Raw genomic sequence first — 72,089 nt, 5'->3', positions numbered from 1 at the left:
ATTCGAGTCGTGTTCCGTTTGAGTATATACTCAACCTTGGTTGGGTTGATTAAACTTGATTAGGTTGATTAAATTTGATTGGGTGGAAGATTGGGTTGATTAAACTTGATTGGGGTGGAAGATTGGGTTGATTAAACTTGATGATTTCAAGCTTGATGTTTTTTTGGAGTTTGGGGTGGAAGATTGGGTTGATTAAACTTGAGTTCGAGTTTGCCCAAGCTTGATGAAGTCGTTTCAAGTTTGAGTTTGAGTTTGGGTTGATTAAGTGGAAGTTGATTTTTAAAATGAACATTGTGACAAACCGAATTTTTTAAGTCCAAACGACCCAGCCATGTCGCCCAAGAGAGTCCCCAAATGACCCCACCATGTTGTCATGGAGACTACCCAAACGACCCCGCAATATCGTCTAGCTAAAAACCAAGAGTTTTGTCTCAAACGACACGCACAGATCACTTGAGTGTACACTCAAACTACATGGTGAGGTCATTTCAGTGTACGCTCAAACTACATGGTGAGGTCGTTTGAGTGTACATTCAAACTATATGGTGAGATCGTTTGAGTGTATACTCAAACGACATGGATAAACCGTTTGAGTATAACTCAAACGACATGGCGAGACCATTTGAGTGTACACTTAAACGAACTGAGGGTTTCGTTATGGCGAGACTGGTTGGATTGGTTGTTGGGCCTGGGCTTTGATGGCAAACTTGTAATATGGCAAACTTGTAATATTTCTTTTTTTTGGGGGTTACCCAATCCAATTTGATGAGTGCCCAATACAGGACCCAATTTTTAATGCCCATACTTACCATCGTTTGCTTCCCTGAAGAAGTGAGATATGATAATCCATGTTTGGCAATTATAGAGTAATGATTTCAACCTCCACATGGTGGCATGGAGTTGTCTATCTCCTATTGTGATACCTAGATTGGGTTTGTGTTTATTCTTACATCTAAGAGCAAGCCGCCTTTAGTTCTAGTTATATTGGATCGACTCCCAGGCCACCTCTCACACGTTGATGCTGTCCCCATGCTACCAAAGGTCGAGACCTAAAGCCTGCCCATCCATGGGTGTGGGCTTGAGTTTTTTCAAAAAACATGAACATTAGTTTACCCATGATGGGCATGCTTTAAACTTGGGCATTTGGCTAGCGTAAATGGGACAACATCGACTTGTGGGAGGTGGTATGCTAGTCGATCCAATATAACCAAAATCCTAGATAGAGTTCTCTCGGAGGAAGCTTAAACGCAAATCCAATCCAGGATATCACACCTATATTCTCTGAATAATACTTGTGAGTTTATTATATTTGTATAACTAGACATGATCAAAACACCCATTTGGGCATAAGCCTCAACACTTTTAATTGTTCCATCTAATGCTTGGTGAATTGAAGTTGAAATTTGTCACAATTTGGCCAACAGGGTTTCTAATAATGCCGCTTATATATCAAATTCTCGCTATCAGTATTCAATACCCACATCCACTAGGAGTACGTGGACTGTCATCGATCTAATAAAAGTTTAATTTGGTTTTTTGATTTGTGTTTGAACTCTGTAAGTGGTTAGGGTGGAAGAAAAAAATATGAAATTTAATTGATGGAATGGTGATCTATTAAGTTGTTCGTAACTAATTTCTCCAGTATAAGTCTATTTCTATTTTTCTAGATTGTTTAAGATTATAGTAATAATAAGGATAAGATAAGCATGATGCAAATATATATAATTGCGCATTTGCACAATGAGTAATTTTTTAATAGTACATGAATCATATTCTTTGAGATAGGATACATTAGATCCTTAGCCGATCATCACCTTATTATATATTCATCACTTTCTGCAATCTCTTTAGGAGCCCAAAAGCTTATGGTGTCAACAAGACAAAGGTGTTGAAAACGAATAGGTTGAAGTTGTACATGTTGGCTAGTTATACACGTGCACTCCTTATGTTTATTCACCGCCATAGTTATTATTGCTGAAATATTAGCTTTATATATCCACACCAAAGACTCTGTGGCGTGCTAAGTCTCACCATTTGGCAAACCCTAGCTACCTTGTAATGTTCATACATGCATGCTTTGCCTTTAGACCAACTCAGATCAACTGGTTGAAGTGCTGACTAATATTCGGCAAGTTATTCACTCGGTTATGTGGGAAAGTCAACATGATCTGTCCTCTTTCTTCACATGTATCATATCCTAGGTCTGCCAAATCACATTACCAAGTACTCCAACACAAGGTCATGCCTATATTTAAAGTATGGATAGTATGTACAATGTGGTGCAAGATGCCTAAAGGAGTCGAGACGTGTTCTTACATACATGCACACTAACTTCTTTAAAAAACATTGGTAAGCAAATTTGGAGAGTAGAAAAAAAATCATAACCTCGTATATGCATGAAGTGGAGCCAGTTCATATTCCATGTCTTTCAGCTGGGTTAGTGAGTTTACCAGTTTAAGAGTTTTTTGAAGGCATCTGCACAAAACCCACGAGGAGATATATGATCGTCAAGACTATGAGGCATTCAAAGCAATCTAACTCCATGTTGGGGACATGAAATATTGGTGAAATAGTTTGGGCATGGAGCAATTATCCAAAAAAATATTTGTTTTAGTGACAATGAGGATGAATCCTAATAGTGGATGGCTAATCCATAGTACAAAATATCCCGATATATCGCGATATTTGGAGATATCTATCCGGATTTCAGAGAAAGATATATAAATATCACGATACGTTTAGATATATATACAACTGCAAATATCGGTGATATTTTAACGATATTTGTGATATTTGGCGATATTTGGAGATATTTGGCGATATTTTATGTATATAACAATTTTATTTAATATTTACCATTATATTTCAAATAAATATAAATAATGTATCATGATATATCAAGAAATATCCACAATATCTACGATATTTATCGATATTTTGGATATATCTACAATATTTGCATGTGAAACAATATCAAATATCCCCAAAGAGGGGGATATATCCACGATACATATCCAGAAATTGAATATCGATAAATATCCAAATCCTGATATTTTGTACTATGGGCTAATCTACTCCAATAATACATATGGCCATCGCTACTTGTTCTCTGCAACCGATAAAAGTCCTGTCATCCAAATTACAATGCATGGAGATTAATTCAACTTGCATTTTGTTTTAATGCAAAGAGCTAGTGGATGGAAATGGGTCGAGGGGTTGAGTGGGGCAAAGGGTCACTTTGTTGAATCCCTTTTTCGACCATATCTGATTGTGGCATAAGTTTAGTGTAGCGGGTTGTCAAATGAGTCGGGATGATATAAGAAACAGTCCTGTGTTGAGATGAGTTTGTGAAAATTTTGCTATGATTTGATTTTGAAGCGTATTGGTGTTGATAAAGTTGACTCTTTCGAGATTCCTCCATTATCGGTCAATTTTCCGTAAAGATAAAACTAATTGAATTTTTTTTCAACAATGTCTTGAAAGAACATTGACGAAATTTTATAAGAAAATATTACTCAAAGTAGCAATCTATAGGAATAGCACAAAATTTTCAAAAATCTATCAATAATTTATAACAGTCTAATCAGAGTCATAAAGTAAATAAATTGGTACCAACATTATGAAATTCCCATATCAATAATTAACACATGTTTCAGACCTTTCCATGTGCTAGAACAAAGACACAACAATACTTATTATTGATATTTATTGGTTATGAGGTTCCATAACTTAAATTTTATCCTGAGATCGAGAGATTGCCGCTTTGATTTCCTTCAACCTCTCATCGATCATTTCATTCAGAATTTTTTTATCTTGTGTACTAAGATCATATATACGGACCCTACCTGCTAAGATTTTATCCACAAGAATTGCAAACTTAAGTCTCTGATTCTCCTCCTCGACTTTCTCCAGCTCCTCAACCATGCCTATAGCTTTGCTTATCAATGCTTCTCGAACTTCAGACACCGTCTTCCCATTCATGCTTGTCTTCCCACTCATGCTTGGATTGGACTTGTGATGTCCACAATGCTTATTAAGGGTATATTTATAATATTCTAGAGATGATGAATATGGTAATACAAAATTACTTTTGGTATCCAGATTAATTTAGATGTAATATGATTTGGTAGTTCAAAATTACCTCGAGTGTTTCTCGGGAATTGAAATGGAAGAAAATTTGATTATGAAAATTCCATGTCAATCAAAATTAATTTTGTGTTGGTGTGATTATGAAATTTGCTTATTTGCTAGGAAGGGAGAAAATAACTTATCTTTCAATAATGATTTTACCTAATATTGTGAGGTGAAGTTTTGGGCTATCTTGACTCCCCCCCATCCCCCACCCACACACACACAAGAATTAATAGTTGTAGTTAAATACCTATAACCTCTCCCAGTTTCCTAAAATACAAAACCAAAATGTACTATACAATACATTTGGTAAAGCTCTCTTAGTTGTCAGATTATAATTTTTTTCGTCAAATTGAAACTTTTAACTGGGGGAGTGGGTATAAATATATAGGGCCCTTCACACTAAATGCTCTGTCCCTTAATCCAAACATCAAGTCTTTGTGCTCAAATATTATTTATTTATTTATTTATAATGTCTTATTTTATTAAGTCCAAGCAAAATAGAAAAGACTGGTTGGCAAGTAGATACGTAAGTCCAACACTACTTAGCTGCATTATGTGTACCCAAATACAATTTCGCTTCAAGGGATGTTGTGTTATTTCTAAACTCCCAAGTTACGAAACATTGAAAACGATATGGTTACTCAATGATAATCTTTTTAAATTCTCTATCTCGTATATTTTAAAACGTCCCAAAAATAATGCTAGCTTCACCTCTTTCAAAGCATCTACACCTGTACTTTGGCTCTGAAAAATAATCCTCCATATATCCTAGTCTAGACTATTGAGTTTAGTGTCCAACCTAGTGTAAGTTGTCTTATGTATTTTATGAATAATTTCCTCTTATTCTATCTTTCGATCAAATTTGATTAATGGCTCCACGTCTCTGTAAATATTAAGACTAATGTTTTCCAGATATGGGTAAACCCCAATTCATATTTTGGTGATAAGAATTCAAAGGGGGCATGGGGTAGGTCTTCGCATGAGTAACTAACATTATGGAACCAAGACATTGCACCAAATGATGCATATGGCTACCTCTTTTTGCAAAGGAAAACCATTAATGAGTTAAGTTAGGAGTCTTTTTAAAAAGGGAATGAAACTTGTCAAACATTCCCTCCCCCCCCCACACACACACAAACAAGCTTGGAGTAAACCTCCCAATGTTTGAATCAACGTAATTTAGCCTCACCACTATATATGTTAATATATTTATATAATACCAACTCTACCCTTAATAACAATTATTTTCTTCTTCCTTAGTCGTCATCACTTCAACTAACAAAACCCATAAATTAAAAAACTCTTCCTGTACTTCTAATGGTGTTTGATTTGAATATTACTTCAATGAGCTGAGGTTTGATTTTAAACTTACTACAAACTATAAATAAAACCTGAAGAATGAGAAACATAATAAATTTGTGATTTAAGCTACAAATTTATAGAGTTAGTGGTGGTAGAAGTTGGAGAAAAGTTTGAGTGTTTTTATTATTTTATTTAACAAGAATATAATATATTTTATTTAATATCCAAGCGTATTCATATCTCAATGCATAAGTGTCAAGATGGAGCTACTTCATGAATAAATTACTCAAAAGATTTAGTGGTCAATCACGTTAAGTTACAAATAAAATTGCACCAAGGATAGCAAAACAAAACCTCTTAAACACAAATTTGTTGGAGCCAACTATAATCACATTGTTGTCCTTAGTTTCTGCAACCTCCTAAGCAACTCAATAGATTATGATGTTAAATAGTCAAACGTATCAAACGTTTCTGCACGCTCCTTCAACACATGCATGTTTTGCTTTAGACCAATTATTATAAATCAAGACATCTGCGAATCGCCTTCTTTATGGTTTGTACCTGTGATACCCCTAGCGTGGGGTATGATGTAAAGGTGCCTAGCCCGAGTATGGGTGACAGTTGTGCCATTGTGTGATCCCACTTTGCTTAGGCGGTTGTCCAAAGATCCTGCCTATGAGTAATTGATCTTCTAAATTCTAACGTCGAGGCTTTTTCCATTTGGATTCCATGGAAACTCTGCAGTTAAGCGTGTTTGGCCAAGAGTAGTTCAAGGATGGGTGACCTCCTGGGAAGTTGCTGTCCGGAGTCCGAGAACCCCACACTGTCAGAAGTCCAAAATGGCTAAGTGGGGACAGTATCGGCGTGATAGGATGAGGCGGATCATTATAAAATGGTATTAGAGCTGAGAACGACTCAATCTTAAAGTGATGAGATTTTGATACCCCTGGGCGTGGCCTGAAGATAGGTATGATGGAAAGGCGCCTAACCCGAGTATGGGTGACGGTTATGCCATAGCGTGATCCCACTTCGCTTAGGCGGCTATCAAAATATCTTGTTTATGAATAATTGATCCTCCAAATCCTAACATCGAGGCATTTTCAGGAATGTTTGGCTATGGATGTCGTGGGAACTCCACAGTTACGCGTGTTCGGGCGGGAGTAGTCCAAAGATGTGTGACCTTTTGGGAAGCTGCTTGATAAGTACCAAAAACTATATAATAAACCCCATAATAGTATTTTATTTAGGTCAATTATGTGTTTAATAAAGTGAAGTAATTATAGTTTTCATGCTTTTTCAGGTTTCAATATTTAACTGGCAAAATTTCAGCAAAATCGACATTTTAGTGTGAAACTATGCTGCTAGGAGATAAAACACATTTAACTTGATCCAAGAAGAGCCCATTAAAAGTCAAAAAGTCCAAGAAAAAAGATGAATCAAGAAGAAAAGCTCAAAAGCCCAAGATTGTTAGGGTTTTGGCCCACAAGTGGTTCCTTAATGATTTAGTAAAGTAGTTAGAGGTATTTTTGTAAACATCATACATATAAAATATATGTAGAGATTCTTTACTCACATTACATCCTTATGTTATAGATCTAGGGTTAGAATTTGGGGCTAGCCACCATGGCTAGTCACCATTATGTGTGACTTTCATTTTCTCCTTTATTTCTTGTTATGTTAAATAGTCTAATGATCAAGGGCTAAATCACTCCCTTGGTGGAGTGATAATGAAGCCTAAGTGAAGAAAATTTGTTGTTTTATCATGTTTTTCATTTCAAAATGTTGCAAGTTTAATTTTAGTTTTGATATAGAGATACAAAATACTAAAATTAAACTAGGAATTAGTATTATGAATTAAAGGATTAATTATAGTATTTCCTCTTGCTAGTTAGACTTGTCATAGAGTTATGTAAAGTTTGCTATGGATCAAATTAAAGTTTGAACCTTGGCATTGATATGTAAGACTTATCATAGAGATGTGTAAGTTTAATTAATAAAAAGATGGTGAAAACTCATCAATAAAACTTGATTTTAACACAAGCAAAAATCACTAGGTGGATATATTGCTTCACCATTCTCTTCTCCACATTTCTTCAAATTTCTTTGCTTTCTAGTTGTTTAAATCATAGTTTATAGTAGAAGTAAAAAATCACCAACCAAACTATATTGTCTTCTCTCTCCTTGTTTGAAATATTTCCAACTTGTTTTGAAGTAAAAGACACCCAACCCCACTAAAATCGGTAAGAATCAAATGGTGCCGCTACCTCTTTAAATCAAATTGGAAGTTAGAAGTTCAAACCAAGAAGGGAAATCCTCCATCTCCCCCCCACCCCCTTAATTTATTTTCTTTCCTACCCACTCACTTTGCATTGTTTTTATTGAAGTTTCTGAAAATTTGGGGTTGTATTTTGCATTAAGGGCTTGTATTTTTGTATTCTCCTCTTTGTTTGCTTTCCAAAACCCAAAAAGTTTATGAAAATTTTCATCAAGAAATGATGTGGGAAACAATGAATTAGTGTAACAAAGTTTGTACAAAAGTTTTACAGTTTCGAGTCTGTTACACAGCTTGTTTAATTTAGTAGTAAAATTCTATGAATTCCTCAGTCTTTCATCTTTCTAAAACATCTTTTGGATTCTAGATTTGAATTCCACTGAGAAATGAATTTTCTAGAATTGTTTTGGTGAGATTTGTCCATTTCAGAAAAAAGTCTGTGCAACCTGACTTTGCATAGATATTTGACCAGGTTACATTACAGTGTAAGTGAAAATATTCCCAATTTTTTTGAAAAGCCACAACTCAAATATCGTTCTAAATTGGGGTTTCTTTTGAAATTTCGTTGAGAATTGAAGGATTTATGATTTTTTGAATGTAGTGGTTCAAAACAGAAAAAATTTAAGTTTTTAACTAGTTTGTAAGCATGCAATTTATGATGTTTTGTTGTGCTTAATTGCTTATATTTAGTTACCAAACTTCATTCTAGTTTAATCAAAAGTATATAAAGATGGGAAGGTGGACAAGAAGTGGAAGCTTGAGGAAGGACCTTTGATTGTTCTTAATCTTTGTAATTGTAGTGTAGGTTTATTACCAGTTTCAATAATTGAAGTAGGACTTGAACACCTTTGTACATTATGGGCTTTAAGCCACATTTCGGTCCGCGTGTAGGCATCTAAAATGTGTGTAATAATTTTTGAATGTAGGTGAGTGACAAAAGAAATATATTAGATGTGAAAACAGTAGTTCTAACATGCTAAAATCATTCTTATTAATCAATAATAATACTCTCTAAAATAGTTGTTATATGAGAGTAGTGGTGTTCGAACCACTCTTGCTTGCACGTACTTGTAACAAATTTAGTCTAATTAAACTAATCACTAATAAGAGAGCAATTTATAATATGAAGACATTAAATATAAGATTGAAAACAATAGATTTAAAGGTGAGAAAGATAATTAGAGAAGACTTAATCCACCATGCAATTCGATTGACTATTAGTTAGTTATCGAATTGCCTTTCTTGATCCCTAACAAACAACCCACATCTCTATAGTCATTGCTTGACTAGCAAAAGAGATTAACACCCCTACAAATCTCTTTGATGGGGTTTATAATCTCTAACCCCTTGTTATGAGTTCTATCTCTAGAAACTCACAACAAAAGGCTTGAAATTCCAATGCGAAAACAATAACAACTAATAACTAATCATCCTCACATGGCTTCATAAACCCCCTCTAACGAAAGTTTAGCCTTCTTTCATTGGATTCATTAATCTAAAACAGTGAATTAAAGACATAAATAATAAAACAAGAATTGAATATGATGAACTAAAGCTTTATTTGATAAGGTTTTAAAGGAGGCTACAATGTTAACCTAATTCTAACCTTAACATAAACTACAATGCCACTAAACTAATTATTAACTAAGGAGGGGAAGGGAGGAATAAGTTTAGCCTTAACCCTCTTTATATAGGAGAGGGTTAGAGTCATATTTTCGTGCATGGGCCAAAAATGGAGACTTTGGGCCTCTAATGTGAGCCCAAAGTCCATTAGGTTAAGTTTAAAGGGGCCAATTATATTGGAAATTACTTCAGTACTTTTTTTGTCCACATTTACAGCTCTGATTGGGGCAACACTAGGTCCATTGGAAAGCTTATTCTGAGCCGGTCGTTTTGACATAAAGTAGGCTCAATTTCGAGGTACAAGTCCAAAGATACACCCATTTGAAATTCTGTTGATTCTTTTTGTTCTTTTTCTACCCAAATTGACTTTGATTGGGCTTGAAAAAGGCTTTTCTTCATGATTCTTGGGCTTTAAACGTAGAACTTACTAAACAATCATCTTGACTCGTTTTTCATAAAAAATGACATCTTTAAGCACATAAACAGCTTCATGACCTGAAATACACAAAAATACATAAACATTACTAACTTTTATTTATTATAAACATAATTAGCTTAAATGTAATACTATTAAGGGGTATAAACTACATTTTTGGGTGCTTATCACACCACCCCCAAACAACATTTTGCTTATCCTAAAGTAAAGATGAGAAATAAAAATAGATAAGTGGCAAAAAATCTGGTCCTAACTAATCTCATTTCATAGAGTGCGATTGCATTGACCGTATGCAATAAGACCTTAAACCACTAGGAATTCCCTAGTGGACGAGTTATAGCTTCGGAAGAGTTTTCTAGAATCGATACTCACAAACTTTATTTATACTACAATGACTAAATAATAATAGTAATTGTCCCCTAATTTTATCTCAGATATCCGTACATCTCACTAGCATTTAAACAAGGATCATCAATCTAACTCCTAAATTAATACATGCATAATAATCAAATCATCTTAAGATACACAACTATACAATGAACTATGCTATGAAATACAATGGCAAGTCCGTTTCTGAAACTTTTGGATAGCGTGCCTAAGTAGGTTCTCACAAAAAATGTGTCAAGACACATAACACTCTGATTTTTCTACTTAAGTTTGCTAACTCTAGTGTGTAGTGGGCATATATTTTCTCACAATCTCAATGACAATCCAAGGAAGACAAGGTCGATCAAACACATCTACCACTTACTATCACATTAAATTAATCCTAATTGAGCTAGATGTCTTTATTAGGTGATACGGGGCTAAGGTGATGGTTTAAAGAATGAAGGAAATGGATAATAAAAAAGACAAGTCAGAGATAATAGGGTCTTCAAAATATGTAACTAAAAAAAACCTTGTTCTTACTTTACTTCTACACTTTGTTTCCATTCTTAGCTCTTTTGTTTTGGCTTTTGACTCATTTGATTCTATTTTTGGAGTTCTAATTTTTTATTTTATTTCTATTTTTCTTTTCTTTGGATGAAAACTTTCTTTTCTTTTCGTTTTCTTTTTCTTTTGAAGTAACTAACTAACTTTTTGTTTATTTTTATTATTATTATTTTTTAATTTTGTTTTATTGGGTAAAGGATTTGTGGTTTGTGAAAAGGCTAATAAAAAGGCTCAGTGGAGCGACTAGCAGATAATTACTTATAGGTATGAATTTTTAGCTATATCGATCCAAATAGGGCTTAAATTCTCACTTAGGATATGGTATAGTGATTAAGCAAGTGGATGTGTGATTTCTCTACTCAAAATTTACTTCTCCCTTGTGTCATCACTAAGATATTTCATTCATATGAGGCTTTTAGGCTAGATGCTCACATGATATGGATTAAGTACTCTAACCTAGGTCTCAGAAAAATATTGCCAAGTACAATCAAAGATACTCATGAAAAGTTGCAATGACTATTACCTAGATATTAATCTAAGTTTCAAAAATTAAATCCTAATCTAAGTACTATGTGAGATTTCTAGACTAATATCATCATGGAGAAGGGAACATTACCATTATCAGTAAGTGCATAGTATAAACTATTTTTATGATTTTTGTACTTTTATACTTTTTATACGATAATTAATACGTAATATACAACCTAATATGTGCTTAACCGTACCATTTACAACGTGTTTCTATACTATCCCTAAACAGAATCATACTTTGTCCCCAAAATATGGAATGAAAATAAATGATAGATAGTACTATAGAAACATGCTTGTAAATGGGAGTACCTAAAAAAGAAGGTTAATCTATACTAATATAAAAAAAATTAAAACATACGCAACTCATTTACGAGTTCCTTGAAATCATAAATAGTGCTTGGGACATAAGTGGGCTTTAACATAAATAAAATAATAATATCATACGTTCACAAATCAAACATGCACATATCGCGACTCCTATAGGATTAGCTTCTGAAATTAAATATACCACCCCCAAACAATTTGAGAGAAGGGGTTCATGAAATAATTCAATAGCACATTTAAATTACTTAACTAACTAACCTAGACTTTACTGGAGTAAACATGATAGGCAAAATGGTGGCAAAAACTTTTGAAATGAAAGACCAAAATACGCCACCCCCAAACAAAATTTGAAAACAATTTTAAAGTTTGATTTTTTTTTGTTTGGCCTATATTCCATTAAGGTGGTATGTACAAAACTTGGGTATTTTAAAGTCATATTCCCTAGACTTACTAATACATTTTTATATATTTATGTTTTTAGATTTTAAATTTTTTATAGGTTTTATTTTTGGAAAAACAAAATTACGAAAAAGAAATAAAAATGAAACTCACTCCATAGAGAAACACTACCCAAATAACGAGAAAAAGTGCAAGAGATGAATGCGTGAGCTACATGAAACAGGTATTAACATGCAGTTTACCATATATCAACAACCTAAAAAGTTGCGGGTCTTTCCATAAATAATTAACACGGAATGCACCCCCAAATAAAATTAAGCACCAAGATTTCCTAGGACGTGGCTTAGTGGAATGAGAGTGAAGTCTGATGGATGGAGAACCTAATCGAGCGTGTACTCTCTTCTTTTTCCTCCAACGAAAGGGTGTCCTAGTGAATGATCGTGAGAAAATAGATGGTTGTGGAAGCTACGTGGGATATGGATAGGTTTTAGAAGGAAGAAATAGAAAAAATGAGAAAGTGTCAGGTGCCTTGTCCTTGGGTATTATTTCTTCACCAGATGGGTTTAGAAATTCATGAAGCACAAGAGGAATAAGATCAAGTGCAAACTCAAGGCTCCTTTGAAAAAATGGAGGGCGGGGAACATTGGTGATAGAAGGTGAATGAGTGACTGGATGATGTGAGGTGGTGAATGTTCCTCAGCTAATGTTCTTAGTTTTATATCATTAGAGGTCTTGAGATATGATAAAAGCCTAAAATTGTAGTTTTAACCCCTTAATAATATTACATTTAGACCAATTATGCTTATAATAAATAAGAGTTAGTACTATTTACGTGCTTTTGTGTATTTCAGGTATTGAAGAAATATGTCACTTTTGCAAGAGAAAGGAGCAAAGATTGGTTGCTAATAAGTTTTATGATTAAAGGCCAAGATTCAAGGAGAAAAAACCTTTTTAAATCCCAGTCAAAGCTGAAAAGTCAGAGTCAACGCGGGTAGAAATAGAGCATAAAAGTCGATAGAACTTTCTCAGGCCGTATCTTTGGACTCAGACCTCGGAATAGGGCTTATTATATGTCAAAACGACCGTCTTGGAAAATGATTTTTAATGGTCTAAGCTTTGACCCAATCAGAAGAGTAAAAGTGGACAAAAAGGCTATTGTAGTAATTTCCAGCAGAGCTTTTTAGACTTAAGTAATTAGGTTTCAGGTTTGATTTAATGGCCCAAAACATAGCTCTAAAGTCCATGCACGAAATTGTAAACCTAACACTCTCTTATATAAAGAAGACTAAGACAAAACTCTAAGTCTCTCACCCTTTAGTTAATAAATTAGATAATAAATTAGTTTTCTTCTTAGTTAAACCCTAGTTATTGTTTTATTAGCCTAATCACCATTAATTCAATTTAAGTTATCTTTAATAAATTAGTTATTCAATATGTCTTATTCTTATTATTTTAATTATGATAGTCTAATGAATCATAGCTAAACCTCCATTAGAAGGGTTTGATTGAAGTTTGATGAAGACTTGATGTGTTAGTATAGAATAAGTTGTAGTAAAATATTCCACTCTAGAAGGTAGTTAATTCACCATGATAATGAGTTTAAATTGCCTCACATGCTAATTATTATTTGGTAGAGATTGCCATGAATAATTAGAGATTAAAAGGACCCAACCTTTATGTGAAAACATAAAGATTAGGATTACAACAAATCTATGCTAGCATATTAAGAATTAATCAAAGTGGATTTCAAATCCCCCTAATACCTTCTTCTTATTCACATCTTCTCATTTAAATTGCCATACTATAGTCCAGAACATCTTAATTAGTTATTTCCACATATTAGTTTTATTAAACCATTGCTCTCATGGATATTATAGAATTGTTAATTTAGAGAAATTATTACGTCTAAATAACTAGGAGTGGAACAAATTTTAACTCCCATTTGTATATTTTCCCAGAAAAATTAAAAACTCGTTGGTATGGTCCTTCTGTAGTTACTGAAGTCACCCCTTACGGGGCAATCACCTTGGTAAATCGCAAGGACAACAATACCTTTTAAGTTAATGGCTAACGTTTAAAACATTTTCACGAGTTAATGTCCTAAGATGTGGAGGATGTCCTTTTACAGGACCCTGTCTATGAGGACTGACCTTTGATGTTTGGTGTACTTCCTTTCATTTCCATATATTGGTGAGTGCACCATTAAGGTAACCGGGCCCTCCTTTGGAGTGTGTGGCACTGTAAGTACTGAATCCTAAGTCCACGTTTAATATAATTCACGTTTTCCACTCTTACATATTTTCTCGGTTTTTGAGTCATGTTTATCTATGGAGTGATTTATGTCTTTATTGTTTTATTGTTTTCCTTTATATTAAAACCCTATAAACAGTAATCTAGCAAGTATCGGGAATCTGACTTTAAAAGACCCACATTTTTAAAATAAATTTTCTAAACTATGTTTTCAAAAATTTGTTTGGGGGTGGGGTGTTTGGTCTTACCATTCTTGATCGCTCAACTTTCTAAAAATTAAAACCCTAAAAATTTGTTGTTTATGCCATTTAGTCGTATTTTGATTCAGGTTGACACTATCTATGAATTTAGATTTATTTTGATCATATAACTTATGTCATTCATGTATTTCAAGGCGTTTTCTATCTTCTTATATGTAAACCATGGTTAGATTTGAGTTTTCTATAGATCATTGGATTGTATTTTCTCTGCTGATCGTTTTCAAAGCTTATTCACCAAAATCGGACCGTTAACGAATCGGGAATCTTAGTTTTAAATTTTACGAGGCATAGGATAGGATGGGCATTACAGGATTTGTTTTGGGCTTGGGCCCAAACGAATTTAACCCTACGCGGTCACGCCACTCGCATGTGACCCCTTTTTAAAAACCAAAATGCGATTTTTAGTTTCTCTCCGCCTCCAAAAACACAAGAACAGCCTGAACCCAGAAATCCTTGAGAGCACATGCCCTCATCTCCGGCCTAAACTTGAGACCGCCTGCGCCCTAACCTCTACACAACCCCTATCCAAATTTCGATTGAGTGTTTAATTCACTCTCCCCCACCTTGCATTCACCCCAATTTCGAAATCCAAAACCCAATGGGTCCTCAAACCCTAAAAATTCTTCCGAAACAAGTTTTTACTTTTCAACAATTTTCACCATTTTTCTGTCATGAAATACGTATTAGGAAGTGGGAAGGGTTGTGTTAACCCTCGATTATACCTCTTGTTTAGCCATCTTAGTGGACTAATAGTGCTTGTAAGTTATGTTTTATGATTCTACAGGTGAAAAATAAAGTTTTGTAGAATATTAGAGAAAAAGGGGTAAAATGGAGCAATTCGGAGTATTATGGATCACATGGGAAGCCCGTGGACAATCATGGAGAAGGCCAAGGAATTGAAGCTATGAAAGATGCGACTTAAACCTATTTTAAAGCCTATTTGGAAGCCCAAGGCGAAATAATTCGTTATTTGGACCAAAGCCCGCAAAAGAGGATAGAAGGATAGAGCAAAAGAGGAAAAATAGACTCTCGCGTCTGAGACGCACTCACGTCTGAGATGCGAGGATCGTGCGTCCAGATGCGATGCTCACATCTGAGACATAAGGATTGTGCGTCCAGACGTATGAACCGACACTGTAGCCACTTCTTTCACAGTTTTGGAAACGAAGTTGGACTCTGAAAAAAGTTGATTTGTATTAGGAAACAAACCACGGTTTAGGATGCTTCTAGAACTCATTGTAACCCCTATAAATAGAGGACCTAAGTGCCTCATAAAACTGGCCAATTCACTTACATTCTTGTCTCTAGAACTGGAGGCAGAGAGATTAATAATAAAAGATTCAGTTTTAACTAGTCGAGTCTTGATAAATTAGTCTTTCTAATCTTATGTTCTTCGACTCTTCTTCTTCTCGTTCTTCTTGTTCTTCCTTCTTTATGGAAGGCTAATCTTCTCTTTCAATGGAGAAGATAAAGCCGGTGCTTAGGGTTCGTTGATTCTTCTACTTCATGGTATTCTCCAATCAGGTTAGTTCTTTATGCTTTTAGTTATTAGTTCTATTGCCCAGACCAGGGGATGGAAGTATAGATTAAGGTTTTTTATTTATTGCAATCGAATATTATGCTAGTTTAGGGTTTTATTTATTGCAATTGAATATTTGCTAGTGACATGCTTTTATTTATTGCAATTGAATATAATACTAGAATAGAGTTTTATTTATTGTAATTGAATATTATACTATTATTCTCTACTTTTCTTCTAATTGTGTAGTGTTTTATAGTAAGGGAAATATTCCTTGTGTTTGCCTTAGATGGTGATTCATTGAATAGCTGCCCAATCTCACATAAAAGAAAAGAAGATATTAATAACATAAATGTAGGAACAACCTTAAGTAGAGTTATTCGTTAACGATGTTTCGTCCAAGAGGGCATCGACACTCGCTCGATTGCCTAATTGTAGTCTACTTGTGAGAACAACCATTAAGCAAAAGGTCACAGATCAAAGGTATCGGTGGATTCTAATATCTTGAATTCTCTCTCCTATAAATTCTCAATAATTTAATTAGTTTAGTTTAGTTTAGCATTAGAATCGAAAATCTCTATAATCATAGTTTTTAATCCCTCAAACCCCTTTCCAATCCTGTCCTTCACATAACATACACTTAAAAGTGGAACGATATCCTACTCATCATTTACTTATTGAGGGATAATTAGGTTTTGATACGCTTCTATTTTGTTCAACGACCATCATCTATCTACATCATCCATATACCATCCAATAAACACAAAAAGAGTGTGTGTCAGAAGGTGAATGGTAGTTGGAGGGAATTGATTATAGCAGTGTTGTCTGAGATTACTGGCATTGACCAAATACCCATCATAGTCACAATGTAGGAATCTCAGTTTGGTGGAATCAGTCCGTTGATGATGGAGACTGTCTTGGAAGGAGTTTACAATGTGAACTCGCATTGTGTTAGTTAGACGTCTTTGAGACGAAACCAGCTGGTTGTGGCTCAGTGGGTTGGTAGAAATGTGATTGCCAGCACGAAAGCCAGTGACATCAATTTGAGTTGTATGCACATTCTCTGGACCCTTCAGGAAAATAGGTATGGGTTTTGCATTCTTGATTTTTTGTTGAATAAGATTAGAGCAGTTGGTAAATTGACCTCAACCTTCCCTACATTGATTACAAAGGTTATCTTGTATTGCTGATGTGTTCCGAAGACTGATAAGATTAATTTGAAGTTGCATGAAAATGAACTTATCTATCGGGAATGTATTAAGAGGGATTGGCATTTGCTGGAGGTTAGGGGTGTCGAAAGGGTATCGGATGAGGACGAGACGACGTGTTTTGATACAGATGCTTTGGAAAATGCTACTACGGATGTAGCCCGCATCTCGTTACTTCATCGTGGCATGTGAACTCTCCATAACGAGTATGAGACAATTCGTACAGGCCAACGTTCTCTGAATGACCTCTGTGAGGCTATCCAGACTAGGCAAGGTACCGTTCTCAGTAGCCAAGCTAAACTGCATCAGAATATTCAGTTGCTCAGTGATAGTCACCAGGATATCTAGGATAACATGGAGACTCTCGCTCTGACTAATAAGGAGCGTTGGGAAGCCATGGATGTCTTTATGGAGCAACATCGCATGTTTCAAGTAGAAGTTCTATGACACCTACCACCTCATGAGGGCTCTTCTTCTGCTGACTCTGGCAGGCATGAGCGTCGTCAATGTAGGACGGATGGCTCTGGTCCATCCTCACCTCGTGGCTAGTTTGTTGATTGGATTATTATTGTTTTAGGAAATTTCCCTGTTTTTAGTAGAATTTTATTTCCAATTGTTGAGTTAAGTAGTTAATGTTGGATTATGTATTTGGTTGTTATTTAACTTTCATGTTAGTTTAATTTTTGTTCGAGCATGCTATCTATTTTTCATGAATCCCACATTCCCGACTTGTTTGGGGGTGCGATTATTTGTTTAGCATTGTATTTTACCCTATCCACTTGTTTTTGGAATTTAATGTTGCAAGGGTTTGAGAATATGGTTTGTGTGAGCATGTTGCTAATATGGTGTAGCTAGAATCAACTACTCTTGGGTTGTGCAACATCAAGGATTAGAATTTGGCTGATTGCTATTTTTAATTCTAGCCTAAAGGCTATAGGTTTGATTTTGGAGCTTGTTTCTATTTTGGCTTTAGAAGCCTTTTCTTATTCCATCGCTTTCCGTATCCATTAGGGAACCTTGAGGACCTTTGTTTAAGAAACTAGAGCTCTATAAATACATGGGCTGCTCTAAACTTCACACATCACCTCTCACTTCATACCAACAAATAGCACTCGGAGCGCGCACGCCCTCTCTGTTGCCTTATAACAGAGCGCGCCCACACCCAAGGACCTGGAACACAGAGTCAGAGTTGAGCGCGCCCGTGCCCTTCCATAGACCATTTTGAGCGCGCCTGCGCCCTGTCCTCAACACACCTTTAGTTCTATTTTCTGGGATTTTCCACACTCACTTCCAGGAGTTTAGTAGTGTATTTGGTTGCTATGAAATCTCTTCAAATCATACCGGAGCAATCCTTTGACGAATTGCTCGATAGTAACACGTATAGATACTGGTTCCACGACATGATTGTGCAGTCGATGGAAAAATCTACTGGTAAGTGCCAATGACTCTTATTCTCTTAAACTTACTGCTTATTTCTATGATCATTGTAAGTTTTTTTATCGACCGTATGGGGAACAAGTGTTCTCTGTCACCATTGATGATATAACAATGGATTTCAGCAAGTTTTTGGTAGCCTTTGCTGTTGGGATGCATATGCATGCTCCCCGAAACTCATGGGGCTATATGTCTGATAATATATACCTCTATAACTATGAGTATTTCCAAGCAACTTATGGGGTGGGGATTTTTCGTGTGGAGGACCAAAGGCATCTTAATGTAGCCCTTCGTAGCCTGTCCCTTAATGTAGGCACTATCATGTTTTTTATCATGCTGAATATCTTAGGGGAATGGTGGTTTTCTTCTGCGAATAACGCCGCCGGTGACGTCTTCCTTACTTTAGCTAAGGGACATATGCTATATGACATTCCCCAGACCTTAATGTCCAGTTTAGCATGAGCCTATAGTATGAAGCATAAGTACCTTCTTATGCCTGTCTTGGTTTGCCGCATCATGGTATGTTTCTTTCCTGATTTCGCATTCCGCTACACAGATTAGGTTGGGGTTGACATTATGCGACCCACAAATTGCATTGTATGTTCTTTTTGTGCTATGATTTGGCCCGGGTGGAGGCTACAACCTAATTGGGTTGCCCCTTACACCCCATCAGACCGAGTAGCACTTAACATGTTCGCACGGGTAGATGACAAATGTTGTGAGGCCTGACAAATTGTCATGGCATGGCAGGATGCAAAGGAACCTCATTTCTTTATAGAAGAGGAGGACAACACTTAAATGATGGATATGAGAGGTAAGCTTTACTTTTTGTTATTTTTGTTATTCCCATAACAGGTGGAACTCATATAGAGTTGCGTCTGTTTTTATTTATCTATATTAGTATGTTCTAAAGTTGTTTTGCAGGTGTTCTAAAATTTTCACGCGTTTCCAAGGTATTTTCTATCTTTCATATTTCTATACTTTGAGGAAAAAACATGTTTTTGTTTGGGGGTGGCATAGAAACACGCGTAATTGAAGGCACCTATTAGGATATATATATGTATAATATGCACTTGTTTTCTAGTAAAAAAATATATAAATAATAAGTATTTATACTATACACTTAGGAATATTGGTATTATTTCCTTCTCCATGATGATATTAGTCTAGAAGTTTCATGTTAGCTCTTAAATTAGAATATTTTTTAGAAATTTAGGTTAATATGTAGGTAATAGTCATTGCATCTTCCCACAAATATATTGCATGAGCATCTATGTTTGTATTAGCAGTAAGTTTCTGAAATCTAGGCTAGAGTATTTATTCTACAAATCCTGTGAGAATATAGCCTGAAAGCCTGATATGAGTGAAATATTTGAGTAATGACACAAGGGAGAAGTAAATTCCAAATAGAGAAATCACACGTCCACTTGCTTGATCACTATACCATATCCTAAGCGAGAATTTAGGCCATTTTTAGATCGATATAGCCAGAAATTCAAACCTATATGAAATTATTTTTCGCTAGTCGCCCCTCTGAGATTTTCTTTAGCCTTTTAATAAACCACAATCCTTTACCCTTTTACAAAAACAAAATAAAAATAAATCAGCCTACCCATTTTTGAATGAGTTTGAGAATAGAGATGGAGAAAAGAAAAGAGAAATACCTGTGGAAAACCAAGAATTTGTTAGTTGCTTCAAATAAGAAAAGAAAATAAAGTTTCTATTCAAAGAAAATAAAAGAAATAAATAAATAAATAAAATAAAAAGTTAGAATTCCAAAAACCAGAATCAAAGGAGTCAAAGCCAAAATAAAAAGAAAAAAATGGCTAAGGATGGAAACAAAGTGTAGAAGCAAAGTAAGAACAAGGTTTTCTCTAGTTATATATTTTGAAGACTCTATTATCTTAGACTTGTACTTTTGAATATCTATTTCCTTCATTCTTAAACTATCACCTAATCCCCGCAACACCTAATAAAGACCTTTATCTCAATTAGGAATATGTTAGTGTCATAGTAAGTGGCAGATTTGTTTGATCGACTTTGGTTTCTTTGTACGTCATTGAGATTGTAAGGTAAAATGTGCCCACTACACACTGGAGTGAGCAAAACTTGAGTGGAAAAATCAGAGTGTTTTTGTCTTGACATATATGTGAGGACCTACTTAAGGACGTTATTCCAAAGTTTTAGAAACAGACATATATATATATATATATATATATATATATATATATATATATATATATATATATATATATATATATATATGTTTTATATATATGATTTATCCGTAGTATTAGCTTAGATTTTGATTTGATTATTCTATATTCATTGCTAGTGAGATGTATAGATATCTGAGAATAAATAAGGAAACAATAATTTTATTTTTTAGTCGTTGTAGGATAAATGAAGTTTGTGAATTAATACCTTCTCTGGAAAACTCTCACGAGGCTATAACTCGTCTACTAGGAAATTCTTAGTGGTTTAAGGTTTTATTATATATGGTCAATGCAATCGCACTTGGCGAAATGAGATTAGTTAGAACTCTATTTTTGGTCACTTATTTTAATTACTCATATTTACTTGAGGACAAACAAAATGTTGTTTGGTGGTGGTTTGATAGGAGCCCAAAACTGTAGTTTTAACCCCTTAATAATATTACATTTAAACCAATTATGCTTATAATAAATAAGAGTTAATACTATTTACATGTTTTTGTGTATTTCAGGTATTGGAGTCAATTATGTGAAAAAATATATCACTTTTGCAAGAGAAAGGAGCAAAGGTTGGTTGCTAAGAAGTTCTATGATTAAATGTCAAGATTCAAGGAGAAAAAACTTTTTTAAAGCCCAGTCAAAGTTGAAAAGTCAAAGTCAACGCAGGTAGAAATAGAGCATAAAAGTCAATAGAACTTCCATAGGCCGTATCTTTGGACTCCAATATTAGAATTAGGCTGATTATATGTCAAAACGACCGGCTTGGAAAGAGATTTCTAATAGTTCAAACCTTGACCCAATCAGAAGAGTAAAAGTAGATGAAAAGGTTGTTGCAGTAATTTATAGCAGAGAAACCCTTTTTAAACTTAAATAATTAGGTTTTGGGCTTGATTTAATGGCCCCAAAACATAGCTCCAAAGCCCATGCACGAAATTGTAAACCTAGCCCTCTCCTATATAAAGAGGACTAAGACAAAACTATAAGTCTCTCACCCTTTAGTTAATAAATTAGTTTTCTTCTTAGTTAAACCCTAGTTATTGTTTTATTAGCATAATCACCATTAATTCAATTCAAGTTATCTTTAATAAATTAGTTATTCATTATGTCTTATTCTTATCATTTTAATTATGTTAGTCTAATGAATCATAGCTAAACCTCCATTAGAGGGGTTTGATTGAAACTTGATGAAGACTTAATGTGTTAGTGTAGAATAAGTTGTAATAAAATATTCCACTCTAGAAGGTAGTTAATTCACCATGAGAATGAGTTTAAATTGTCTCATATGCTAATTATTAGTTGGTAGAGATTGTCATGAATAATTAGGGATTAAAAGACTCAACTTTTATGTGAAAACATAAAGATTAGGATTATAACAATTCTATGCTAGCCTATTAAGAATTAATCAAAGTGGATTTCAAATCCTCCAAATACGATCTTCTTATTCACATCTTCTCATTTAAATTGCCATAATATAGTCTAGAACATCTTAATTAATTATTTCTACATATTAGTTTTATTAAACCATTGCTCTCACGGATATTATAGAATTCACTACAAGAAAATGGATTTTTGCCCACGGTTACCCGGTATTTTTTGCCACGGTCATGAACCCTTGGTTAATCTCCGTCAGGTAAGATTTTTTTACGTTTTGACCGTGGGAAAAATGGAACGGTTAGAGTGTTAGACCACTGTTGCTTCCCCTCCTCAGCAGTTCAAAACGTATACACGGTCAGTTCTACGACTTTCTCCCTCCCCACCAACACTTTCATTTTTTTCGTTTTGTTTTCTCTCTTTCTCCTTCTCTCATCTCAACAAGGTAAGTAAAGCATAAAAATTTTATTTCAAGCACCGATTTTTCATTTTTAGGGTTTTATTTGGAAAAATTGGGAGAACTAATTTTTGAATTTGAATTTTCATAGGATTTACTGAACTGGAAAGGGATTAAAAGCTTTGTTTCTCTTCTCCAAACGCGATCCCCCCATTACAAGTTGAAGGTGTCGTACAAGCTTTTATTATACTATTAAAGTTTTGTTTTTTTGCTTTTAATCCAAATTTAGATGTTGTTCTTGTGAGTAGTCATCAAGACCTAATTTATCTCTCGACCAAACATATCATATTATTCGACTGTCCTCAAAGTGAAACCTTCATTCAAGGTAAATAATTGACTATTTATGTTTTGTATTTGTATTAACTTATCGACTGTATTAAGAATAATAATTAGGTTATCTTACAAGAAGGCCCCATTATGTCAGATACTACGTATCCCGTGTTTCAGAGACAAGTAGATTCAACAATATGGTTTGTGTATTGTCTAGTTATGTAGGTCAGATTGTTGCCACTTCATAACTGTGGTGGAAACTGGACACTTTCTCACGCAAATTAATACTACTTTGCTCATTAACTGTAGGTCAGATTTTATGTTCTTGAATACTACTTTTACCGATGAAATGACTACTCCTTTGCTAAGTAGTAAGTATGGTACTTTGTGGAGATACTTATTTCTGATGCTTTTATTCCAGATTGGGAGGTTCGCCATGGTAGTATGATGGCTTTAAGAGAAATTATAACCCATCATGGCGGTTCTTCTGGAGTGTTTATGCCTGATTTGAGCTCCAAAAGTGTACATTCAGATAAGACTGAAGTAAAACAGGAATTGACCACATTGAAAGGAAAGATGGAACTTGATCTGAATGTTCAGGTTCCAGGGGAGGAGACAAAGCCAAACTGGAAAAAATTGAAGTTGGAAGATGGTATATGTTCGACTATATATACAATGACCTCTGTGGACGAGGGGGCAAATCCTGGTACATGCATTAAGATGGAAGATGGAGGATGTGACTTGATCCCTGAGTAGGTTAGTGATGTGCTTAAGGTTGAATCTGCCAAGGTTGAAGCGGAGGCTTATGTGTATGATGTTGGATCTCATTCTGAGGAAGGGGGTGACATGGTAGAGCAGAAGAGTTTCTTTGAAAATACAGGGCCCATCCCAGACTTGGAAACATCAAAATCTATATCTGGCAACTCTAAGTTGATGAAATTGGTGAAACTAACAAGGCATTTATGGATGAAAAATTGGGAGTTTCTTCAGGATTGTGCCATACGTTTCCTTTGTGTTATGTCTTTGGACCGGTATGAGCTTATCTGCTTCTTTCTTTACTGCTTTGTTCTGATTTGTCCCTTATCTAAAGTTGCATCTCTTTGATAGTTATAAAAGTTTAGAGTTGAAAATAGCTTCATAATTTAAAGTGTTGAGCCCATGAAGCCTCAGATTGAAGGTTTTCTCCTGCTGTAACAGCTAGTTTTTGGTTAATTAATGACTTGGGCCCCATCTGGTACTGCTGAAATACTCCAGTGCATTTTCATTTAGAAGTATAACTTGCAAGACATGCTACTGAAAATTTTAATTCTTAAGGAAAAAGAAATAATAATAATGCAAATTTTGGGTAATCCAAGGGTGGCTCCACGTGTTTCTTAAGGATTACCAAGGTTTGCTTTGAAATACGAAGGTTTGTTTCATATGGCAAAATAAAAGGTTGAAGCAAACCTTGGTATTTCTTAAGAAACACGTGTGGAGCGCTTGGATAACCCAACATTTGCATTACTATTTACATTAGTTTTTGGCTGTTGATCATTTTAATTTCCATAAAAGGCCACCCAAAAATATTATTACTCTTCTGGCAGTCCCTTTAACTTTCACATGGTGTTAGTTCTATAATGATTTTGTGTCTAGTGTTGTATCTTATGCTCAAAACTTGTTTATATACTTGGTGTTTGTGCAGTTTTGGAGACTATGTTTCTGACCAGGTTGTTGCCCCGATTCGGGAAACCTGTGCGCAGGCACTTGGCACTTGGCACAAGGCACAACGCTCAAGTACATGCATCCGTTGTTAGTTCATGAAACTCTGAAGATCTTGTTGCAAATGCAGGTCATTATTTTGGGTTTGGAAATTTGTTATTCTTCCGTCGTTCTTTGGATTCAATATGTTTTCCGAGTTCTGAGTCATATAGGATTTATGCTTCTGTGTATTCTTCAGAGTAGATCAGAATGGGAGATTCGCCATGGGAGCCTTTTGGGTATCAAGTATCTGGTCGCAATACGACGAGTATGATTTGATTCTTCATATTTTTATTGCTCACGTACTTTCAAAGGATGGAATGTTTGTTGTTACTGTTTAAGTTTATTTCTTTATCTGGACTGAGTTATATAGCTATATAGGTGACTATGATACTAATCTTTGGATCAAGTTACTGCAAAAAATTATTTGAAATAAACGAATGCATACTGATTAGTGAATAATATGGATGACATCTTGATGATCTCCTGATACCTATATTTTTAATTTTAATGCCTAAGAAGTCGACTCATGTAAGTTATTGACATGTTTGCTTCATTTTTTTTATTGGTTGTTATATCTTTATTCCCTTAAACCCTAAACCCAATGCGGCCCCATTCCCCAGTGATGGTGTGGTTTGAGATCAAGATTGCAGGCGCATCCTTTCAAGGCTTGACCAGTAGTCCACTGGAAATGTATTGGATTTATACTTTATTTGCTGTTTTGGTTTCATTTATTGTGATTATTTCTTTTCTAAGTGGTTGTTTTTTATACTGAAACATTTGCTTGTGGAGCATCCTCAATTATGAATCTTCGTTCTCTTCTCTCTTCCGATGTTAACTATTTTAGTGGTCTGCAGGATATGCTCAATGGGTTGCTTGATTCTGTTCTCCCCGCTTGTAAATCGGGGCTGGAAGATCCGGATGATGATGTTAGGGCTGTTGCTGCTGATGCTTTAATACCTGCTGCAGCTTCTATAATTTCTCACGGCCAAATGTTACATACGATCGTTATGCTACTTTGGGATATACTGCTTGACTTAGATGATCTGAGCCCATCCACTAGCAGGTTTATGCCTAAACTTATTTGGCATATTCTTTTTATTTTGATGGTAGTACTCATAAGTTAACATAATATGTCTATTGTATGTTTCCAGTAAACATAATTGTAGTTAGTTATCCATATCAAAGTATGTCAACAAATCTTTTTTCTTTTCCAGATTAGTCTTTACGAATTATTTCTTTGGAATTCATTTAATTGAATAAGTATTTATTTATTTATTTTTTTGTATGTTGTGAAGGTTTTTGTTGGTATGTATAGAACTGATGATGATGGGTAGCATGAAGTGCGTGAAGTATATAAAAAGTGTCAGACTTGCATTAATGGCATCATGAAGGCCGGATGATGAAGATGGTTGTGTTCAGGTCCCTATTTATATTTTAGAGGCAAACATAACTTATGTTTTCATTATTTGAATTGAATTTAATGGCTTGTATTTCTTATTATTAAGTTGGGCTTCTTTTGGTTTTGTTTCGACTTTGCACTTGGAATTCTATCTTTTGGTAATCATGCAATGAACAATTTGTGGTTCATTGGTGGTTGTGGAATTGTAAAGATGAGTATAAGTGGAAGGTACAAATGATGCTAATTGTTTGTTTTTCTTTAATAAAAAAATGTATTTTGCCACGGTCCAAAGCCGTGGCTAACATAATATAGCCCAGGCCTATGTATTTTGTCTGTAGGAAAATCTTACCTTTTACCATGGTTTTGGGCTGTGGGTAATGCCAATGACCGATGGGACGTCCGTGGCTATTGATGGGCTTTTCCCACGGTCATGACCGTAGGTAGAGCATTTTTGACGACACAAAAAAGCCCACGGTCCTGTGACGGACTATGGCTGTGGGTAAAAGTCTTTTGCCACAGATTAAGATTGTGGGCAAAAACCTATTTTATGTAGTGATTGTTAATTTAGAGAAATTATTACATCTAAACTACTAAGAGTGGAACGAATTCTGACTCCCGTTATTGCATGATAATTGAGTGTAGAACTTTGATCTAAACATGGAATAACATAGTTTTTATTCTTAGCATAAATTATTATTGTTAGGGTAGATATGTGTCTTTTCTCTTTTATCAAAATATGCAAGACATTCCTCAATAGGTGGGTTAGAGGAATCACTGGGATAGTGGATGAAATTTTTTTCTTCCGTCATGGCGTTAAGGGATAAATGGATGTTAATAGGAAGGGACTCGCAAGGTGGCAAAAAAGGGTTGCAAAATAGTTAAAAGAAATCTTTTTCGATTTCATCTATGTTCAGGGAGTTGAAATTATGATCTTTGTCTTCTTCCTTAAGAGGGGTATCTATTAGTGTGGGAAGGAAAATGTCGGAAGCACTAATGTGATATACAAAACTCTCAATTGATTTTACTTCTCCTTCTACAGGCAAACCTAGTTGTCTTTGCTTGAGTCTAAACATGTTAATTTCCATGGACAAATTTTCAAAGGAAAGAGTCATTGATCCATCTCGACAATTTATTTAGGCATTGGCGGTTGCCAAGAAAGGACGCCCTAAAATGATGAGAATAGAATCATGAGCAACTTCGGTGTCAAGAATAACGAAATCAACCGAGTTGTAAAAATCTTGAAATTTAACAAGAATGTTTTCAACTACGACTTTGGGATACTTAATAGAACGATCGGCTAACTGCAAAGTCATTTTGGCCGGTTTTAGTTCGTGGAGACCTAGCTGTTTGTATAAATAAAAAAGGAAGTAAGTTAATGCTCGCCCCTAGGTCAAATAGTGCAGTTGTTATGAAGTTATCGCCTAAGGTGCATTGTTTAGTTAAAAGGTTTTATGGGGTATGTTGGTTTTTCTCTTCGTGGTGCACAACTCTTTTAGAAACTTGGCGTGTCTAGGTAGACTTTTTATAGCATCTAGAAAAGGTAGGTTTATAGTCAGATTTTTAAACACTTTTCTAATCTCGTCAAAATTCTCGTCCTTTTAAGACACAACTAGTCTCTACGGAAACATGATTTTTTTCTCTATACTTAGCATATGGGTCAACATAAGTATTAACCTTGTTTTTATCTTTTGCCATTTTCCAACTAGGTTTCCATATTGGAACCTCTACAGGTGTAGGATCATCAATTTTATTATGGGGTATTGTAAGGTTTTCCCTTTTGGTTATAGTTTAACTGGTACTTCTATAGTTGTAGGGTCTTTAGTTTCTATGACAGTATTTGGTATGGTTTCATTCTTAGTTTGCGGGTGTACTTTAGGCATAGTCACTTGGTTATCAACTATTTTACCCGAACGAAAGGTAGTGACTGCCTGTAAGTCCCCTTGGTTTATATTACCATTATATTGAATACTGTTTACTTCAAAGGTAGTGTTTGTTGACTTAGAATTAGGCACAACTTGACCTGAAAACACGCCTTGTTGGTTATTATTTTGGTTAGGAGACATGTCAATAACCTTTTGGGGGCACAAAGATTGCATCATTTGCATTGTTTGTTGTAGCATGTTAGTGTTTTGATCATGCTAATCTTTCATCAAGTTGGAGTTTTGTTGTATAATTTGATTTTGTTTTTCCAGCAATGTCACTACTATGCCCTCTGTAAATGGTTTAACTGGTGGAGTGGTCATAGGAGGAGTGACTGGAACTAAGGCTTGTTAAGCGATAATGTCTGGATGTTGATAGTTCTGGGTCATGGGCACTAAAATTTGATTATGTTCACCTAATTGTTCTTGTCCTAGATATTGGTTAAATTGGTGGAAGTTTGTAGTGGGCCTAATATTTTGATTATTAAAACCTGGAGGTATAGCTTGTTGTTGTGGATTATAATTAGTGTTTAGCCTCCATTGTGTGTTAACTGTTTGTCTTAACTGTTGAAAAAGACGAAGTGGAGCGGGAGTAATCGTTACCTCCCCAGTTGTTACTTTTCTTGGATTGATTATCTAAGAAGTTATATGCATTTATGACACCTTTACTTAAGAAATTACCTCCATTCATGATATCTAAAGTTTCCTTATGGTGTTGGGATCGGATAGGCCTTTGAAGAAGGCACTGTGTGTGGCACCAAATCCACCATTCTCCATTTTAATTCTCATCACTCTCTCAGAGAGTTTATCAACAAAATCACCATTAATCTCTTGTAAACATAGGCACCAATCAACACCAAATTTTCTAATAATGTAACATGTAAGGCTTGCCTAATAGGAGATTAGTAGATTACCTAATCTGTAATGGTTGATCCCTCTAATGTTCATACTCTTAGAGTAGAATGTAAGCTTTAAACTTTGGTTATATACAGGTGGGGGTCAGCCTTAACCCCAGCTTAATTAAAAAAAAACACACACACACACACACACACACACCAAACCACCTAAATACTTGTGTCATATTTCAATTTCGTCAACAAATTCTATTTATATAGAATGTCAATTATTGTATAGAATTGACATTTACAAGGTCTTTGGCGCAATGTGCTTAGGTTGTGCCTAACTTAAAAGAGCCTTTAAGAGCAAGTCCAATGGAGAGCTGCTAAATTGGGATGCTAAAATGGGCCACATAGGCCTTTTAGCTTGTCTAGCCAATTTGGCACCCCAAAAGCAAAAAACCAATCCAATCGCGTTTTCTGTTTTGAAGTGCTACGGATGATATAGTTTCTGCCGTCCGTCCATTATTTTGTAACTTAAGTTGAATTTTTTTTGGACAGACGACACAGTTTCTGCCCTCCGTTGAAATTTAACACACGGACGGCAGAAACTATATTGTCCGTCTCCCAAACTTATTATAGCAGCTGCTAGCGAAGGTTTTAACTTTGGCTGGATTTTTGACTCCTTCCAAATTTAAAACCCTTTTAGCAGCCCCATTAGAATGACATTTTTGTGGTTAGGGTGCTATATTTGCCTTTAGTAGCCCATATAGCCTCTATTAGACTTGCTCTAATTGTGAAGTTTGCAGTCCGACTGCTCATCTTATTTGCATTTCAAGTGGCTATATCTTTCACTAATAACAAATATATCAAGTAGAAAATATAAAATATAAAATATGATTCATTACGAGCATACAAAAAATGGATCCAAATCCTAATGCAAATCACATTTACTAATCTAAGGATTTATAATATAATGAGAGGTTAAATGGTCATTCATTAAGTGCATTTTTTGTATTCCTACGATTTAGACACTTCAAATTTTTTCGGTCGATGAACTGCAATAAGCAATAATTAAGCAATAATGATTGGGCTGATTGATTAAGTAATTTCGCTGAAAGACAATGCCCTATTACTTACTCACCCAACTTCGTACTTGATTTAGTAACTCTATAGAATTGTAGCATATTTTGTTAGTTTAGAATGAAGAAAGATACATGGTGAAGGAACACAAGTACCGCAACTCAACTTCATAAATTTCTAGTTATACTTGTACTTGGTATAAGAGAAAATTGGCCCTAACACTTAATTTTTTGGACGTGTTTTATGTGTTCCCCTATTTATGGTAAATCTACCTAAACTAATGAGGGATCGGACGAAGGGGATGATTGAGATGGGATTAGTGAAAGTGGACTCCGGAGAGAAACTACCTACGTACACTTCAATATGGGATCAAGTCTAAAACAAGCTAAGAAGAGGAGTACGTATGCTCAGTCTTGCTCTCTTACTTATGTAGTTCAACTAGAATTTTTCCTTCAGTTTATATAGGGAACACAGATCTCCTATAGGAATCCTATTAGAATTAGAAAGCTTCTTGTCCGGTCTTATTCTTGCTTCAGCAGCAAGATTGAATCAAATCTCTTTAGAATATGCCAATTTAGTATTAGACAGGTTTCCCAACTCTACAAGATTGGTTCCTGGTGTATGTAATTGGCAAGTCTGGATTTGGGGTTGGGTCGTTCCAAGCTTGGACGTCCAATAAACAAGGGCTGGATCGGACCTGTTTGTTAATAGATCGAAACCATTATATTGGGCTTTATCGGAGCTTAGTTGTTTGGGCTTAGTCGTGATCAATCCATGCCCATTACATGTGTCGTTTTTCATTTTTTCATTTTTTTTTAAAAAAAAAAGGCCGAATCAGGACAAAAAAAGTCCCTAGCCCAATATGGCCAAAAGAAGCCCACCCAGTACAAGTTAATTGGATCCATTCTTACCTGGGAAAATCTCTTTAGAAACACAGCCATACCCAAATATAACCATTCTCAAAATAACCATAAGCCCAAACTACATAACCAAACACCATAATTCAAAGTCAACTAGCTACTTCTCCAATTCAAAAAATTATCCATAATTAACCAACGACCTCATATGAATTGACTCAAACCCTGCTAGACCAGGAGCAACATCTTTGAAAGCCGCCGAGACACAACTTCCCATTCATTTCCTCTCGTGGGAGTTTCCTGTGTATCCTTATCTTCTTCCATGTTTCAAATCTAGTGTTTCCCTACACATGATTCAAACCTTAAATAAGCTCATTTGCACCAAACAAGTCAACAACGCAAATATCTGAACTTAAAATAGAGATAACCCAAACAAGGATTGTGTTTAAAAGCAAATAAAGATGTGCTCAATGCTAAACTTAATTTTCCATGCCACTAGATCTGTGAAACAACTAATTATATGACCAGCTCATCCATCCACAGCTAGAAAGCTCTCCTAAACAAACTTTAATATCTTAGAACAACAAATTTTAGACATGCACATATTCAAACCCTTCAGGTAGACACATATCAATTATTATCAAGAGACAACAATCTCACAACATAAACTCAAATTTATAATATTAAATAATCTGATCAAACTATTAAAAAACCTAAATCATCGATTAATTATGCTAAACAGTTTCCATTTAAACACGCATATACAGATCTAAAATAAGATAAAAAAATCGATATTTCTACGGTTATTATTATTTCATGTAAAAGGATGTGTAAGTTTCGATCGAATTATTACCGAAAAAATATCATACCAGTAAAGCTCAAGATACTGTACGAAATAGATACGCAAAACCAAATTCAGAACCATAGTGAATTAGTTATTCCTCCTGATCAGGGTCATCATCTCCTCTAAGATTAGCAAAATCCACTTAAACTTGTTGGAAGGTAGATGGGCTCCTGTAGCATTATTGCAAACAATATTCATTACCTACTGAAAAATATTCATTACCGCACAAGCTATAGTTACTTAATCTTGTGTTCATACAAGATATCCTAATATCGGCTCTGCATGACGTGTGAAGGGGGAATCAAAAAATTGTCAACAGAAAAATAGAGGATGGAGGAGAGAGTTTAGTGAGAGATCAGTAAGAATTGAAAATGTAAGTAAAGCAAGTTTTGCATGTCTCATTTATATCTTAGTAGTTTTTTATGCTTCAAAAGAACAGTTAAAGACTATAGTAGTTTCATAAAAATGAGTTACCTGCTCCCAGCTGCAACCCCTGCATGTTGAGGTCTCTTTCTAGTGACCCTACATAGATGTGCTCCAAATAAATCAGCAGTTCTTTCTTCAGCAAATAAGATTGATTCTCTTAAATGCGAATCTGGTCCTTCTAAAAGCCACTCAGAACAGTTTTTTTCTCAGACCTGATATCGCCTTTTCTCATTTCGTCAATGAACCTCAAATCCCTTTCACGAATCTCAGGAGGAACAGATGCAGCACACATGTCAACAAAGCTGCATGGAAACAAAATGAAAACGGAAGTAAAATTATCATAGCTATATATATATCTGTAAAAATGATAGGAACATGTCAATTATCATAGCTATACATTAAACAGGAAGTATCCTTATTATGTAAAAATGATAGGAACAATGATAAAACAGGAAGTATCCTTATTATGTAAAAATGATATAAAAATGGGATATAAATGAAACGGTAATATAAATATCATAGCTATATATATAGGTAAAATTATCCACAATTATACATGTCAATTATCAAAGAAGAGATGAGTACCAACAAAAAGATTTACTGGTATCAAACTTAGTGTGGTGCATACCGTTTCAATATTGTCCTCCCTTAGCTTGGGACGCTGACAAGATGCTCTTAACATGGCAGTCACCTGCTTCTCATTCAACATTTTAAAATATCTCTGCCCCTCGACAATCTTGCAAACCTAGATTTGAAATAAAATAATACATGAACCTTGATAAAAGTGCAAGCATCCCAAACATAAAGGACTTGAGTAAAAAGAAAGGACCTCCATAGGCAACTATGCTGGCTTTGAATCACTTCCTGCTTGAAGGCCTCGCAAATGACCATACCTCAACTGGTAGAACCACAAAGATTCTATCCTATACAATATACTCTACATGTCAAGTGACATCCACAAATTATCCTAGATCACCAAGTGACATGTATCATATGATGCACCTTAAAATCAGCCACCAATTATTGATTAACCATTACTGCATGTCAAACCCAACTGCTGCAACACCTTGACCTCCACCACCCCTATTGCATATTCTCCCTTGACCAACCAGTAGCACAATCGTTTATGGTCGAGTAGTGAGAGTACTGCCAAATACTTCTTCTTATCTACCTCGTCTTATTAAAAATGGTTCAATCATGTTTCTAATATAGGTCACTTCGTTGCTTGTAACAAAGTCCCACATACATCATTTTCCTCTGCATCCAAGAGACATGCAATTTTTAAACGATATGTAATTTTAAACGATATCTAAATGTATATAATTCATGATTTCAACACCATGCCACCAACGTTTATAGCATTTACAAACAGAAGTAAATTTAGATAAAGGAACTAATATAAAGGGATAACCGTATCAAGCACAATATCAATGAGCACAGGTAAACACAATACCTGTATCTAACTCTTCTTAATTCTTCCATCAAGCACACAGATTCAATGAAACTAGCATATTCAATGAAACTTACATACAAAAAATTATTAAAGTATACCTCTATCATCTGAAGGTCTGCCATATCCTAAATAAAACAAAAAAAATCACTTAGATACCACACGATGATATAGGACTAAAGAAAAAGTGAGATAGAACACTCTGCCAACCTGTACTCCATTAGATAAGTCATAATAGTTGCAAAACGTAAGGACATGGAACAAATTGGAGTAACTCGGATCCCTTTCATAAAATCATTACCCTGTTGCCAAATTGGAACAGGAAATCTTAATTTTCCGTTGAATTGCGTAGACAACTTTTAAACAAACAAATGAACTAACATCCTAATTCAAGCTCTTATCCCTATAACTATGACATGTATAAAACCAATGAGACAAAAACAACTTGAGGTATAATACAGGCATGCCACTTAATACCTATAACACTAACATAAAATTCAAAAGTTGTTCTGCCTTACCTGTCCATAAGTGATGATTGTTCCATTAGTCCCATTAAAAACATCTGTTCCAAAAAAATTCATTCTCATATTATAATATAATACATCATCTGCTTAAAAATCCAGGATATTATACAGTACAATCTAGGGTGTATCTATGTACCTCTAATAATAGGCACTGCAAGAAAATCATACACATCAGCTTGTTCAGATCCCTGGTAGAATACTCTATCGAACCAGAATGTGAATCATCTTCCTTCTCATCCTAAAATCAATCCATCAATCTAATAGTAACAAGTATACAAAAAGCTATTCACAAAACTGTTTGAATTAAATAATTAAGAGGAATTGAGTGGAAAAACAACCTTGTAAATGAAACTTTCAGAATCTAAGCTTTTGATGCAAAGGCTATCACCATTTTCTCCTTTCTCTTTCAAATTTAACGGTCTAAATTTAGTACAAACAACCACTTTCGGCATCTCTGTTACTTGGATCAATCACCTAAACAACGAATCTTCATTATAAAAAGAACTGTACTAATTAGATCTCCATTTTTCACTTTGAAGGAAGAAAAAAATTAAACAAAAGAATAAATACCAAAAACAGAAATGAGATGATACAACAAACCTACTGTTTTACAGGTGATGAGAAAAAAACTTTCAAGAATCAAGACAACGCTCTCCTGCCGCAGTCTATATACAAAATAGTTTGTGTGTTTTCAGTATCTCCCGGAAGTAGATCTTAAACAAATGATAGAAGTGTATTAACAAGCTTAATTCGAGTCGTTAATTGTATTGGAGCATTGGAATTCAATTTCCAAATTTCGAGAAGCTCCAAAATTCCTAAACACACACTGAAAGTTCAGCTAAAATTTGTTAATTTTTTTTCTAGAACCTAAAACTTACAATACAACAAACAACTGACAAAATGCAATTGAATTATAACTAACTGATACTTTTGTAACCATTACTAGTCATTTCCACCATAACATTAATGTTTTCTAATAAGAAGACAACACATTACAAGTCATTTCAAGCTTTATTTCATATCTTCACATCACAAAAAACCAATACCAATCAATAATAAGCTAAAAACATATCCAAAATAAACATTTAACATTTATACAAAAATTTAGGGCTATGATAGCAAGGTTTGTTTACTTACTGATGATATTAAAACAATGATCAAACAGCTGAAAGTGAACAATCTATAATGATTAAGAAGTGATCGATATCAATCAAAACATCAATTGAAGTGATCGAAATTAAAATTGAAATCATTTATTTGGGATCAAAATCAAAAGATCAATTTAAGTGATCAAAATTACCTGAAGAGAGATGATATGTGATTGAGAAGAGAGTGATTTGAGATTCGAGAATGATTTGCAATTCGAGAGCGATTTGAGAGCGAGGGTTTTCTTATTTTTGTGAAGAGAACGAATAAGTGAAAAGTGATTTTTTTTTTTTTGTCCTCTCCTATTTTTTATCTATGGGTTCTAATCCGACGCTCACGGGGACTTCAACGACACACGTGGCTCATAACAAACTAAAGAAGGGCGTCGGTAGTCTTGTCTTTTTTTTTGAATATCTGGTGTAGTGAAACATCCATATTTATTGTAATACCCAATTTACTCTTCCATTAACAAGAACAACCAAACCCAAAATTGTTGCCTTCTCATTTTCTCTCAAACAACATCAAATTCATTATAAAAGAAGAATTAAAGGAATAATATCATCTTCAATTTCTTATTCTTTTTTGACTTCTCCCCTAAAAAAGAATTGAATCAGCAACCCATCTTTCTTTACAGAACCAAATCTTAATATCTTATTATTTCTTTATTCTTTCCTCATAACTCATCTCACTTGCATAATTTTTTTTTTTTTTTTTCTATTTGGGTCTCTTTCTTATTTCCCATTTTCCCACTCATTAGTAGTGATAGATGGTTGAGGTGATGAAGATTGGGGGGAAGGAGAGAGCGAAAGAAATTTGAGAGAAAGAAGAAAGAAAAATCTTTGGAGAAAAAAAAATACATAATAGAAGAGTAATATAGGTATTAGAGAAAATATGAATGATTCTAGAAAAGAATCGGTCTAAGTGGGGGTTTATTTATTTGTGATAATTCAATAGTTGGAGAGTAGGGGGGAGGGGACCAAATGCATCCAAAAGTGTGGGATTAGGTGTAACGACCTGCTCTATCCTAACACGTCAATATTGTCCTCACTTAGCCATTGCGGACATCCGACGGTGTGGGGTTTTCGGACTCCGGACAACAACTTCCCAAGAGATCACCCATCCTTTAACTATTCCCGCCCGAGCATGCTTAACTGTGAACTTCCCATGGAATCCGTAGCCAAACGATCCGGAAAAGGCCTCTATGTTAGGATTTAGAGGATCAATTACTCATGGCCAAAATCTTTGGAGAGCTGCCTAAGCGAAGTGGGATCACACTATGGCATAACCGTCACCCATACCAGGGTTAGGCGCCTTACCATCATACCCCTCCTTGGGCCACGCCCAGGGATATAACACTCCCATCACCTTAAAATTGAGTTGTCCTCAGTTCTGATACCATTTTGTAATGACCCGCCCCATCCTACCACTTCAATACTGTCTCCACTTAGCCACTGCGGACATCCGACAAAAAGAGAGTAAGGGGGGACCAAATGCATTAAAAAGTGTGGGGTTAGGTATAACGACCCGTCTCATCCTAACACGTCGATATTGTCCTTACTTTGCCATTGTGGACATCCAACAATGTGGGGTTTTCGGACTCCGGACTAGGGGTATAAAAAGGCCCTCAAGCCCTCGGCCCGGCCCATGAGCCGAAAAAACCCAAATTTAAGCCCTCCTGCAATTTGAGGGTTGGGGCCACCCCTCACGTTTTGATGAGAGGGTAAGGGCCTAGATGTGAAAGCATGAGGGGGACCCTCAACCCGACTCTCAAAGGCCCTCACAAGGCCATCACAACTTTTTTTTTATGTAATTTTATTTATATTTTGTTAAAAAGTACGTAATTGTATAAATAGCAAAATGAAAAATATGTTTTACATAAGTTAGTGTTTTGTGTAGGCTCCTCCAACGTTACATGAAAAATCTAGTTCAAAACAACAAATCGTTCCATTGTCGGGATATAAACTCGGGTCACTTCTCCATGTATAAGCAAGAATAAAATATAAATCAGGGTGATGTGATATGATCCTTAGTATATGGTAATCACGTTTTTAATCAACTTCAACTAATCAACACACAAGTTATTATACAACCTACAACACCACATCATATTTTTGGTCTCATATATATTTCTTATTGATTCTTGGAATACATCGACACATAAAATAACCTAATATAAGAACGAAAATTTTGAATTTTATTATCTTACAAATTTTAGCCAAATTATTAATTAAGTATATTAACCAAAGTCAAGATTAAGAAAACCTATTATTTAAACGTGATAATTAATTTATCGCTTATAAATTTAGCAAGATTATACTGTACATAAACAATTTAAGAGAGTAATCAAACCCAGCCTTCTAGCTCGGCCCTCTCGCTTGACCCTCAATTCTCTAAAGAGAGGGCTGAGGTGAAGGTTAGGGCTTCCCAATTTTAGCATTGGCCCTCATATGCCCGCCCCTCACTACATGAGAGGGCCAGGCCGGCCCGTTTTACACCCATACTCCGGACAACAGCTTCCCAAGAGGTCACCCATCCTTGGACTATACCCACCAAAGCACGCTTAATTGTGAACTTCCCACGGAATCCGTAGCCAAAACGATTTGGAAAAAGCCTTGGCGTTACGATTTGGAGGATCAATTACTCATATCCAAGATTTTTTGAGAGTCGCCTAAGTGAAGTGGGATTATCCCATAGTTCATGATTCCGAAATCCTCGGAATTCCGACAAATCGAAAAATCGGAATTCCGGGTGATGTATCAAAATATGCAAGGTCTTCATTTTCACCGGAAAATTATACATGGCCGGAATTAAAATATTTTTTATTCATCTTTTATCATTTTATGTTCATTTAAACATTAAATAAAAATGAAAATGAAATAAAAATACATGAGCAATTAATTTTAAACAAATAAATATTCAATGGAATTTTAATTAAATTGCAAATCAATTTGTTGGTTAAATTTTAACCAACAAATAAAAATTAAAAATACAAATTACAAATTACAAATTACCAAGTCAATTTTTTTTCATGTCTTAGACTCTTATGCTCTTAGGTCAATTTTTTTCCCCAAACGACCTCCAAATTGTTTGAAAATTAGTTTACAACATTTGAAGGCTCAAAATAACCACAAAGTTAATAAAATGCTCAAAAAATTTCGACATAGTCTCCCTTGTAAATTTCACATTATACTTTATAAACCTGTCATAAATTCATACGCGTCATAAACTAACAAACATACAATCATACATATATGCATAGCCACAAAAACTTCTAACACAGTCTACCCTATAAATTTCACGTTACACGCTATAAACCTGTCATAAATTCATATAAAATACTAAATACTAAACTATTTACTATACTAACAAACATATATATCCAAACATACGTAACCTAAAATACAAAGTTACAAAATAACAAAGAAGTCTAAGATATGAAAAATTATTACAACCCAAATGTCTTCAAAAGTCCAAGTCCAAATGTCTCCCAACATCAATTAGAAACATAATTCCAAAACCTAAGTCTAAGTTCAAAAGCCTAATTAGAAGCATAGTTTAAACTAACACAAATCTCATAATACATAGTTATGCTTTCATCGAGAATAAATGAATTGAGTGCAATATTGCTCCCAACTCATAGTATTCATGAACGCCCAGTTATAATTATACACATATTGATTATAAGAACTTTGACTAAGGTAGGTGCCCATCTGAAGTAGGTACCCAATGATGGGATACCCATCGTATTGAACAATAGCAGTCGGAGCCCAAATTTCTCCTACCTTCACAAAACCCAACTCACTAGTAGACGAAGGCTCCTAAGAAAAATCAAAATCAAGTATAGGTTTATTAGAAAAATAAATGATTTGAAATGTAAACAAACTTGGAAATAAACTTTATAAATACCTCAAACACTGCATACTGGTGGCCCATCTCCTGATGTGGTTGGAAATGATACGACTCGATCTCTTTACCAGAACGGGAATGATATGGCTCGCTCTCTTGCCCAGAAGGATAGCGATAATAGGAAGAGGCAGCACTACTCTCACCCGAGTAGTTCCCATAATAAGAAGAAGTATCACTTGCTCCACCGGGTTGTGCTCTCCTAGTTCTCTGGCGACTCCCAGAAACTCATCTAGTTCCTTCCATGCACCTCTCACCATCACCATCGAAAGGGTCAAAATCTACATCCCTGTCATATCGGCAATACAATTAATATGCATCCTCAGCAAGACCACCACCACCGCCACTACCACCATCATCACCACCATCATCACATCCATCATCATCATCATCATCATCATCGCCCTCCCCACCAACGTCTATATCACCGCCCTGCCCACCACCACCACTAGTACCACCACCACCACCACCACCATTATCATCACTTGAATCACCAATGATATTATTATCTGGTTCCCCATCGAATTAAATACTTCATCATCATTGTAATCATGATAATCTCCAATGGTGTCATTAGGTGGCTGTTCTTCTTCTTCCCAATCAAAGTGATGTCGATTTGGTAGGGGCGCATGGTTCCTTATATCCTCTCCTAACATCTATGCAATGAGGGGGTCAGGTAACCCGTCCTCACTATCTAAGTCGGGTAGTGGAGGGGGATTTCTAATCCACTCGAACAAAGGGTCCTCGGCTCCAGACTCAACAAAGTAATGATGTAGATCAATCGGGTCATCTTGCTCCTTTACTCTTTTCAAGTGTTTCATCTTCAACCTCAAGTTGTAATGCACATAAACAAAGTCATGCAGAGTTTCATCATTCATGGTGTTTCTTTTCTTCGAATGGATCATCCCAAATGTGCTCCAGTTTTGCTCACACCCAGATGACGAACACATTTGAGAGAAAACTCGAATGGCTACTTCCCTGAGATTAGGTGCATCCTTCCCATATGAAAACCACCAATCAGCTGCATATATTCATTTACATGACTTTAGTAAAGCTTTAATACAAAGCTAAACACCACAATTTTTATTTAAAACCTACACGCTTACCCGGTTGAGTTGAACTCCTGCCATGCATAGCGGCTAGTGTACCAAAGGAACCATTTGCATCCAAAAAGGCCTTTAATTGTATATCACTTGTAAATATTAAATATTTAAAAGTAAAGGCAAGTAATAAAGTAGCATGTTTCATTTCTTTTTTACCTCAATCATGCACTTTGCTTGTTTTGTAGGTTCGGCAACCAACTTTGCAATCACTACTTGCAAAGCATCTATCAAATCCCCCTGGTTTGCCAAATCATTACTATATTGCTCGCTCGGATTTAGATAATAAGCTGAGAAACACATACGCATTCAATATGAGATAGAAAACTCCAAAATATATTTTTCATTCATTATAAATAAAGAACTCAAAACCTATAATTGCTTACCAGCCTTGTGCAAAACATGTGACAATTGTTTGTCCCATCTCCGGTCAATAATACACAAGATCCAAGCATGATATTTGGTTGCCCTCTGCACTTCACATCTCATCTGCTCCATTGCAGGATTTGCAGCATGCAAATATCCCATGGTAGGCTTTTCATCACCATTCACTAATCTCAAAACCTTTACCAAAGGTTTAAAAACTCTAACAAGTGTCTTTATCTTTCTCCAAAATGACTTATCAGCTATGGTATCCTCAACCTTAAGTGCCATCACTGATGGTTTTCTTCCTTTAAGCGCCAACCAATTAGGTGATGTAAACATCTCTCTCAGCTTGTTCATTTTTTCCACCATGCACTTCAAAGCAATGTAATTGCTTGCAAATCTAGTAGGCCCTGGTCTCACAAGTTCTCCACCACACTTAGCCCGCATCAAATCAAGAACTTGAGGATGATTGTAAATGTAGGTTGTGACCTCCCTAGCTCGCTCAACATTTTTCTTCACAGTTGTTTTTCTACCAAACTCCTTCAAGATTAAGTCAATACAATGCGCAGCGCAAGGTGTCCAAAACAAATTGTAACCTGAAATTGAAAACACAAAAGAAGTGTTTATAAGCAATTGCAATAGATTAACAAAAATTTATATCAATTATAATTTAAACATATTTACCAGGATTATCCATAAGCACTTCTCCAGCTTTTTTGTAGGTTCTCCCATTGTCTGTAACAACTTGAACAACGTGCTCTTTCCCTATCATATTAATCACCTCCTTCATATGTGCAAGTATGAAAATATGGTCTTTACAATGCCCTGACACCTCCTTTGAGGCATGGAAGACGGTCTGCCCATCACAATATACCATAAAGTTCATGATATTCTTTCTAGTGGGCCCTGTCCAACCATCACACATAACTGTGACTCCATATTGCTTCCACTTCCTTTTCTTTCCATCAATGTAAGCTTTCAATTCATCAACATTTTTCTTCAAGTATTTATGCATTAACTAATGGAGAGAAGGACCCTGCACCCCATTTCCTGCCCTTGCTACCTCATCTATCATAGGCTGGTAGAAAGGATTTTTACACACAACATGTGGGGCAATCCCTGCCCATAGAGCAAACTTTGATACCAAGTCTTTAAACTGATCACCAAATCCCCTGTTAATAATATGTTTCACAGACGGTTGCCTTGCATCTTGATGTCTAAGGGCATCAAAATCAGCATCCCTAGGATAAGTTCTCTTATGAGAAGGATAGAAGTCACACAATGTGCCATCAACTGAGGATGTAGACTTTCTTCCATGTGCCATAGTGTCTTGCCCAGAACCACGATAAGAAGATTGTTCTCTTCTTGATTGAGTTCTTGTATAACGGACTTGTACATCATCCCCACTTTCTGAATCAACAGTAGTAGGATTGCACATAGTTTCCATTATATCTCTGTCATAGCCCTTCTTTTATCATATTTCTCTTGTTTCTTCCCTAACAAAAAATCTCTCATTATGACCATCGCTTCACCAAGTACTTTAACACATTTTACCACATCTTCATATCCACTCGCTAAATGTTGTTTAAGACGAGTGATGCCACCTCCTTTAATGATTTTTTTGCAGTAATTGCACTCAAGGTGATTTTTCGAACCTGCTACCCTTGTACAATGATCCCATCCTATATCCTTAGATCTTACCATTTTCGACAAATATTCTACAACGTTCCCACTGCAGACAACACATTCCACAATATTTTCATAAAATCCAAAATAAAATAATATATGCATACGCATAAAACATGAATGGTTACACAAAATTAAGCGTTTATGAACAATATGCAAACCTACTTACTAGAAACCTAGAAATTATATTTGAAAAAAAATATACATTGATAAAACCTTCCACATATCAAGAATCATCATTTAAATGTGATAGAAACCATGTTGGCACATTGGTTAAGAGAAAACATATTCTTAACCATTGAAAAATATACCGAAATCTCATTTAAATGTGATAGAAACACAGATTAAATAAAGTAATCAACCAATGTAAGAAGACTAGCTTGCACCAATTTTTGCATATAAAAAACATTTCCGTTCCTCTGTCTCCATTACATTATTCTTTTCTCACACTATCTTCTTAAATGGTATTAACTTCTCACACTATCTTCTTTTCTCATACTCAATATGTTTGACTCACAAGTCACAACTCACAAGTTTTAGATCTAGAAACATAAACTAATGAAACAAAAATGAATCGAATCGAGTCACAAGTCGTTCAATATATGAATTTCAAGGAATGCTAACTTGTAGCCGTTCAATATATGAATTTCGAAATGGTCGACACAGTGAAAGGCTAAGGATGATTAATTCAACGGTGCTAATAGAAATATTATTAATGTTCTGCTAGTAGTAAAGCTTAACCAGTCACTTTTAAGCCACAATATCCACACATGTTACGCCCAAGTACATTGAAATTTATATGTGCATTCACACACCACAGACACAATATCTGTGGGTGTTGAACATCATAAAAGGCAGTTTAAATCATTGCACAGATTCATACATATCTTTCAAAATCAAGCGTGCAATTGTTCTACATTGTGTGGTCTTGTGGTCTTCACACAACTTAGAAAACGATCTAATGCCATCCTTAAAATTACATAATTTAGTGGATTAAAAAGATTATAGACTTATAGTATCGAAGTTGTTATTAAGCAGTAGTATGCATTTCTTTGTACATTTTACGAACTTGTTGCAGATAGGCTGATGTTGAAATTTTTTAATGCAATGGTTTGATACAATGGAATTGTAAGAAGGAAGCCTGTCCTCTAAGTTGAGCAAGTAAACTTTCTAGATAGGATGGAGGAACTCTTGGGTTAAATGTAGGACTGCAGTCGTCTGTAGGAGTAGAAACCATATTCACATCACAGTTATTGCTTGGGACTGAACCAAAGGAGTGTAGTATGTAATGACAACGGCAAATTGATCTTCATACTATGATGATAGTGTGTGTGTGATCCACATACACGACTAGACTATTACGAACTGAAATTTGGTAAGGAGGTTACTATCGCTAGTTATTTAACCAATTAACAAGATCTCTTAATGTCATGAGATCAATTTTCCTTCAGTTATCTCCTCAAGCCGTCGATTACTTCGATGAACGCATCGTTGGTGCCTTAAGAATTAAGATCGATATGATGTTCAGGAACTTGTATATTTTTCAAAGTATTTAAATTTTTTAAAATTTAAATGGAAAAAAATAGATTCTTACCTTTTAGATTTAGAATTTGGAAACTAGAAAAACTCCACATCATCCATGCTCCGATTACTCCGGTGAATAGTTTTTTGGGAGAGAGAAACTTTTTTGAGTGAACTGTTCGGTATTGTCGAATTTGAGAAGTATTCGGATAGTTTTCGTTATTTGCCGTCGAATAATAACTTATTTACCAAAAATGCCACCAGCGAAACATTCTGGAGTGATTCGTTTCGATGCCATTTCGCTTTTTTAAAAAACTGAAATATCCACCGAAATTCCGACGTTTCGTTCGGAATCGTGAACATTGATTATACCATGGCGCAACCGTCACCCATACCCAGGCTGGGTGCCTTACCATCATACCCATCATCAGGCCTCGTTGAGGGGTATCACACTCCTACTACCTTAAAATTGAGTTGTCCTCAGCTCTAATACCATTTTGTAATGACCTGCCCTATCTTACCACGTCGATATTGTCCCCACTTAACCACTGTGGACATCAAACAGAGAGGGGTTTTCGGACTCCGAACAACAACTTCCCAGGAGGTCACCCATTCTTGGACTACTCCCGCCTGAGCAAGCTTAACTGCGGAGTTCCTACGGAATTTGTGGCAAAATGATATGGAAAATGCATCGACGTTAGGATTTAGAAGATCAATTACTCATAGTCAGGATCTTTGGACAACCGCCTAATCAAAGTCGGATCACCCCATGGCGCAACCATCACCCATACCTAGACTAGGCGCCTTGCCATCATACCCCTCCTCGGGCCACGCCTAGGGGTATTACATTAGGACTAACTAACCCTTATTGTTAGTTGGATTTTCAACAATGACTTTGCAGATCTCATATATTAAGTTATTTTGTTCATCTCAATTATATTACTTTACTATTTGTTTAATTTTAATACTTTACTAATAATATATATGTTTTTTTTACTAAGAACATAAAAGAAAATAAAAAAAATTGTTTAATTAGTTATTTCAAATATTATGGACCTTCATAAACTTTACTAAGCTAATAAGATCTTAATATCAACGATTTTGAAGACGTTCCAAAAAAAAAAACCCACCTTTTTACTATGAAATTGAAGCAATGGCGACAATTATTATCGTCGGTGAAGGTGTCATATTTAGTGATGTTGTAAATTGTCGCTCTATATAATTGTTGACTATATCTTTACCAACAATTTGGTGACGCTCCAAAAAAATGTTGCGAAATCTAATTAGCGACGTTTTTGCAATATTTAGCGACATTATGTTTTGTCGCCAAAAACTCATTTCTTGTAATATATAACAATCTAATCGAACCTTTCTTTCTCTTCCGATCCATGACTTTCTCTTGGTACTCTTTAGGCTTGGTTATAGCTTCTCTTACCATCTCTTTCACGACAACCACTTTCTTTATTTTCATCCTTGGACTCTTGACTCATACAATGTTTAAGGGTATATATATAAATCTTAGAAATAATTAATATGGCAATAGAAAATTATTTTTGGTTTCTAAATTAATTAATGAGCAATTTGTTAGCATGTAATATTGGTAGTCTGAAATTGTAGTAAGTGTTAAGTTCCTCGTCAATTAATATAGAACATATTTGAATTACAAAATTTCCTCGTGTAAGATTTTGGAAATTAAATTTAGAAGTTTTGTGACTATAAACAAGGGCTAATTTCTAGTTGGCAACAGGCAATTTATTATTCATTGATGATTTAACCTAATATTATGTACGCAGAATTTTGTTTTGCCTTATTTGTCCAAATGCCTTAATCAGTATATCAAATCTTTTTTGCCCAAATACAATTTTGTTTTAATAAGGTTGGTGTTTGTATTTTCTTCAAGTTCATTTATAGTTTGAAAAAAACATGACAATTGGTAGTTTGGTACTACCCTTGGCGCATCCTCAATGACCTCTTTTTAAAATTACTAAAGGGCATAATTTTTAACACCCATAATTACCTTCGTTTGCTTCCCTGAAGAAGTGAGATATGATAATCCATTTTTGGCAATTACAGAGTAGTGATTTCAACCTCTGCATGGTGGCATGGAGTTGTCTATCTCATATTGTGATACCTAGATTGGGTTTGTGCTTATTCTTACATGGATCGACTCCTAGGCCACCTCTCACACGTTGATACTGTCTCCATGCCACCAAAGGTCGAGACCTAAAGCTTGCCCATCCATGGGTGTGGGCCTGAGTTTTCTCAAAAGACATGGACATTAGTTTACCCATGATGGGCATGCTTTAAACTTGGACTTTTGGCTAGCATAAATGGGACAACATCGACTTGTTGGAGGTGGTACGCTAGTCGATCTAATATAACCAAAATCCTAGATATAGTTCTCTCAGAGGAAGCTTAAACACAAACCCAATCCGGGATATCACACCTATATTCTCTGAATAATAGTTGCGAGTCCATTATATTTGTATAACTAGACATGATCAAAACACCCATTTGGGCATAAGCTTCGACACTATTAATTGTTCCATCTAATGTCTGGTGAATTGAAGTTGAAGTTTGTCACAATTTGGCCAACATGGTTTCTAATAATGCCGCTTATATATCAAATTCTCGCTATCAATATTCAATACCCACATCCACTAGGAGTACGTGGATTGTCATCGATCTAATAAAAGTTTAATTTTGTTTTTTGATCTGTGTTTGAATTTTGTAAGTGGTCTGGGTGGAAGAAAAAATATGAAATTTAATTGATGGAATGGTGATCAATTCAGTTGTTCGTAACTAATTGCTCCAATATAAGTCTATTTCTATTTTTCTAGATTGTTTAAGATTATAGTAATAATAAGGATAAGATAAGCACGCTACAAATATATATAATTGCGCATTTGCACAATGAGTAATTTTTTAATAGTACATGAATCATTATCTTTGAGATAGGATACATTAGATCTTTAGTCGATCATCACCTTATTATATATTCATCACTTTCTGCAATCTCTTTAGGAGCCCAAAAGCTTATGGTGTCAACAAGACAAAGGTGTTGAAAACGAATAGGTTGAAGTTGTACATGTTGGCTAGCTATACATGTACACTCCTTATGTTTCTTCACCACCATAGTTATTATTGTTGAAATATATTAGCTTTATATATCCACACCAAAGACTCTGTGGTGTGCTAAGTCTCACCATTTGGTAGACCCTAGCTACCTTGTAATGTTCATACATGCATGCTTCGCCTTTAGACCAACTCAGATCAGCTGGTTGAAGTGCTGACTAATATTCAGCAAGTTATTCACTCGGTTATGTGCGAAAGTCAACATGATCTGTCCTCTTTCTTCACATGTATCATATCCTAGGTCCGCCAAATCACATTACAAAGTACTCCAACACAAGGTCATGCCTATATTTAAAGTATGGATAGTATGTACAATGTGGTGCAAGATGCCTAAAAGAGTCGAGATGTGTTCTTACATACATGTACACCAACTTCTTTTAAAAACATTGGTAAGCAAATTTGGAGAGTAGAAAAAAAAATCATAACCTCGTACATGCATGAAGCGGAGTCAGTTCATATTCCATGTCTTTTAGCTGGGTTAGTGAGTTTATCAGTTTAAGAGTTTTTTGAAAGGCATCTGCACAGAACCCACAAGGACATATATGATCGTCAACACTATGAGGCCCTCAAAGCAATCTAACTCCATGTTGGGGACATGAAATACTGCAATAATACATATGGCCATCGCTACTTGTTCTCTGCAACCAATAAGAGTCATGTCATCCAAATTACAATGCATGGAGATGAATTCAACTTGCATTTTGTTTTAATGCAAAGAGCTAGTGGATGGAAATGGGTCGGGGGGGGGGGGGGGGGGGGAGATGTTGAGTGGGGCAAAGGGTCACTTTGTTGAATCCCTTTTTCGACCATATCTGATTGTGGCATAAGTTTAGTGTAGCGGGTTGTCAAATGAGTCGGGATGATATAAGAACTGTCCTGTGTAGAGATGAGTTTGTGAAAATTTTGCGATGTTTTGATTTTGAAGCGTATTGGTGTTGATAAAGTTGACTCTTCCGAGATTCCTCCATTATCGGTCAATTTTCTGTAAAGATAAAACTAATTGAATTTTTTTTCAACAATGTCTTGAAAGAACATTGAAAACTTTTATAAGAAAATATTACTCAAAGTAGCAATCTGTAGGAATAGCACAAAATTTTCAAAAATCTATCAATAATTTATAACAGTCTAATCAAAGCCATAAAGTAAATAAATTGGTACCAACATTACGAAATTCCCATATCAATAATTAACACATGTTTCAGACCTTTCCATGTGCTAGAACAAAGACACAACAATACTTAATATTGATATTTATTGGTTATGAGGTTTCATAACTTAACTTTTATCCTAAGATCGAGAGATTGCCGCTTTGATTTCCTTCAACCTCTCATCGATCATTTCATTTAGAATTTTTTTATCTTGTGTACTAAGATCATATATACGGACCCTACCTACTAAGATTTTATCCACAAGAATTGCAAACTTAAGTCTCTGATTCTCCTCCTCAACTTTCTCCAACTCCTCAACCATTCCTATAGCTTTGCTTATCAATGTTTCTCGAACTTCAGACACCGTCTTCCCATTCATGCTTGTCTTCCCACTCATGCTTGGATTGGAGTTGTGATGTCCACAATGCTTATTAAGGGTCTATTTATAATATTCTATAGATGATGAATATGGTAATACAAAATTACTTTTGGTATCCAGATTAATTGAGATATAATATGAGTTGGTAGTTCAAAATTCTCTCAAGTGTTTCGCGGGAATTTAAATGGAACAAAATTTGATTATGAAAATTCCATGTCAATCAAAATGAATTTTGAGTTGGTTTGATTATGAAATTTGCTTATTTGCTAGGAACGGAGACAATAACTTATCTTTCAATAATGATTTTACCTAATGTTGTGAGGTGAAGTTTTGGGCTATCAATTGTTGTAAAATACCTATAACCTCTCCCTGTTTCCTAAAATACAAAACCAAAACGTACTATATGTTAGTTGTAGTTAAATACCTATAACCTTATAATAATTTTTTCGTAAAATTGAAACTTTTAATTGGGGGAGTGGGTTTAAATATATAGAGCCCTTCACACTAAATGCTCTGTCCCTTAATCCAAACATCAAGTCTTTGTGCTCAAATACATTTTTATTATTTATAATGTCTAATTTTATTAAGACCAAGCAAAATAGAAAAGACTGGTTGGCAAGTCGATACGTAAGTCCAACACTACTTAGCTGCATTATGTGTACTCAAATACAATTTCGCTTCAAGGGATGTTGTGTTATTTCTAAACTCCCAAGTTACAAAACATTGAAAATGGTATGGTTACTCAATGATAATCTTTTTAATATATCTATCTCATATATTTTAAAATGTCCCAAAAATAATGCTAGCTTCGCCTCTTTCAAAGCATCTGCACCCGTACTTTGGCTCTGAAAAATAATCCACCATATGTCCTAGTAGTACATCAATTCATTCTTCCAACTCTAGACTATTGAGTTTAGCGTCCAACCTAGTGTAAGTTATCTTATGTATTTTATGAATAATTTCCTCTGATTCCATCTTTCGATCAAATTTGATTAATGGCTCTAGGTGTCCGTAAATATTAAGACTAAGTGGGTGTTTGGTTCTCATTTTTTCAAAAAATCATTTTTTTCTTAAAAAGCAATTTTATGAAAAAATATTTATTCTAAAAACAGTTTTCTTAAAAGCTATTTTATCAAACCATATTTCGCACTATATTTCTCGACATATTTTGGCATATCGCGGCATAAAGTACTAAAGTCTAAAACATCTGGGCAATTCATTTGCCTTCAGCGCCCAAAGTGTTTTCCTTAAAGAAAAATAGTTTTTTTTTAACTTGTTTTACCTAATTATCATAAAACTAGCTTTTGGGACAAATAAGTGTTTTTTGGATGAAAAACTGTTTTTAAAAAAATAGAGACCAAACGCATTTATTTTTCCAAAAAATATTTTTTCACTAATAAACACTTTTTCGCAATAAATAAATAGGATCCAAACAACCCCAAATGTTTTCCGGATATGGGTAAACAGCAATTCGTATTTTGGTGATAAGAATTCAAAGGGAGCATGGGGTAGGTCTTCGCATGAGTAACTAACATTATGGAACCAAGACATTGCACCAAATGATGCATATGGCTACCTCTTTTTGCAAAGGAAAACCATTAATGAGTTAGGTTAGGAGTCTTTTTAAAAAGGGAAACTTGTCAAACGTCCCCCCCCCAAACAAGCTTGGAGTAAACCTCCCAATGTTTGAATCATCGTAATTTAGCCTCACCACTATATATGTTAATATATTTATATAATACCAACGTACTCTACCCTTAATACCAATTATTTTCTTCTTCCTTAGTCGTCATCACTTCGACTAACAAAACCCATAAATTAAAAAACTCTTCTTGTACTTCTAATGGTGTTTGATTTGAATATTACTTCAATGAGTTGAGGTTTAATTTTAAACTTACTACAAACCATAAATAAAACCTGAAGAATGAGAAACATAATAAATTTGTGATTTAAGCTGCAAATTTGAGTTAGTGGTGGTAGAAGTTGGAGAAAAGTTTGAGTATTTTTATTATTTTATTTAACAAGAATATAATATATTTTATTTGATATCCAAGCGTATTCATATCTCAATGCATAAGTGTCAAGATGGAGCTACTTCATGAATAAATTACTCAAAAGATTTAGAGGTCAATCATGTTAAGTTAAAAATAAAATTGCACCAATTCAAGGATAGCAAAACAAAACCTCTTAAACACAAATTTGTTGGAGCCAACTATAATCACATTGTTATCCATTTGTTTCTGCAACCTCCTAAGCAACTTAACAGATTATGATATTTCTGCACGCTCCTAAGCAACCTCCTAAGCAACTTAACAATCACGTATCAAACGTTTTTGCACGCTCCTTCAACACATGCATGTTTTGCTTCAGACCAATTATTATAAATCAAGACATTTGCGAATCGCCTTCATTAGGGTCTATACCTGTGATACCCCTGGGCGTGGGGTATGATGTAAAGGTGCCTAGCTCGAGTATGGGTGACGGTTGCACCATTGTGTGATCCCACTTCGCTTAGGCAGCTGTCCAAAGATCCTTACTATGAGTAATTGATCTTCTAAATTCTAACGTCGAGGCCTTTTCCATTTGGATTTCATGGGAACTCCGCAGTTAAGCGTGCTCGACTAGGAGTAGCTCAAGGATGGGTGACCTCTTGGGAAGTTGCTGTACGGAGTTTGAAAACCTCACACTATTAGAAGTTCAAAATGGCTAAGTGGGGAAAGTATCGGCTTGATAGGATGAGGCGGATCATTACAAAATGGTATTAGAGCCGAGGATGGCTCAATCTTAAAGTTATGAGATTGTGATACCCCTGGGCGTGGCCCGAAGATGGGTATGATGGAAATGCACCTAACCCGAGTATGGGTGACGGTTATGCCATGACATGATCCTACTTCGCTTAGGCGACTATCCAAATATCCTGTCTATGAATAATTGATCCTCTAAATCCTAACGTCGAGGCATTTTCCAAAACGTTTGCCTATGGATGTCGTGGGAACTCCACAATTACGCGTGCTTTCGGGCGGGAGTAGTCCAAAGATGTATGGCCTCCTAGGAAGCTTCTTGATAAGCACCCAAAACTATGTAATAAACCCCTTAATAGTATTTTATTTAGGTCAATTATGTGTTTAATAAAGTGAAGTAATTATGGTTTTCATGCTTTTTCAAGTTTCAATACTTAACTAGTAAAATTTCAACAAAATCGGCATTTTAGTGTAAAACTATGCTGCTAGGAGATAAAACACATTTAACTTGATCCAAGAAGAGCCCATTAAAAGTCAAAAAGTTTAAGGAAAAAGGTGAATCAAGAAGAAAAGCTCAAAAGCCCAAGACTGTTAGGGTTTTAGCCCACAAGTGGTTTCTTAATGATTAAGTAAAGTAGTGAGGGGTATTTTTGTAAACATAATACATATAAAAGATATGTTGAGATTCTCCACTCACATTCCATCCTTATGTTTTAGATCTTGGGTTAGAATTTGGGGCTAGCCACCATGGCTAGTCACCATTATGTATGACCTTCATTTTCTCCTTTATTTCTTGTTATGTTAAGTAGTCTAATGATCAAGGGATAAATCACTCCCTTGGTGGAGTGATAATGAAGCCTAAGTGAAGAAAATTTGTTGTTTTATCATGTTTTTCATTTCAAAATGTTGCAAGTTTAATTTTAGTTTTGATATAGAGGTACAAAATACTAAAATTAAAGTAGGAATTAGTATTATGAATTAAAGGATTATTATAGTATTTCCTCTTGCTAGTTAAACTTGTCATAAAGTTGTGTAAAGTTTGTTACGAATCAAATTAAAGTTTGAACCTTGGCATTGATATGTAAGACTTATCATAGAGATGTGTAAGTTTAATTAATAAAAAGATGATGAAAACTCATCAATAAAACTTGATTTTAACACAAGCAAAAATCACTAGGTGGATATATTGCTTTAACAGGCATTCTCTTTTCCACATTTCTTCAAATTCCTTTGCTTTCTAGTTGTTTAAATCATAGTTTAAACTAGTAGAAAATCATAAAGTGTAAAAAATCACCAACCAAACTATATTGTCTTCTCTCTCCTTGTTTGAAATATTTCCAACTTGTTTTGAAGTAAAGACACCCAACCCCACTAAAATCGATAAGAATCAAATGGTGCCACTACCTCTTTAAATCAAATTGGAAGTTCAAACCAAGAGGGGAAATCCTCCATCAAAATATTTTTTCACTAATAAAAACTTTTTTGCCATAAATAAATAGGATCCAAACACTCCCAAATGTTTTCCGGATATGGGTAAACAGCAATTTGTATTTTGGTGATAAGAATTCAAAGGGAGCATGGGGTAGGTCTTCACATGAGTAACTAACATTATGGAACCAAGACATTGCACCAAATGATGCATATGGCTACCTCTTTTTGCAAAGGAAAACCATTAATGAGTTAAGTTAGGAGTCTTTTTCAAAAGGGAAACTTGTCAAACACCCCTAACAAGCTTGGAGTAAACCCCCCAATGTTTGAATCATCGTAATTTAGCCTCACCACTATATATGTTAATATATTTATATAATACCAACTCTACCCTTAATACCAATTATTTTCTTCTTCCTTAGTCGTCATCACTTCGACTAACAAAACCCATAAATTAAAAAACTCTTCCTGTACTTCTAATGGTGTTTGATTTGAATATTACTTCAATGAGCTGAGGTTTAATTTTAAACTTACTACAAACCATAAATAAAACTTGAAGAATGAGAAACATAATAAATTTGTGATTTAAGCTGCAAATTTGAGTTAGTGGTGGTAGAAGTTGGAGAAAAGTTTGAGTATTTTTATTATTTTATTTAACAAGAATATAATATATTTTATTTGATATCCAAGCATATTCATATCTCAATGCATAAGTGTCAAGATGGAGCTACTTCATGAATAAATTACTCAAAAGATTTAGAGGTCAATCACGTTAAGTTAAAAATAAAATTGCAACAATTCAAGGATAGCAAAACAAAACCTCTTAAACACAAATTTGTTGGAGCCAACTATAATCACATTGTTATCCATTTGTTTTTGCAACCTCCTAAGCAACTTAACAGATTATGATGTTTCTGCATGCTCCTAAGCAACCTCCTAAGCAACTTAACAATCACGTATCAAATGTTTCTGCACGCTCCTTCAACACATGCATGTTTTGCTTCAGACCAATTATTATAAATCAAGACATCTGCGAATTGTCTTCATTAGGGTCTATACCTGTAATACCCCTGGGCGTGGGGTATGATGTAAAGGTGCCTAGCCCCAATATGGGTGACGGTTGCACCATTGTGTGATCCCACTTCGCTTAGGTGGCTGTCCAAAGATCCTTACTATGAGTAATTGATCTTCTAAATTCTAACGTCGAGGCCTTTTCCATTTGGATTCCATGGGAACTCCACAGTTAAGCATGCTCGACCAGGAGTAGTTCAAGGATGGGTGACCTCCTGGGAAGTTGCTGTTCGGAGTCTGAAAACCTCACACTGTTAGAAGTCCAAAATGGCTAAGTGGGGACAATATCGGCGTGATAGGATGAGGCGGATCATTAGAAAATGGTATTAGAGCCGAGGATGGCTCAATCTTAAAGTTATGAGATTGTGATACCCCTGGGCGTGGCCCGAAGATGGGTATGATGGAAATGCGCCTAACCCGAGTATGGGTGACGGTTATGCCATGGCATGATCCCATTTTGCTTAGGCGACTATCCAAATATCCTGTCTATGAATAATTGATCCTCCAAATCCTAACATCAATGCATTTTCAAGAACGTTTTCCTATGGATGTCGTGGGAACTCCACAGTTACGCGTGTTCGGGCGGGAGTAGTCCAAATATGTGTGGCCTCCTGGGAAGCTTCTTGATAAGCACCCAAAACTATGTAATAAACCCCTTAATAGTATTTTATTTAGGTCAATTATGTGTTTAATAAAGTGAAGTAATTATGGTTTTCATGCTTGTTCAGGTTTCAATACTTAACTAGCAAAATTTCAGCAAAATCGGCATTTTAGTGTGAAACTATGCTGCTAGGAAATAAAACACATTTAACTTGATCTAAGAAGAGCCCATTAAAAGTCAAAAAGTTCAAGGAAAAAGGTGAATCAAGAAGAAAAGCTCAAAAGCCCAAGACTGTTAGGGTTTTAGCCCACAAGTGGTTTCTTAATGATTAAGTAAAGTAGTGAGGGGTATTTTTGTAAACATCATACATATAAAAGATATGTTGAGATTCTCCACTCACATTCCATTCTTATGTTTTAGATCTTGGGTTAGAATTTGGGGTTAGCCACCATGGCTAATCACCATTATGTATGACCTTCATTTTCTCCTTTATTTATTTTTATGTTAAGTAGTCTAATGATTAAGGGATAAATCACTCCCTTGGTGGAGTGATAATGAAACCTAAGTGAAGAAAATTTGTTGTTTTATCATGTTTTTCATTTCAAAATGTTGCAAGTTTAATTTTAGTTTTGATATAGAGGTACAAAATACTAAAATTAAACTAGGAATTAGTATTATGAATTAAAGGATTAATTATAGTATTTCCTCTTGCTAGTTACACTTGTCATAAAGTTGTGTAAAGTTTGCTACGGATCAAATTAAAGTTTGAACCTTGGCATTGATATGTAAGACTTATAATAGAGATGTGTAAGTTTAATTAATAAAAAGATGATGAAAACTCATCAATAAAACTTGATTTTAACACAAGCAAAAATCACTAGGTGGATATATTGCTTCGCCATTCTCTTTTCCACATTTCTTCAAATTCCTTTGCTTTCTAGTTGTTTAAATCATAGTTTATAGTAGAAGTATGTAAAAAATCACCAACCAAACTATATTGTCTTCTCTCTCCTTGTTTGAAATATTTCCAACTTGTTTTGAAGTAAAAGACACCCAACCCCACTAAAATCGATAAGAATCAAATGGTGCCGCTACCTCTTTAAATCAACTTGGAAGTTCAAACCAAGAGGGGAAATCTCAATCACCCCCTTTAATTTGTTTTCTTTCCCACCTATTCTCTTTGTACTGTTTTTGATTAAAGTTTTTGAAAATTTGGGGTTTTATTTTGGATTGAAGGCTTGTATTTTTGTATTCTCCTCTTTGCTAGCTTTTCAAAACATATTTTTATGAAAAGTTTCATCAAGAAATGAAGTGGGAAACAATGAATTAGTTGAACAAAGTTTGTACAGAAGTTTTATAGTCTTCTCTCTCCTTGTTTGAAATATTTCCAACTTGTTTTGAAGTAAAAGACACCCAACCCCACTAAAATCGATAAGAATCAAATGGTGCCACTACCTCTTTAAATCAACTTGGAAGTTCAAACCAAGAGGGGAAATCTCAATCACCCCCATTAATTTGTTTTCTTTCCCACCTATTCTCTTTGTACTGTTTTTGATTAAAGTTTTTGAAAATTTGGGGTTTTATTTTGGATTGAAGGCTTGTATTTTTGTATTCTCCTCTTTGCTAGCTTTTCAAAACATATTTTTATGAAAAGTTTCATCAAGAAATGAAGTGGGAAACAATGAATTAGTTGAACAAAGTTTGTACAGAAGTTTTATAGTTTCGAGTCTATTACACAGCTTATTTAATTCAGTAGTAAAAATCTAGGAATTCCTCAGTCTTTTCTCTTTCTAAAACTTCTTTTGGATTTTAATTCCATTGAGAAATGAATTTTCTAGAATTGTTTTGGTGAGACCTGTCGATTTCAGAGAAAGGTCTATGCAACCTGACTTTGCATAGATATTTAACCAGGTTACAGTAGAGTTATAATTTTCCCAATTTTTCTGAAAAGCCACAACTCAAATATCATTCTAAATTAGGGTTTCTTTTGAAATTTCGTTCAGAATTGAAGGAGTTATGATTTTTTGAATGTAGTGGTTCAAAATTGAAAAAATTTAAGCTTTTAACTAGTTTGTGCGCATGCAATTTATGATGTTTTGTTGTGCTTAATTGCTTATATTTAGTTACCAAACTTCATTCTAGTTTAATCAAAAGTTTATAAAGATAGGAAGGTGGACAAGAAGTGGAAGCTTGAGGAAGGACATTTGATTGTTCTTAATCTTTGTAATAGTAGTGTAGGTTTATTACTAGTTTCAATAATTGTAGTAGGACCGTAACACCGTTGTACATTATTGGGCTTGAAGCCACATTTCGATTCACGTGTAAGCATCTAAAATGTGTGTAATAATTTTTGAATGTAGGTGAGTGACAAAAGAAATATATTAGATGTGAAAACAGTAGTTCTAACATGCTAAAATTATTCTAATCAATCAATAATAATACTCTCTAAAATAGTTGTATTATGGGAGTAGTCGTGTTCGAACCACTCTTTCTTGCACGTAATTGTAACGAATTTAATCTAATTAAACTAATCACTAATGAGAGAGCAATTTATAATATGAAGACCGTAAATATAAGATTGAAAACAATAGATTTAAAGCTAAAAAAGATAACTAGAGAAGACTTAAGCCACCCTACAATTCGGTTGACTATTAGTTAGTTATCGAATTGCCTTTCTTGATCCCTAGCAAACAACATACATCTCTATAGTCATTACTTGACTAGCAAGAGAGTTTAACAGCCCCACAAATCTCTTTGTTGGGGTTTCTAATATCTAACCCCTTATTATGAGTTTTATCTCTAGAAACTCACAACAAAATGACTTGAAATTCTAATGCGAAAACAATAACAACTAATAACTAATCATCCTCACATGACTTCATAAACCCCCTCTCATGGAGATTTAGCCTTGTTTCATTGGATTCATTAATCTAAAACAGTGAATTAAAAACATAAATAATAAAACAAGAATAGAATATAATGAACTAAAGCTTTATTTGATAAGGTTTTAATGGAGGCTACAATGCTAACCTAATTCTAACCCTAAACTAAACTACAACTACACTAAACTAATTATTAACTAATGGGGAAGGGAAGAATAAATTTAGCCTTAACCCTCTTTATATAGGAGAGGGTTAGGGTTACATTTTTGTGCATGGGCCAAAAATGGAGACTTTGGGCCTCTAATGTGAGCCCAAAGTCCATTAGGTTAAGTCTAAAAGGGCTAATTCTGCTGGAAATTACTTCAGTACTTTTTTCTTCTACTTTTGTAGCTCTGATTGGGACAAGGCCAGGTCCATTGGAAAGCTTATTCCGAGTCAGTCGTTTTGATATAAAGTAGACCCAATTCCAAGGCCCGAGTCCAAAGATACGCCCATTTGAAATTCTTTTGACTTTTATGTTCTTTTTTTACTCGAATTGACTTTGACTGGGCTTGAAAAAAGATTTTCTTCATGATTCTTGGGCTTTAAACCGAGAACTTTCTCTGCAATCATCTTGACTTGTTTTCCATGAAAAATGACATCTTTAAGCACATAAACAGCTTCAAGACCTGAAATACACAAAAATATGTAAATATTACTAACTCTTATTTATTGTAAACATAATTGACTTAAATGTAATACTATTAAGGTTTAAACTACATTTTTAGGTGCTTATCACACCACTAGAAAACAACATTTTGCTTATCCTCAAGCAAAGATGAGAAATATAAACAGATAAGTGGCAAAAAATGTGGTCCTAACTAATCTCATTTCGCAGAGTGCGATTGCATTGACCATATGCAATAATACCTTAAACCACTAGGAATTCCCTAGTGGACGAGTTATAGCCTCATGAGAGTTTCCCAGAGAGAATACTCACAAACTTTATTTATACTACAACAACTAAAAAATAAAAGTAATTGTCCCCTAATTTTATCTAAGATATCTATACATCTCACTAGCATTTAAACAAGGATCATCAATCTAACTCCTAAATTAATATATGCATAATAATCAAATCATCTTAAGATACACAACTATACAATGAACTATGCTATGAAATGCAATAATCGGTCCGTTTCTGAAACTTTTGGGTAGCGTGCCTAAGTAGGTTCTCACAAGGAATGTGTTAAGACACATAACACTCTGATTTTTCCACTCAAGTTTGCTAACTCTAGTGTGTACTGGGCACATATTTTCTCACAATCTCAATGACAACCCAAGGAAGCCGAGGTCGATCAAACACATCTACCACTTACTATCACACCAAATTAATCCTAATTGAGCTAGATGTCTTTATTAGATGATACGGGGCTGAGGTGATGGTTTAAAGAATGAAGAAAATGGATAATAAAAAAGACAAGTCTGAGATAATAGAGTATTCAAAATATATAACTAGAGAAAACCTTATTCTTACTTTCCTTCTACAATTTGTTTCCATCCTTAGCCTTTTGTTTTAGCTTTTGACTCATTTGATTATGTTTTTGGAGTTCTAACTTTTTATTTTATTTCTATTTTTCTTTTCTTTGGATGAAAATTTTCTTTTCTTTTCGTTTCATTTTTCTTTTGAAGCAACTAACTAATTTTTTGTTTACACAGGTTTTTCTCTTCTCTTTTCTTCACTTATCCTATTTCTCAAATTTATCCAGATAGGTAGGCTGATTTTATTTTATTTATTTTGTTTGATCTGGTAAAGGATTTGTGGTTTGTGAAAAGGCTAATAAAAAGGCTCAGTGGGGCGACTAGCGGATAATTACTTATAGGTATGAATTTTTAGCTATATCGATCCAAAGAGGGCCTAAATTCTCGCTTAGGATATGGTATGGTGATCAAGCAAGTGGATGTGTGATTTTTCTATACGAAATTTACTTCTCCCTGATGTCATCACTCATATATTTCACTCATATGAGGTTTTTAGGCTAGATGCTCACATGATATGGATTAAGTACTCTAACCTAGGTCTCAAAAAAATACTGCCAATTACAATCAAAGATGCTCATGCAAGACGTTCATGAAAAGATGCAATGACTATTACCTACATATTAATATAAATTTCAAAAATTAAATCCTAATTAAAGTACTATATGAGATTTCTAGACTAATATCATCATGGAGAATGGAACAATTCCATTATCAGTAAGTGCATAATATAAACTATTTTTATGATTTTTATACTTTTATACTTTTTATACAATAATTAATACGTAATATACAACCTAATATATGCTTAACTATTTACAACGTGTTTCTATACCACCCCTAAATAGAATCATGCTTTGTCTCCAAAGTATGGAATGAAAATAAAGGATAGAGAGTACCATATAAACATGCTTGTAAATGGGAACACCTGAAAAAGAAGGTTAATCTATACTAATATAAAAAAAAATTAAAATATACCCAACTCATATATGAGTTTCTTGAAATAATAAATAGCTTTGGGTCATAAGCGGGCTCTAACATAAATAAAATAATAATATCACACATTTACAAATCAAACATGCGCATATCGTGGCTCCTATAGGATTAGCTTCCGAAATTCAGCAAAATAGTGAAATTTCACAAAATTAAAGTACCTAATTACATTATGTATCAATATTTTGATATTTATACATGCAATTTTAATTCGTGAACGTACAATGTGCTAAAATTAAATATACCGCCCCCAAACAATTTGAGAGAAGGGAGTTCATGAAATAATTCAATAGCACATTTAAATTACTTAACTAACTAACCTAGACTTTATTGGAGTAAACATGACAGGCAAAAGGTTGGCAAAAAGTTTTGAAATAAAAGACCAAAATACGCCACCCCCAAACAAAATTTGAAAACACTTTTTAAGTTTGAAAATTTTTGTTTGGCCTATACTCCATTAAGGTGGTATGTACAAAACTTGGGTATTTTAAAGTCAGATTCCCTAGACTTACTAATACATGTTTATGTTTTTAGATTTTAAATTTTTTATAGGTTTTATTTTTGGAAAAATAAAATTATGAAAAAGAAATAAAAATGAAACTCACTCCATAGAGAAACACTCCTCAAATAACGAGAAAATGTGCAAGAGATGAATGCGTGAGTTACATAAAATGAGCATTTTATAGTTAGATACTTGAGACTTTATCTAAAATAGGTATTAACATGTAGTTTACCATATATCAACAACCTAAAAAGTTGCAGGTCTTTCCATAAATAATTAACATGATATGCACCCCAAATAGAATTAAGCACAAAGATTTCCTATGACGTGGCTTAGTGGAATGAGAGTGAAGCCTGATGGATGGAGAACCTAATCGAGCGTGTACTCTCTTCTTTTTCCTCTAACGAAAGGGTGTCTTAGTGAATGATTATGAGAAAATGGATGGATGTGGAAGATACATGGGATATGGACAAGTTTTAGAAGGAAGGAATGGAAAAAAAATGAGAAAGTGTCAAGTGCCTTGTCCTTGGGTATTAATTCTTCACCAGATGAGTTTAGAAAGTCATGAAGCACAGGAGGAATAAGAAGGTATAGTGCAAACTCAAGGCTCCTTTGAAAAGGTGGAGGGCGGGGAACATTGGTGATGGAAGGTGAATGAGTGACTAGATGATGTGAGGTGGTGAATGGTCCTCAGCTAGTGTTCTTAGTTCTATATCATCAGAGGCCTTGAGATATGTAAGACATTCCTCAAATAGGTGGGTCAGAGGAATCTCTGGGATAGAGGGTGAAAAATTCTTCTTCTGTCATGGCGTTAAGGGATGAATGGATGTTAATAGGAAGGGACTCGCAAGGTGGCAAAGAAGGGTTGCAAAATAGTTGAAGGAAATCTTCCTCAATTTCATCTATGTTCAGGGAGTCGAAATTATGATATTTGTCTTCTTCCTTAAGAAGGGTATCTACTAGTATGGGAAGGAAAATGTCAGAAGCACTAATGTGATATACAAAACTCTCAATGGATTTCACTTCTCCTTCTACATGAAAACCTAGTTGTCCCTGCTTGAGTCTAAACATGTTAACCTCCATGGACATATTTCCAAAGGAAAGAGTCATTGATCCATCCCGAAAATTTATTTAGGCATTGGCGGTTTCCAAGAAAGGACGCCCTAAAATGATGGGAATAGAATCATGAGCAACTTCGGTGTCAAGAATAACGAAATCAACTGGGTAGTAAAAATCTTGAAATTTAACGGGAATGTTTTCAACTACGCCTTTGGGATACTTAATAGAACGATCGGCTAACTGCAAAGTCATTTTTTCAGTTTTAGTTCATGGAGACCTAGCTGTTTATATAAATAAAAAGGGAGTAAGTTAATACTCGCCCCTAGGTCTAATAGTGCAGTTGTTATGAAGTTATCGCCTAAGGTGCATTGTAAAGTTGGACGACCAGAGTCCTTGTACTTAACAATTCCGTTATATTCAGATAAAGAGGGATATTGTTCAGTTAATTAAAAGGTTTCATGGGGTATGTTGGTTTTCCTCTTCGTTGTGCACAACTCTTTTAGAAACTTGGCGTGTCTAGGTGGACTTGTTATAGCATCTAGAAAAGGTAGGTTTATAGTCAGATTTTTAAACACTTCCGTAATTTCATCAAAATTCTCGTCCTTTTTAGACATAACTAGTCTCTGCGGAAACAGTGGTTTTTCTCTATACTTAGCATATGGGTCAACATAAGTATTAACCTTGTTTTTATCTTTTGCTATTTTCCAACTAGGTTTCCATATTGGAACCTCTACAGGTGTAGGATCATCAATTTCTATTATGGGGTATTGTAAGGTTTGCCCTTTTGGTTGTGGTTTAACTAGTACTTCAACAGTTGTTGGGTCTTGTTTTACCTCAAACATACTGGTTGCCTTAACTGTTGAAGAAGACAAAGTGGAGCGGGAGTAATCGTTACCTCCCTAGTTGTTACTTTTCTTGGATTGATTATCTAAGAAGTTATATGCATCTGTGGCTCCTTTACTTAAGAAATTACCTCCATTCATGATATCTAAAGTCTCCTTATGGTGTTGGGATATGCCTTTGAAGAAGGTATGAACTAGTGTGTCTTTACCAAGATTATGATGGGGACATTCTACTAGAAGATCAGTGAAACGATTCCAAGCCTCAGAAAATGATTCTTAAGACTTTTGGCGATAGAAATGAATATGTGATAGCATCTCATCAGTCTTCTATGGTGGGTAAAATTGTTCCATAAAAAATTCAACTAGTTTTTCCCATGTGTCGACAGAGTTTGGCTTTTGTGTTGTTAGCCAAGCTGCAGCTTTGTCAGCTAGGGTGAAAAGAAACACCCTTAGTTTTATTTGTTAAGGTGTTACGTTAGGATGATGAAATGTAGTAATAACTTGTTGTATCCTACGTGAGTGTTGATAAGGCTTCTCATGGTCTAACCCATGGAAAACAGGTAGCAGATTAAATATATTGGGAGGGATTCTAAAATCTCCCGTAGTATTTGCAAGAATAATACAGGACTCAGGTCTATTGTTCAAAGCCTTATAGAAATCAGAGAGGGGTCTCTATGCTATTTCTTCACCCATTGCTACAAAAGTAGTTATGGTGGGTGTAGGTGGCGTGTGTGTGTTGATTGGTGAATTTCTTGATAGGCAATTATTTATGCGTTTGCGATAAACTAATATAGCAGGTTTATGCGTACCAGATCTTAATCTCATGCAAGTTTTAATTATAATAGGGAAGTCCTAACGAGCATGGAAAGATAGCCTGATTATTACAAGAAATATAATCCTCTGACAGTAATTATATTTATGTAAAGAGGTGTTACCTGGAGCGTCCTTGCTACGCGTATAAATAGCGTCTTCAACAGCCTTAAAGCACATCTACGTTACTTGAACAATTATATGAGTACTGGTCCGGGTACACGGTGTGGATTGTGAAGTCCTGTAAAAAAGATTAACCTTATTAGTTTTAAAGTTTTAAGAATTAGGAAAAGACTTTTTACTATAGGCTGCATGTTGGGCCTTGATGTTAGGCTTATGAAACCGGATTTGGTAGTGGGTGGGCTTTCTAATTAATATTTAATTAATTAACTTTTTTTTATATTTTTTTATCAAACTAATGGCCAGGTCACTTAGGAATTTGAGGGAGGTTGTTCGTGCATGCACGTTCCTTAATTAGAGAACCCCAAATTCTGTCAGTTTGCTAGACACCGTTTAAAATGAAGAAAAATAATTTTTTAAAATTTTGTAGTTGATAGCATACGAGTACTGTACTCTACTCATGAGATAATATTGAAAATAATATTAAAAAATTAATTTAAGCTAATAAACCTAGGGTGCGTGCGCGATTATAAATAGAGCAATTTGGGCGCGGGTCGTGTTTAAGATGTAGAAGGCGGGTCGCGTTAGTGAAGGCAAATCTGAGGCGCGCGCGTGGTCACAAGTGAATAACTAGGGTTGAAACCTTTAGGGTCAGGTCACCGGGCAGAGAGTTGGTTGAACAACTCGTATGCATTTGAACAGTAACAAAAAAATTCGAAGAAATTGCGAACAGTGTTTTAGTGTTGGTTTTGTGAATAGTAAAAATAGTTTTTCTACCTAAACACGCGATACGTAGGCAAACAAGATGGCAAGCTGCGCCATTTGACATAAAGAAATAAATTAGATGTAAAAACAGTAGTTCTAACATGCTAAAATTATTCTAATCAATCAATAATAATACTCTCTAAAATAGTTGTTATATGGGAGTAGTCGTGTTCTAACCACTCTTGCTTGCACGTACTTATAACACATTTAGTCTAATTAAACTAATCACTAATGAGAGAGCAATTTATAATATGAATACAATAAATATAAGATTGAAAACAATAGATTTAAAGGTGAGAAAGATAAATAGAGAAGACTTAATCCACCATACAATTCGATTGACTATTAGTTAGTTATCAAATTGCCTTTCTTGATCCCTAGCAAACAACATACATCTCTATAGTCATTGGTTGACTAGCAAGAGAGATTAGCACTCCCACAAATCTCTTTGATGAGGTTTCTAATCTCTAGCCCCTTGTTATGAGTTCTATTTCTAGAAACTCACAACAAAAGATTTAAAATTCTAATGCGAAAACAATAACAACTAATAACTAATCATCCGCACATGGCTTCATAAACCCCCTCTCATGGAGGTTTATCCTTATTTCATTGGATTCATTAATCTAAAATAGTGAATTAAAAACATAAATAATAAAACAATAATTGAATATGATGAACTAAAGCTTTATTTGATAAAGTTTTAATGGAGGCTACAATGCTACCCCTAATTCTAACCCTAAACTAAACTACAACTACACTAAACTAATTATTAACCAATGAAGGGAAAGAATAAATAAGTTTAACCTTAACCCTCTTTATATAGGAGAGGGTTAGGGTTACATTTTCGTGCATGGCCCAAAAAGGGAGACTTTTGGGCCTCTAATGTGCGCCCTAAGTACATTAGGTTAAGTCTAAAAGGGTCAATTCTGTTGGAAATTAATTCAGTAATTTTTTCATACATTTTTACAGAACTTATTGTTGCAAGGCTAGGTCCATTGGAAAGCTTATTCCGACCGGTCGTTTTGATATAAAGTAGGCCTAATTCCGAGGCCCGAGTCCAAAGATACGCCCATTTGAAGTTCTGTTGATTTTTCTGTTCTTTTTCTACCCGAATTGACTTTGATTTCCCAGCTTTGACTGGGCTTGAAAAAAGCTTTTCTTCATGATTCTTGGGCCTTAATCGTAGAACTTCCTCAACAATCATCTTGACTCATTTTCCATGAAAAATGATATCTTTAAGCACATAAACATCTTCAAGACCTGAAATACACAAAAACACGTAAACATTACCTACTCTTATTTATTCTAAATATAATTGGCCTAAATATAATACTATTAAGGGGGTTTAAACTACACTTTCGGGTGCTTATCACACCACCCCGAAACAGCATTTTGCTTATCCTCAAGCAAAGATGAGAAATAAAAACAGATAAGTGGCAAAAAATGTGGTCTTAACTAATCTCATTTCGCAGAGTGCGATTCCATTGACCATATGCAATAAGACGTTAAACTACTAGGAGTTCCTTTGTGGACGAGTTATAGTCTCATAAGAGTTTTCCAGAGAAGATACTCACAAACTTCATTTATACTACAACACCTAATAATAATAAAAGTAATTGTCCCCTAATTTTATCTCAGATATCTATACATCTCACTATCATTTAAACAAGGATCATTAATCTAACTCCTAAATTAATACATAACCTTATTAGTTTAAAAGTTTTAAGAATTAGGAAAAGGCTTTTTACTATGGGATTCGTGTTGTGCCTTGATGTTAGGCCTATGAAACGGGCTTTGGTAGTGGGTAGGATTTATAATTAATATTTAATTAATTAAATTTTTTTTGTATTTTTTATCAAACCAATGCCCATGTCACTTAAGAATTTGAGGGAGGTTGTCGATGCGTGCGCGTTCCTTAATTAGAGAACCCCAAATTCTCAGTTTGCTAGACACCGTTTAGAATGAAGAAAAATAATTTTTTAAAATTTTGTAGTTGATAACATACGAGTACTATACTGTCTTCATGAGATAATGTTGAAAATAATATTAAAAAATTAATTTAAGCTAATTAACCTAGGGCGCGTGCGCACTTAGAAATATAGTAATTGGGCGTGGGTCATGCTCAGTGAATGCATATTTGAGGCGAGCGCGCGCGCGCTTTCAAGTGAAAACTAGGGTTGAAACTTTTAGGATCAGGTCACGGGAGAGCAGAGAGTTGGTTGAACAACTCGTATGCATTTGAACAGTAGCAGAAAAATTCAAAGAAATTGCGAACAGTGTTTTAGTGTTGGTTTTGTGAATAGTAAAAACAGTTTTTCTACCTAAACACGCGATACGTAAGCAAACAAGATGTCAAGCTATGCCATTTGACAAAAGAAATAAATTAGATATGAAAACAGTAGTTCTAACATGCTAAAATCATTCTAATCAATCAATAATAATACTTTCTAAAATTGTTGTTATATAGGAGTAGGCGTGTTCGAACCACTCTTGCTTGCACGTACTTGTAACGAATTTAGTCTAATTAAACTAATCACTAATGAGAGAGCAATTTACAATATAAAGATAGTAAATATAAGATTTAAAATGATAGATTTAAATGTGAGAAAGATAATTAGAGAAGACTTAATCCATGATAAACTAGGAATTTTCCTTTACTCCTACTTAACTATTTAAACTTAAACAGAAGTAAAGAATAATAATTTTACTCTTAATTATCAAAGTTATCTACTCTCTTGAATCATGCAATAAATGGAGTAGAGGATTCGTTCCACTCCTAGTCCTTTAAACGTAAGTTTCTGCTAGCTTAATCGATACTAACAAAACAGTTGAGAGTAATGAATTGAAATTATACTACTATGGCAAGTGAACTTAAATAGATGTTTAACTTATACTATGATAAATGAATATTGAAATGTGAATATGGAGAAGAAATTAGGGGAATTTGAATCCACTTGATGTATTCTTAATATGCTAGTGTAGACTATTGCAGTCCTAATCAAATAAGATTAAATGTTGATCCCTAATTACTTATGACAATCTCTGCCAACTAATAATTAGCATGTGAGAAAGTCCAACCCATTCTCATGGCGAATCAACTATCTTTCTAGAGTGAAACTCTTAACAAGCAATAATTCTAACTAACATATCAAGTCTTCATCAAGCTTCATCAAACCCCTCTAATGGAGGTTTAGCTAGAGGTCATTAGACTATTATAAACAGATATATAAGAAGGAGACATAATGAAGAACAATAATGAACTTTTATTAATCTAATGAATACTGAAGAATAATAATTAACTAAGGTTTAAACTAATAACTAAGTCTAAATCCTAATTATCTATCTCTAATTAATTATATCTATCTAAGTCTAAGTATATCTAATTATATGCCTTAGTCCTCTTTATATAAGAGAGGCTAGGTCTACATTTTTGTGTATGGGCTTTGGAGCCATGTTTTGGGTTCTTAAATCAAGCCCAAAACCTAATTACATAAGTCCAAAAAGGGTTTCTCTGCTGGAAATTATTGTAATAACCTTTTCATCTACTTTTGCTCCTCTGATTGGGTCAAGAATTACACCGTTAGAAAGCTCTTTCCGAGCCAGTCGTTTTGACATATAATAGGCCCAATTCTGAGGTCTTAGTCCAAAGATACGGCCTGTGGAAGTTCTATTGACTTTTCTGCTCTATTTATGCTCGCGTTGACTTTGACTTTTCAGCTTTGACCTGGCTTTAAAAATGCTTTTTCTCCTTGAATCTTGGCCTTTAATCATAGAACTTCTTAGCAACCAACATTTTCTTATTTATCTCGCAAAAGTGACATGTTTCTTCACATATTTGACTTCAATGCCTGTAATACATAAACGCACGTAAATAGTACTAACTCATATTTATTATACACATAATTGGTCTAAATGTAATGATATTAAGGGGTTAAAACTACAATTTTGAGCTCTTATCAAACCACCCCGAAACAGCATTTTGCTTGTCCTCAAGCAAATATGAGAAATTAATATAAGTGACCAAAAATGAAGTTTTAACTAATCTCGTTTCGTTGAGTGCGATTGCATTGACCATATGCAACAAGGCCTTAAACCACTAGGAATTTCTTAGTGGACGAGTTATAGCCTCGTGAGAGTTTTCTAGCGAAGGTACTCACAAACTTCATCTATACTACAATGACTAAGAAAAAAAAATTCTGCTTCCTACTTTATTTTCAGATATCTATACATTTCACTAGCTAGGAATACAGAATAATCAAGTCGAAATCTAAGCTAATACGTGCATAATAATCAATCATCTATGAATAAACATATATACAATGAACTATGCTATGAAATGTACTAACAGGTCCATTTCTGAAACTTTGGAATAGCGTCCTTAAGTAGGTCCTCACATATATGTCAAGACAAAAACCATTTTGATTTTTCCACTCAAGTTTCGCTCACTTCAGTGTGCAGTGGGCACACTTTACCTTACAATCTCAATGACACACAAGGAAGCTGAAGTCGATTAAACACATCTGCCACTTACTATCATACTAACCTATACCTAATTGAGCTAGAGGTCTTTATTAGGTGTTACGGGGATTAGGTGATGGTTTAAGAATAAAGGAAATAGATATTTAAAAAGGACAAGTCTGAGATAATAGAGTCTTCATATTGTGTAACTAGAGAAAACCTTGTTCTTACTTTGCTTCTACACTTTGTTTCCATCCTTAGCCATTTTTTTCTTTTTCTTTTGGCTTTTGACTCATTTGATTATGTTTTTGGAGTTCTAACTTTTTATTTTTATTTTTATTTTTTATTTTCTTTGGATGGAAACTTTCTTTTCTTATTTGAAGCAACTAACAATTCTTGGTTTCAAAAGTCTTTCTCTTTCCTATTCTTCATTTCATCTCTATTCTCAAACTCATTCAAAGATGGGGTAGGCTAATTTTTATTTTTATTTTGTTTTGTAAAATGGTAAAGGATTTGTGGTTTATGAAAGGCTAAAGAAAGGCTCAGAGGGGTGACTAGCGGAAAATTATTTCATATAGGTTTGAATTTCTAGCTATTTTGATCCAAAAAGAGCCTAAATTCTCGCTTATGATATGGTATAGTGATCAAGCAAGTGGACGTGTGATTTCTCTATTCGGAATTTACTTCTCCCTTGTGTCATTTCTCAAATATTTTACTCATATAAGGCTTTAAGCTATATTCTCACAGGATTTGTAGAATAAGTACTCTAGCCTAGATTTCATAAACTTAATGCCAAACAATCATAGATACTCATGCAATATATTTATAGAAAGATGTAATAATTATTACCTACATATTAACCTAAATTTATAAAAACTATTCTAATATAAAAGCTAATGTGAAATATTTAGACTAATATTATCATAGAGAAAGAAACAATATCAATATTCCTAAGTGTATAGCATAAACTTTTATTTATATTCATGAATTTTTTTTATTTTTTTTACTATAAAACAAATGCATATTATACATATATTATCCTAATAGGTGCCTTAATTTACGCGTGTTTCTATGCCACCTCAACACAAGAACATGCTTCATTCTCAAAGTATTAAAATAAGAAGGTTAGAAAATACCATGGAAACGCGTGAAAATTGAAGAACACCTGCAAAACAAATTTAAAACATACTAATATAGGTAAAGAAAAATAGACGCAACTTTATATGAGTTCCACCCGTTATGGGGTTAACAAGAATTAACTTGCTTGGGACATAAGCAGACACGAACAAAAATGAAAACTTACCTCATATCCCGCATTTACTCGTCGTCCTCCTCCTCAATAAAGCAGCGAGGTTCTTTTGTGTCTTGCCACGCCATGATAACTTGCCAAGCCTTTTTCCTTGTATCATCAACCCGTGCTAATCTGTCAAGCGTTACTTGGTCTGATGGGGTGTAAGGAGCTACCCAATGAGGGTGTACCCTCCATCCCGGCCAAGTCATAGCACGAAACGAACGAACGATACAATTGGTGCGCCTCATAATTTCAACCCCAACCCAATCCGTGAAACGGGCACAAAAATCAGGGAAAAAGAAACGCATGATGTGGCAAACTAAAATAGGCATAGGAAGGTACTTATGCCTCATACTATGAGCTCTTGCGAGACTAGCCAGTAAAACCTGGGGAATGTCATATAAGAAACGTCCCTAAGTTAAAGCAAGGAAAACATCACCAGCGGCATGATTCGCAAAAAAAAAAACCACTCCCCTAAAATATTCATCATGATAAAGAACATGGTAGTGCCAACGTTCAGGGACAAGCTACCAAGGGCTATGTTATATTGCCCTTGGTCCTCTATACGAAAAATTCTTGCCCTATAAGTCTCGTGAAAGTACTCATAGTTATAAAGGTATACATTATTAGTCAGATATCCCCATGAGGTTTTAAGAACAGGCATGCATTTTCACAGCAAAGGCAACCAAAAACTTCCTGTAATTCATTGTCGTATCATTAACTATGACAGAGAACACTTGTTATCCATCTGGTCTATAAAAGAACTCAGAATTATTATAGAAATATTTAGTAAGTTTAGGTGAGTACGAGTCATCAGGGCTTACCAGTAGATTATGCCATCTTGACTGCACGATCCTTTCGTGGAACCATCCTCCATAGGTCTCGCTCCTAAGCAAATCTTCGAAGGACTGCTCCGGTATGATCTGAGGAGGCTTCATATCACACAACACACTCTAGAACTACTGGAAACAACCTTGGAAGAACCTACAAAAAATCAGAACTGAAAGTGGCTGCTGAGGTGAAGGGCGTGAGTGCGCTCAACTTTGTTTGTGGAAGGGCGCACACTCTTGCCTTGCTTGATGTCTAGTGATTTTAGCGCGTGCGCGCTATGAGTATAGGCTAAACAGAGGGCGTGCGCGCTCCGAGTATGATAAGTGCTATGAAGTGCAAAATTCAAAGGCAAAGTGACAGATGCAAAGTGAGAGGTGTGATGTCATGAAGTTGAGAGTGCACCAAGGATTTATAGAGAACTAGTTTCTAAGTTCCACAAGTTTCCCAACTAGTTAAGGCAACATGATGGAATAAGATAGTTCTAAATCCAAAATAGAAACAGACAAGAGGCATACTCCAAAACCAAACCAATAGCTTTTTGGCTAGAATGAAAATAGCAATCATCTACATATGACTCCTTGAGGTTGCACCAAACATCACTTACTAATTCTAGCTACACCAAAATAGCAACATTCTCACATAATTCAATCATAATCAAGCAGGCAACAAATTCGACAACAAAATACATGGATATGATTAAAGGTACTACTAAATAAATAATTCCACCCCCAAACAAGTTGAAAGGGTGGGATTCTCGATATAACACATAACACATGCCGAAAACTAAATATAACTTCAAATTAAAATAAAATGAAATAATAATGACAGAATCCAAATATTAACTACTTAACTAACAATTCTGAAACAAAATCTACGAAAAACAAGAAAACTAGTCTTAACACAACAAAAATACAACAAAAACTACTAGCCACGTGACAAGGATGGGCCAGAGTCATCCGTCCTGCGCCGACGATGCTCATGCCTCACATAGGTATCTGAAGAAGAACCCCCATTAGGTGGCAAGCATCGAAGAACTTCGACTTGGAACTTCTTCTGTCCCTCTATATATGCGTTCATGGATTCCTCACGCTCCTTATCTCGCTGGACTAGGGTCTCCATGTTAGTCTGGAGCTCCCAGTTACTAGCACTAAGCTCTTCAAAATTTTGATGGATGTTCACCTGCCTAGTTTGTAGATCCTCACAAATGGTATTAAGAGAACGCAGGCCATGATGAAGCAATGCCATGCGTTCTATATCAGAAGTAGCATTTTCCAAGGCATCGACCTCAAAACATGCCGTGTCTTCCTCATCATCATCACTCGACTCAGTCTCAACACCCCTATCCTCCGGCAATTTCCACTTCCTCTGAATACAGTCTTTATAAATATTTGCATTTGCATGCAACTTCAACATAATCCGCTGAGTTTTCGGAACCGCTCCAAAATGCAACATGATCTTAGTAATCAAAGCAGGGAAGGGTGCAGTATATATTCCAATGCTTCTAAGCTCAACAATCAAAAAGTCGAGGATGCAAAACTCATACCTCTTCTCCTGAAGGACCCAAAGGACGTGCAGACAAGACAAACAGATGTTAATGACTTTCAAGATGCCAATTATGTTCTTACCAAGCCACTGAGCTACAGCCAGTTGGTTGGTTCTCAGAGACGACTGTCGAACACAATGCGATTTCGCATTGTACTGCCCTTCCAATACAATCTCTTTCATCAATGTATCTATTCCATCCCACTGCGATTCCTGCATTGTGATTACGAGATTGTG

At 34.9% G+C, this 72,089-nt stretch overlaps 2 protein-coding genes and 1 long non-coding RNA gene across 9 annotated transcripts; 1 reads left to right on the top strand and 2 right to left on the bottom strand.

Annotated features, from left to right (window-relative positions):
* Positions 1 to 22,492: 22,492 nt before the first annotated feature.
* On the top strand, positions 22,493 to 26,268 carry LOC147505515 (TATA-binding protein-associated factor BTAF1-like). 5 transcript variants are annotated; one of them, XM_086558022.1, is made up of 7 exons: positions 22,493 to 22,566; positions 22,758 to 22,832; positions 23,358 to 23,967; positions 24,618 to 24,764; positions 24,873 to 24,941; positions 25,531 to 25,739; positions 25,972 to 26,268. In XM_086558022.1, the coding sequence occupies exons 4-7, from the start codon at positions 24,714 to 24,716 to the stop codon at positions 26,063 to 26,065; spliced, it is 423 nt and encodes a 140-aa protein (XP_086414148.1). In that variant the 5' UTR covers positions 22,493 to 22,566; positions 22,758 to 22,832; positions 23,358 to 23,967; positions 24,618 to 24,713; the 3' UTR covers positions 26,066 to 26,268. The 5 variants fall into 5 exon arrangements, 4 of the variants coding, with proteins under 4 accessions (XP_086414148.1, XP_086414150.1, XP_086414146.1 ...); XR_015193346.1 differs by having other exon boundaries at positions 22,522 to 22,654; positions 24,878 to 24,941; XM_086558024.1 differs by having other exon boundaries at positions 22,522 to 22,654; positions 24,676 to 24,764.
* A 4,762-nt stretch (positions 26,269 to 31,030) lies between these two features.
* LOC147505514 (uncharacterized) lies at positions 31,031 to 35,196 on the bottom strand. 3 transcript variants are annotated; one of them, XR_015220617.1, is made up of 6 exons: positions 35,152 to 35,196; positions 32,870 to 32,963; positions 32,669 to 32,785; positions 32,089 to 32,342; positions 31,640 to 31,784; positions 31,031 to 31,114 (listed from the first exon to the last, which is right to left on the bottom strand). It is a non-coding gene; the product is annotated as an uncharacterized LOC147505514 (long non-coding RNA). The 3 variants fall into 3 exon arrangements; XR_015220616.1 differs by having other exon boundaries at positions 31,624 to 31,784; positions 32,669 to 32,963; XR_015220615.1 differs by having other exon boundaries at positions 32,669 to 32,963.
* A 3,063-nt stretch (positions 35,197 to 38,259) lies between these two features.
* LOC147505513 (uncharacterized) lies at positions 38,260 to 41,544 on the bottom strand. Its single transcript, XM_086605571.1, has 8 exons — positions 41,214 to 41,544; positions 40,550 to 41,125; positions 40,323 to 40,453; positions 40,170 to 40,239; positions 39,995 to 40,084; positions 39,481 to 39,572; positions 38,884 to 38,978; positions 38,260 to 38,359 (listed from the first exon to the last, which is right to left on the bottom strand). The coding sequence occupies exons 1-8, from the start codon at positions 41,542 to 41,544 to the stop codon at positions 38,260 to 38,262; spliced, it is 1,485 nt and encodes a 494-aa protein (XP_086461697.1).
* Positions 41,545 to 72,089: the final 30,545 nt, after the last annotated feature.

This window comes from Coptis chinensis, chromosome 4 (genome assembly GCF_015680905.1).
Source record: "Coptis chinensis isolate HL-2020 chromosome 4, ASM1568090v1, whole genome shotgun sequence".
In the NCBI taxonomy this organism is placed as follows: Eukaryota; Viridiplantae; Streptophyta; class Magnoliopsida; order Ranunculales; family Ranunculaceae; genus Coptis; species Coptis chinensis.
This window is presented reverse-complemented; position numbering and strand designations above follow the sequence as displayed.

Bases quoted from the DNA above. Each gene is read 5' to 3' on its own strand.
- LOC147505513 (XM_086605571.1), bottom strand. From the start codon at position 41,544: ATGCATAAATACTTGAAGAAAAATGTTGATGAATTGAAAGCTTACATT. The intron at 41,126-41,213 runs GTAAATATGTTT...TTTCAATTTCAG, and splicing joins AGTGCTTATGGATAATCCTG to GTTACAATTTGTTTTGGACA. The intron at 38,979-39,480 runs GTTGGTGGGGAG...GATTTTTCTTAG, and splicing joins GGCAGGGCGGTGATATAGAC to GAGCCTTCGTCTACTAGTGA.
- LOC147505515 (XM_086558022.1), top strand. From the start codon at position 24,714: ATGCATCCGTTGTTAGTTCATGAAACTCTGAAGATCTTGTTGCAAATG. The intron at 24,765-24,872 runs GTCATTATTTTG...TGTATTCTTCAG, and splicing joins AGATCTTGTTGCAAATGCAG to AGTAGATCAGAATGGGAGAT. The intron at 25,740-25,971 runs GTTTATGCCTAA...TATGTTGTGAAG, and splicing joins CTGAGCCCATCCACTAGCAG to GTTTTTGTTGGTATGTATAG.